This window comes from Coffea arabica, chromosome 2c (genome assembly GCF_036785885.1).
Source record: "Coffea arabica cultivar ET-39 chromosome 2c, Coffea Arabica ET-39 HiFi, whole genome shotgun sequence".
Classification (NCBI taxonomy): domain Eukaryota; kingdom Viridiplantae; phylum Streptophyta; class Magnoliopsida; order Gentianales; family Rubiaceae; genus Coffea; species Coffea arabica.
Genome location: NC_092312.1, coordinates 44,270,195 through 44,342,283, shown reverse-complemented (window position 1 = coordinate 44,342,283; position 72,089 = coordinate 44,270,195). Strand labels below are relative to the sequence as shown.

Sequence of the window (72,089 nt, the reverse complement as noted above, 5' to 3'; positions counted from 1 at the left end):
AATACAGGACTAACCAAATACAAGTTTAAGATTTCCTATTCCAAACTAGTACTATTCTTGTCTCTCTCATCCCCGCACCCTGTTAAGAAAAAACAAATAAAGGGATGAGTTAGAAGCCCCGTGAGGTTCCAAGAAAACATGCAGTCAAATTGACTAGATATCAATCACATATATCGAAATCTTTTAACTAAGATTGTAAACAATTACAGACAGAGTCATTAATAGTTTACATATTCAAATAAGCAATTTAACACCAGTAACAAAAGGATACGGTACTGATACGACGGCTTCCGCCAGATTCTAGGTAGAGCACTCAGGATTCAAACGTTGATACAATTGATACGGTGCTCCTGCCAAATTTCAAGTGTAGCACTTAGTCCCATACAGTGTTTCACTTGCAGCCAATTCCACAATAGCATTTTCCAAACTCATTGACACTCCGTCAACGTTTGAAATATAGTAACAAGTCCAGTTGATTACCACCTTACTTTGACGCCTCCACTTCTCCTAAGAGCGAACCCGAGGATATCGGCGAGACGCCTGCCTAGCTCGCGCCATGACTCGATACTCTAAAACTAGAAAATAGATTCATGCCAAAAGAAAGTTTGGTTTAAACGATTACATCTTCAAAAGTTGCATAAACTAGTATATCAAGGCATACATACCACGAGCACCAGAAAGTAAATCCTAGAAAAGCTGGTAACTACAACCACCATGACAACTATATACATCTTACTCGTCAAGTTATAACAAGTACAAGTTCAACTCGTCTATAATCAAAACACTAAACACCTTCCCAAGTGATCCCCGCGTCGACCCCCTGCTAAGGAAAACAAATAGAATGGGGTAAGCTATATGCTTAGTGAATAACCAGAGGTAAAAATGTAAACTCACATAATTGAACAAGTAAATCAGGATATTTCACATCAATAACAGAAAAGTAACATCACAATGGTAGGATACGGGTGGCTCTAAAACCAATTCAATTCCCCGAGCTTGAACGCCTGTTAACACTCCGTCAACTAAAATACTCATGGTCCGTAGACTCCACTTAACTTTCTCCGTTCACCTTATCAACCCCCGCTAGCCAATCAACATCACACAGCAGCTCAAACGAAACAAAATAACTTAACTTTCGTCAAAACTTTAACAAAAAACTAAATCCCAAGTTTAGCATGGAACTATCTTTGACTAAGCCCCGGCTGGCTCGAATAATTCGTCTCCCTTTGGAACTGGGCTGGAACCAAGACCTGAGATATCCGATCTCTCAATAGATGGTATCTCTCAACAAAGTACTTACCCCAAACAGCACACAGCAAATGGGGTTCAATTCAAGTCATGTAATCACCCCCATCAGCACACAGCAAAAGGGTGATACTCAAGTCATGTAATCACCCTCATCAGCACACAGCAAAAAGGTGATACTCAACATAAAGCATGTATTCTCACATAGGAAATCAAAACAAAGGATGGGCTTAGGTCGAGTGAGATAAAGTACACCCTCGCCTAAGTACCCATTTAACATATACAAAGCACTTTAACAATTCCACAACAATAACAATCCAATTACTCACTTGATAAAGTTTGGCACGAAAAATGATACAATTCACTGCGGTTGACCGTCACCGTCAAAAGTCTCACAGTCTGTATTGACAGATTCTATACACACATAAGTGAAACGGCCATACAATAACAATTTATAACTTAAACGAGCGAATACGGTCGAAAACGGTAAAAAATGACATTAAGGCCAAAAGAAAGTCAAAATTGGCCGAAACGGCTGGAATGGAAACAAAATAACAAAGTAATCCTAAATGGTCCAAAATGGCAAAAACGGTTGAGAAATGCACGTGCCCGTGCGCGGAAATGAAAATGGTACAAAATGGGTTACACGATTTTTTACCATAACTAGAGCTGTGGTTATCGAATCAAAATGTACTAGGTAGTGTCTCGAAACTTAAACAAAAGGTTACAACTTCCATGAAGACACCTCGACCCAGTTTTTTAGTGTATTCAAGTCACATTTGTAAAATACAGAACTAGAACTCCAAAGGTTAGGTTAGTTCTCTAGTGAAACTTTGGCGGCATGTCCCTTGTGTTTACCTATTTTCCAGCCATTTATGGCTTCAATATTTTCCTCAAACAGTCCCAAAGTCACACATAAAATAACCTCATTTTAATAGCCGTTCAATAGGCTCAAAGTCATACAAATACAAAATTAAACTAGGTATATGTCCGGAAATGAAATTGTTTATTTATTGTAATACAGATAATGCATATATGATCAGAGGCATATGTAGTTAAGGACCGGTTATAATTGTACACATAGTCTTTAAGTTAAATTGAGTTATACAATAATCTGGGAAATAAGATTTTACCCTTTCTTAGAATCTTAAATTAAAACCAAAAAAACCTCTTACCAAGCATTTCCGAAAAATACTCATTTATTTTTATTATATATAATAAATATTATTATGTTAAACATATCTTAAATGAGACCAAAAAGACGAAATGGGCAGAAAATTGTGTAGATCAATCGACGAAATAATGATGTGGAAAACAAAACAGTAATTTTATACAATGAGACTGTAGAATAATGGAAGGGATGTGGCGCAGCTTGGTAGCGCGTTTGTTTTGGGTACAAAATGTCACGGGTTCAAATCCTGTCATTCCTACCTATTACTGCTCCTTTGAGCAGTAACGAGGGATCGACTGAGATCGATTCGAATTGGATATAATCTTTCATTTTTGTGTTTATGATACTATCCATACAAAAAGTATTGGGGTTATAAAAAAATCCTTTTCTTTACAGCCTTATCTGTTCGGATAAAAAAGCGCTCTTAGTTTAGTTCGGTAGAATGTGGGTCTCCAAAACCCGATGTCGTAGGTTCAAATCCTACAGAGCGTGGTTTTTTTATTCTTAGATCTGAACTAGATTCAGTAACAACTTGGACATCAATTAGGAATTTGACCCCCTATGGATTAAATAAAAGGAAAAGAGGAGGTCAATCAAAAAAAGATATATTAATTAATCAAAGGTCCAACTGATCACCACGCCTGTATTGTAAATATGCAGTTACGAATAATCCAGCCAAAGTAATAGGAATTAGACCTAACATGATTCCAAATAGAAAAACTTCAATCATTTCAATTTATTTGAAAATAAAAAGAAGTAATATCTATACCTAAATATTAATCCGAATTGACATGAATCTCACTGATTGGGAATTGACAATTGAGGCAGTAAGTGTAACTATAGAATGTGCAAAATTGGTTTCTTTTTATGAATCGTTCATTTCAAATATTAATTTTAAATAAGTCGTATTTTGTTCAAACCAATAAATAGAGCTGAGGTTATAGTTAAAGCTGCTAGTAGAAAACCAAAATAACTTGTTATAGTAAGCATGAAGGGGCTAAATGAAATTTGTTTTTTATACATATGTTTATAAAACACTTACCTAAGTTTCAATTTTTGCTAATAGGATACACAAAAATATCAATTGAAAGAATAAGTTCAATTGAAAATTTGTTATTCATCTATCATTATATACGGCGCTAATAAAGATAAAGTATAAAGTAAGAGGTATATAAAATCAATTTATCGTCTGTAACATCTACCTATTCTGCGATTTCAACCAACCCACTCATTGAGTAACTCTTAGGTAAACTAATAAAAAGAACCGGCTCATGTAACTTCATTCAAAAATGAAACTATGTTTGAATTATTATGGAATAAAATTCGAAAATAGTTTCATTTTTTATCATTTCTTCTATTTTTAAATTTATCGAATCTATTCTTGATTTTAGAGCAAAGAATAAGCATATAAACTAAACCTTTTTACTTTGCTTTAAGTTTAACTCATTAGATTTGGTAATAGGTTCATTCACATAATATCTTGAACAACTGAGAATAAAAATGTTATTACCGAATCACTCAAAAAAAGATTTTTTTGATTCAACTAAGTTTTAAAACTAATCATTTTTCTTTTTTTTTTTTTATAAGTTCCACATTTTATCTTTCCATATTCTAAAGCATCATCCTTGTAACTAAATCCTTCGACTTTGCTCAAATATAAGAAAGCATTACAATTCTTTCTCTAAAATAAAAAATTCCTTCAACAACTACGAAAAAGGAATTTTTAGATCTCACATCTACTTACAAAAAAAATAAAGTGTGGGAATATAATAATCTCTTTCATTGGAAGAATTTTCTATTGAATGAGGCATCATTTTACATCAACTAAAGAAAAAGTAAAGCAAAAACAAAAAAGAAATTATTTAACACTTCCTTTCGATACTGATTAAAATTGCGTTGCTGTGTCAGAAGAAGGATAGTTATACTGATTCGGTATACTTTAAAGACGCCTTCAGTACAATATTGACGATCTCACAAAAAAATTTCAGTGAATTGACATTTACTGATCTCATTTTTTACGGAATCGATCCCCTTTGACTGTACAAGAATATGTGGAGCTCGGCATATCTGGAAGCACAGGAGAACGTTCTTTTGCTGATATTATTACCAGTATTCGATACTGGGTCATTCATAGCATTACAATACCTTCCCTATTCATTGCTGGTTGGCTATTCGTCAGCACCGGTTTAGCTTATGATGTGTTTGGAAGCCCTCGGCCAAACGAGTATTTCACAGAAAGCCGGCAGGGAATTCCATTAATAACTGGCCGTTTTGATCCTTTGGAACAACTTGATGAATTTAGTAGATCTTTTTAGGAGGCCCTAATGACTATAGATCGAACCTATCCAATTTTTACAGTACGATGGTTGGCTGTTCACGGCCTAGCTGTACCTACCGTCTTTTTTTTAGGATCAATTTCAGCAATGCAGTTCATCCAACGATAAAACTACATCCGAATTATAGAGCTATGACACAATCAAACCCGAACGAACAAAATGTTGAATTCAATCGTACCAGTCTATACTGGGGGTTATTACTCATTTTTGTACTTGCTGTTTTATTTTCCAATTATTTCTTCAATTAAGAAAAGGAAAGAGAATAAATAATCATTATAGGCATTCTCTTAACGCATTCGGAAGGATCTCATCTCATAATTATCCATGACTGTTTATGTCTCTAGCACGAACACTTGATGAAATGTGGAGGGAAGTGGGTTAAATGGCCGATACTACTGGAAGAATTCCTCTTTGGATAGTAGGTACTGTAACTAGTATTCTTGTGATCGGTTTAATAGGTGTTTTCTTTTATGGTTCATATTCCAGATTGGGTTCATCCCTATAGTAATCGAATGAATTAAGTTGTAGACATGAAAGTGTAAGAACTTGGCGGGATTCCCTTCTTTCTTTGGCTGATTCGAAGGGGGAGGACCCGTTGAGTTCTTAAGAATCATACTTTTTTTCGTCTAAATGACAAAATAGATTTCCCTTTCTACTGTTTCAAAAACTTCATTTCTTTTTTTTTTTCTGATGATGTTTTTGAAAAATGAATTTCATTAAGTGATTCAGAACACTCGCCCCTTGACAGTATCTATCGGTACTTTCATTTCAAAGTTAGAAGAAAGAAGGAATCACTCAATTTCTTGGATGATAGAATATATATTTTTGTAGATTAGATATTTGCAAATACTTTCTATACTAATAGAACTTTATTCTATTTATTTTAATATCTCATCCAATTTGAAAATTTTTATAAAAAGTTCTATTTAATCAATAAAACCCCTCTTGTTTTTTTATTTATACATCTGGAAAAATTGAAAGTAAGACTAGAAATCTTTAAAGAACAGGATCAAGAATCGTTACTCTTTTGACACAAAAAAGGGTTTAGAAAATTCCCTTTCTTGTGTCGAAGACTAGGAAGACGAATAATCTCTTCTAGAAGAGATTGTTTGTTTCCCATATATCCCTTCTATTACCCGATTACTTCTGTCAGGTATCTAATCCAATTGGATTCTATTTAGAATCTAAAACTATTGATCCATTTTATAACATTGAAATCGGGCAATAGTAACATAGCCCCATCGCCCCAATTTGACTAAAAAAATAAAGAAATAGGGTGAAAGTCAAATAGGATTCTTCAAAATTTACATACTATGACTAGCAATGCGGTAAAAGAAATTCCCAGCATCTCGTAGAAAAAGTATAAACAAGCAACCGCAAGTCTAGAAATTCATTTCGGCCAATTGAACCTTCTCGAACTGTTTCTTTTTAAGAACCAAAATGATTTGTGCGAAAATAACAGATGCCAAGAAGAACAAAAGGCCTTGGACACGTAATGGATCTTGAAGTACTATTTTTGCATCTCCTTGACCAAATCCGCCCACATTGGGGTTACTCGTTAATGGTTAATCCAATTTGATGTATTCGCCCTCTGAAACAAGAAGTTCTGGTCCTGGGGGGATAATATCAACCACTTGACGTCCATCCGTATCTGTTATGGTTATTTCATATCCCCCTTTTTCTTTTCGTATAATTTTGCTTACTATACCTGCTCCTGTAGCATTATAAACTGTATTGTTACTCTTGCTCCTGTCGAGATAAATCTGATCACTTCCCCTGTTCCCGCCTACGTATATAGGATATTTTAAGAAGTGAACATCCTTCTTAGTAGTGGGGTCGGGGGAAAGAATAGGAAAGGTTATTTCGCTATATTTCTGACCGGGGATAGGTCCTATGACAAGAATATTTTTTTATTAGGGCGATAGCTCTGAAAAGACAAATTGCCTATCTTTTCTTTAATCTCGGGAGAAATACGATCGGGGGGAGCTAATTCAAACCCCTCCGGTAAAATAAGAACAGCCCCTACATTCAAACCACCCTTTTTACCATTAGCAAGAACTTGTTTTAGTTGCTTATCATAAGGAATTCGAACAACTGCTTCAAATACAGTATCAGGAAGTACCGCCTGTGGAACCTCAATATCTACGGGCTTATTAGCTAAATGGCAATTGGCACATACAATACGCCCAGTTGCTTCGCGTGGATTTTCATAACCCTGTTGTGCGAAAATGGGATATGCATTTGAAACGGCTATTCGAGTTATGATATATATCATGAGAGATACAGAAATAGATCGAGTAATCTGTTCCTTTATCCAAGAAAAAATATTTCTAGTTTCCATGGTCCAATCGTTGATCCCAAAATTTCTACAATAGACAATAAGTGGGGGTAAGTCGCTAGCATAGTTCCCTATCCACGATTCTGCTAGTTACTGGAATAAATTTAATGGAATAATATTTTACTGGAATATAATTATAGGATGAATCCCCCAGATGGGTCTAAATAGAAAGCGTAAGTAGGACTTGCAATGTTTTGTTTATGTACAACTACAAAGTAACAAAGGTTCTGGTTGGATTAGATTAATATCAGTGGATCTTTTATCAGTCATTCATTGAATGATAAATAACTACATGTGAAGGAGATACACGATTTAAATAACGGAAAATCCAATATTTAAAAATTGTATCAAGAATGACTGGAAAAGTGGAAACAAGACCAAATATAATTTGATCATTATGAACAAATCCAAGATCTTTGTAGACAGAGCCAACCATTAGTTCCCAACCATGAGGTGAATGGAATCCAATACATAAATCCGTTAATAAAAGAATAGAAAAAGCTTTGACTGTGTCGCTTAATTTATATAGGAATTTCTGGGTCCAAGAGTTAAGAATAACAAGTTCTTCATTACCCAAAATAGAAAAACCTCTTAGAATAACAACACAGATTATATTTGTCGAGAAGTGCAAAATCGTATGGATCCGACCCTCGTTGTATATGTTGATTAATTGGATCGCTTCTTTTTGGATTCCTATACGAAATTTTTGTAGATGTGTCTCCGAGTATTCCTCGATCAATTCGTCTAAGACGAGGAGTTCCTCTAATTCTATGAATTTTTCTAGAATACTCTTTTCTTGAATATCATTCAAAAAAATTTCGGATTGCCCAGCATTCCACCAATTATTAACCCAAGATTCCAGACTTTTATTAAATGAGAGAGAAAGCCACCAGGGCAAAAATACTATAGATACAAGATATAAAAGGGGAGTGAATGCTTTCTTTTTTGTCATTTTTCATCTGTGAATTGTTAATCAACCCACCTCATTCATCGACTCTATGCAATCTAATATTTCTTTCACACATGAGTTCTATACAAAGTATGAAACCTATAAATCTATTTTCTTTGCGGTTATTGAATCTAGAAAGAATAGAGAAATCAATTAAGAATCCACTTTGAATGAAGAAATATTAAAAAATAACCTTTCCCGATATCTCAATCGGTCAACAAAACAAGTGTCTTTTTTCGATGAATGATCGAAAGAACCACTTTAATTTAAGTAATGAATATTAGTTAAATTTTGAGACGAAAGAACTCCTTTTCTCTCAATATCAAAATATCCAATATTTCAAAACAAATTTACTGATTACCCACAGTCAGGAATAAAATAATTGAGGGAAGGAGATTGCGATAATTAAAGTGGCAAAACAAGATAGAAATTGGCTAGTTATCATTATTAAAAAATCTAATTGTTATTTTTGTATTGGTCATTAAGGAACGCAAAAGAAAGGAGAAGAAAAACGTCGATTGACAAAAAAGATAATTTATAAAATAGGATTTATCTGTATCAATTCCAACTAAATATTGAACTTAAAAAGAAGATTAATTTCTTTATACCGAAATAGTTTGATATATGAGATGAATATTTTATTTCGATTTGTTACTTGTTTAATTTTAGTTGCGTGGATTTGCATACGTATAAAAAACCACAAAAAAAGTTTCCATTTATGGTTGTTCCGCCCGCTTTAGATTGAACAAACCTTCTGATGAAACTTCACACTTAAGTTATGTTATAGGAAAAAAGATTCTTGTATTTTTCCCTCTTGTTGAAAAAGCATCTATTTTTCCACGCATTTCTCAAAATACTTCAATTGGTACACGCAAGAAATAGGCCAATTCAGTAGCCTTTTGTTCAATTTCTCGTGGAGTCAAATTTTCATCAGTACGAGTTAAGGGAAAGGTCCCCTGGCCTCGAATTTCCATATAAAGGACACGGCGTGCAAAAATACCCTCTTTAACTTCTATTCGAATGGATTGAATATCTTTTATAAGGAATCGGAGGAATATGCGACGATTTTTTCCAGGAAATCCCCAACGAAAAATACACACTATGCCTTCCTTTCTATCGAATCGATCATAACCATTGCCTACATTCCAGGAAATTGTGCACCACAAATATGAGCTAATAAAGAGACCCGCGATTCCGTAGAAACACATGACGATCCCTTGTGGAAAAAAAACGATTTGCTGAGACGGAAAAAAAGATATCAAATTTCTACCAAGATAACTGGAAATTCCAACCAATAAGAATCCTACTGAACCTACAAAAAGGATAAAGGCCCAGCAGAAATTACTTATTTTTCGAGACCCCTTTATAAGTTCTATCCATATATGCTCTGATCGCAAACTCATACTTGATCCGATTACATTTTATTAGAATTGAGAGAATACTTCAAATTTTTTTGACTTTACTTTTTTTGTTTCCGAAGTAACTCTCATCAACTAGCACTAGTTTGGTGTGAACCTTTAGGAGTAATTCATCAAATTGATTAAATCTAAAATAATAGCATACTCTTCATATGATCCCACTATACATACAGATCCGCTGACTTTCTATTTCAGCCATCCGGTGATCCTGATCGATTTGAAAACAGCTAGAATTCATTTAACCATATATCGTGTTTATGCAGGCATAAGAGTTCTTTTGTGACCGCCCCACCTTCCCCTAAGGCGAACCAAAGAGGTTAGCGGACTGCCTGCCCAACTCTCGCCAGGACTAACGGATCAGTGTACGTCGATCTAATACGTTCCGGAACATACCCACGCGCGCAAACAAGTCAAAATCACAAAATAAAATAAAATAGAAAAAAAAATGAAAAACGCGCCGACGAAGAACAATGCCGGACACGTCAGAATCCGGAGTTCAACCATACATCAATCCAACATATACATATATTGAAATTCAACATTTACAACCAAATGGCATGCCACAAAAACCATTCATCATGAATATACATGTTTGGTTTGCCAATCAAAAGAAAACGAACCCAATACACATTAGGGTTTCATTCAAAGAGCTATTCAAAAGATACATTTACATGAGCTCAACTTGCTAGTACAACCTTTCCAAAAGTGATCCATTTCCTGTAAGGAAAATAAATGGAACGGAATGAGCTTAAGCCTAGTGAGTTACTACCACATAAGCAACAAAGAGCATATAGCATGTCCTTTCAATTAAAGTACACAATTAAGGAATGAAACAAAACGGTAAAAGGATACGGACGGCTCTCAAGAGCCCATTTCCTCGCTTATATTCTTGATCCAACCTCATTGACCCTCCGTCAATGTTAAAAGTACCAAACCGTAGACCTCACTTTACTTCCATTCCTTCCACCCAACATACCCCAACCGGGCCCGCACTCCAAGCAGTAACTTTAGGTGATACTCGAGTACACCGGAACCAAGGGTCTCATTACCACCAGATTCCCATTTCAGTCCCAGTGGCTAGTCAATTTTCACGACCAAGCCCTCGCTGGCTCGATTCAAGTGACTACCAACGGGGTCGAGCTCAGTAATACAGTAGGGCCGTTGGATACTCGTCCAACCGACACCCAAACAATATCCCATGAATGGAATCCAATAACTCATATAGCAAGTACAGTAATACAGTGAAACGGTAAACAGTCATTCACAGGAATAAAAGGAATGAGGGCGGTCAAGTACACCCTCACCCTAATCATTTCCAATAGCCAAACAAGCCTTCAAGGCATCACAATCACATATAGCAAAGCCACATTATAAACATCCAAGTGAGTAGTATACTCACCACTCACGTAGGTGAGGTTTCATGCACCACCGTCCAAAGTACGTCGTGCACTAACGTCACGCCCTAGAACACGTAAACAAATACCATGAGACTCAATAACGAGTCATAAAGTCATGCCAATCACAACCCCAATAGGGTTTCATATACATATATAAGCATGATAGCAAACCAGAAAATCAGGAAATGTAACTATATTAGCCCTAACAACAAAACAGTTTTGGCCTCCTTATGCGGTAATGGCACAAAATGCGCTACGCTTATCGGATGAGGGTGTAAGACCCACCATCTCGAAGCTAAAAGACAGGGATACAACAATGTAGAAGGCCACTCAGTCCAAATCCTAGCACAACTAGGTCAAAAATGCAGAATACCAAACCAGAACCGTAATTGCAGGTTTACAAATCACACTATGCTGTAATTAGTCCAACTCAGTCTATACAGGTCCAAATGCATTGATTCCAAAGGCATGCGGTAGCCAAGACATCCAGCTACATTTCATCAGAAGACACCAACATCCAAATCCAAAGCAATTCCAGTCAAAACAGACGATTACAAGTGCAGTTCGCACATTCTGATCAACCCAGCAACAGTAAAATCGACATATCTCACTCTACACTACTCCAAATGACCTGAAATTTTACAGGCACCTCAAACACATCAATACCTACAACTTTCATGTTTTAAGTAAAGTCCAATTCGGTCTCTAACCATATGATACAAAACCGGACAGAAAAGGGGGTTATGAAACCCTAACTTCCTCTAATTCCAAAATTGGTTGCAATTACCAATCATTTACACCTACTAGAGTCATTACCCCTCATTACCAACCATCATAAATAACCACAATATCATGATAATATTAAATCAGAAAATTCATCAATAAAATAAAAACTTCACCAATTCATCTCAAACCAAGAAATAAATCACAAATTTCAGCACTTTAGCCACCACTAGGCACAAATTAAGCATCATTAGGTGTAGGAGGAAGTTCAAGCACCACTTACCTAGTAAACAAGAGAAAAGGAGTTGTAGAACACCTTAGCTTCCTTGAACACTTCCACAAAAACACTTACTAGCACCAAAGGGAGGGATTTTATGGAGTAGAAACTAGTTTATGTGATTGGTTTTGGAAGATTGAGCTAAATGGAAGCTAAAATGTTGAAGAGTTTCTTTCTTCTTTGCTCAAGAGAGAACCGGCCATGGAGGAGAAGAAAAGAGTGAATTTTAGTGATTTTTTTGGAGATATTTAACTCAATGGTAAAAAGTCAAAAAGGGTGAATAGTGTCCAACAAAGTCTAACCAAGGATATAGTGACACTTGGCACTTCATAAATGCATCTTTATCACTTGGTTCCTTCTCACATCAATCAAATCACCTCCTCTTCTTATCTCTTAACACCCGATAAATTTCACACAGTATCCGGAATTTAACCTAATTGGCCGAATTTTTGCGAACTTTTCGCACTAGTGGGTCCCACGTCCATTATATACTCTTAATTTTTCAAAAACTCTCCAATACTAGAAAAATCATCTAAAAACTATAATTACTCATAAAATTTACCAGGAGAATTTTCCTAAGCCAGAAAATGCAAAAATTATGCCTTTAAATGGGAAAAATCCTAAGAAAATTATTAGGGATTTACGGGTTCTCACATCTTTCCTTTATGTTCGGCAAAAATTACATGTTATACCATATTCTACTAAATATATGTCCGTGCTATGATACAAATCTAAGTTTTGAAAAAATGGAAGATATTGGGTCCCATCGGATCTAAATAATCTTATTTTTTTGAACATGAAGAGATAAAGAAGCCATTGCAATTGCCGGAAATACTAGGCCTACTAAAGGCACAAAAATAGAGGGAAAGCTGAAAGTTATCATAGAATGGGTGCCTCGATTTATTATTTGTACCTGTTATTATTATTTATAAATAAAGATATCTTACAATAATTATAATTAAGAATTTGAATTCTTATGAATTTTAAATTTATATTTTATTATTAATTTAATTCAATTTTAAATTCTGAGTATAGATCTAAGTATCTATATATCTATATTTAAATATCTAAGTAAATATATAGAATAACCACAAGGAGTGTAGAAGGAAAAAAATTCATTTATTTATCTTTTTTATCTTTTGAATCTTTCTTTTTATTCTACACGAAGGGAAAGGTATGTATGATAATCTATTTTTTCTTTTCTTTGTCTTTTATTCTTGTATTCTAATTTAATAAAGAAAGAGTTTGTTGCACATTATCGAAAGATTCGTTAGAATCCGAACCAACAGAGATTTTTAGCTAAATAAGGGATTTTGGGGAAATGGAAATAGAGAAAAATAAAAAAAAAACTCTTTATTTTTTATATTTTATTTGATACGTAAGATAAAATAAGAAATTTGTTTTGTTTGCCTAATTTGAAGAATTCAATCTTTTTTTTAATAGAGACTTCTTAATAAAAATTTGAATTAAGAATCAGAAATAAGAAATATAAGTAAAAAAGAATTATCCACAACTTTTGATTTGTTCTACAATTTGAACTTATGCCACCAAAGAAAATTCCATTCTTATTTCCTTTGATTCCGATAAACTAACTACTCGTTTATTACAAATAACAAATAATTGTTGAACTTAGTGCTCTGTTTCATTTTGATTCAAAGGAACGAAAGCATGGAACTGAAATAACTCACTAAGAACGCTTTTTAAAAGATTACGCGGTACGATTAGGTCGAATAAACCCTTCTGGAATAAATATTCAGCGGCTTGTGAACCTTCAGGTACTGTTGTATTCAATGTTTGTTCAATTACTCTTTTACCTGCAAATGCAATATAGGCGTTGGGTTCGGCAATAATGATATCACCCAACATACCAAAACTGGCTGTTACTCCGCCAGTAGTAGGAGATGTAAGGATTGATACATAAAATAACTTTTTATTTGATTGATAATCATATAAAGCAGACGAAATTTTAGCCATTTGCATCAAGCTCAAACTTCCTTCTTGCATGCGTACCCCCCCCCCCCCCCCGAAGCACATACTATAATAAGAGGTAGCAACTTTTTGGTAGCGTATTCAATCAAACGGGTTATTTTTTCCCCAACTACGGATCCCATACTACCCCCCATAAACTGAAAATCCATAACCCCAACTGCTACAGGAATGCCATTTAGTTGGCCTATGCCTGTTTGAACAGCCTCGGTTAATCCTGTCTTCTTTTGATAAGAATCAATACGATCTTTATAAGGTTCCTCCTCCGAATGAAATTCAATGGGATCCAGAGAGGCCATGTCTTCATCCATAGGATCCCAAGTACTAGGATCGATCGAAAGTTCGATTCTTTCTGAACTATTCATTTTCAAACGATATCCACATTGTTCACAAATATTCATTTTTGATTTCAAAAATTTCTTATAATTTAATCCATAACAATTTTCACATTGAACCCACAAATGCCTATATTTTTGAGTTACATCGAGATCATTAGAACTTTCTATTATAGTAAAATCGCTCCCCTTCACGTGGGTTTGTATATCCGAAACCTCTCCTTCACTATTATTTCTACTTTCACCACAAATGGAACTATAGATGTAACTATCGCTGTAATTATCCCCTCCACTTACAATGGAAGTCTCAATCCAAATTTGAGACTGAAGATAACTGTCAATGCAACTATTAATATGATTATTCCAACTATATTGAGTATCATACATGTAATGATTATAGTAGGTATCTTCGCTTGTAGATCCATTATTCAGATAACTAGAATTCCAATAAGTATTTTTTAGTTCACTCCGAAACGAATGATTGTTGTCAATCTCAAAAATTTTATTTTCAATATCAAAATATATGGAAAAATTGTCTCCATTACTATCCTTAACTAAAAAAGTGTCATCGGAAATGAAATTCCGAATGTCTTTAACGACGAATAAATGATCAACCTTACTGTAACTAGAATCGTCACGACCCCCCCAACTCTGAATGTTTTTAGTCCTATCTTTTATATCCGGCTCATCACCTTCACTGGCATTTTCAATAGAACCAAGACTTTCCGTTGATTTATTTAGCCCACACCGCATTCGAACTCCTTCTTAAACAACATCGAATTAAACCACCATCTTTCCATAGACTTTTCTTGCCTCCTATTTGCATGAAAATACAATAGATGAATAGTCATTCGATCCAAAATTTATTTATTTGAATTTGAATATTTTATTTCCTATGTAAAATAAACATAGAAATCCAATCACTAGAATTTTTTTAGTAACTAATAAAATAGGGAGTTTGAGTATTGAAAAAAATTCTTTTTGTTTTGTGGAAATTCAGGGGTAATATGTCACTATACATGAATATAATATGATGGAACCCCTCTTCATTATAAATATCATGATAAAGAGTACTTTCTCCTATGTCGTGTCAAATTCGCATCGAAAAAAAAAAATATTTGTTTTATTCTATAAATCTTTTTTTCGTAAAATCTCGTCTAATAACTAACTAATAATAAGTAATAACTTAAGGTTTTATTCCATCAATAGGGAACGAAAAGGACAATATACGGGATAGGTATAAAACGGCTTGCTTGGGGGAAACTGCAGAATATAAAAGAATATGCCAACCCTAAGGATCCAGAGGATTAATTGTGGATCCAAGACAGTAATAGAAAGATTTTATTCTTAGATTTTTTATTTAATTTAAAATATTCTTTATCTAGATAAGTATGTATTTATCTAAAATAGATGCAATAGAATCTTTGCATTCGGCTCAATCTTTTAATAAAAGATTGGGCTGAGTTTAATTGAAATTTAACTAAGAGAAAAAAGGTAATTACAAATCTTTCTCTTTATCCAATTTATCCATCGCTTCAAAATTAAATCGGATTTCCTTCCATACCTCACAAGCAGCAGCTAGTTCAGGACTCCATTTACTAGCCTCGCGGATAATTTCATTACCCTCAGCAGCAAGATCACGCCCTTCATTACGAGCTTTTACACATGCTTCTAGAGCTACTCGATTCGCTACAGCACCTGGCGCATTACCCCAAGGGTGTCCTAAAGTTCCTCCACCGAACTGTAGTACAGAATCATCCCCAAAAATCTCGGTCAGAGCAGGCATATGCCAAACGTGAATACCTTCTGAAGCCACGGGTATAACACCTGGTAGAGAGACCCAATCTTGAGTGAAATAAATACCGCGGCTTCGGTCTTTTTCAATAAAATCATCATGCAGTAAATCAACAAAGCCCAAAGTGATATCTCTTTCCCCTTCAAGTTTACCTACTACGGTACCAGCGTGAATATGATCTCCACCAGACATACGTAACGCTTTAGCTAGTATGAGGAAATGCATACCATGATTCTTCTGTCTATCAATAACCGCATGCATTGCGCGGTGGATGTGAAGAAGTAGGCCATTATCTCGGCAATAATGGGCCAAGCTAGTATTTGCAGTGTTGACTGGAGGGAGGTCATATTGACACTGAACTTCATAAGAAGATTCAGGAAAATTTTATGTCAATCCGGAATAATTATTTGAAAACTCTAATAGTTGCTTCATGGGTAATAGAAAAGTTTCGCATGAATATATAAGAGTTTTATTTAGTTCCATTTAACATATACTAAATGGATCCCATTTAGCATGTGGAATAGCAAGTCAGGTTTTTATGTATTCATGTGGAATTTTTTTCATTGATTCTGGACCAACTACTAAATATGCCAAGTAGCCATTTCGGACTGACATAAGAATTTCTCGAAGATTCACAGAGCAGGTTTGAAATTTCAGCTTTGCAACTTCTGGGTGTAAAAATGCAACATGCAGAGAAAGATCTACGAGCATCAAAAATACGTCTACGAGTTCATCTGTCTTTATATGAAAATAAAGAATAAAACAATTGACTCATATAGCCTAAGACATGTATTCTTGCAATCCACATTTGTACAGAAAAAATATTCAACAAAATAAAAAAATGTGTTAAATGACTTTAATTTTACTCTAAATACAAAAGCAGCAAGTGTGCACATAGTTTTGACTTTCATAGATACATTTCTAGCACTCGCGAAAAAATTCACTGGCAAATCTGGAAATTGTTTGCCTAGCCCCTAACTCGGCTGAGCTGGAGGTTTTTCCTGGTTGATGAGTCCTTTCCTTCAAGGGTTTATGGTATCAGGCATTAAAATTCTCTTCGATTACCAAAATTGGCCACAAACATATTACTAATTTATTAAATATGGAGGAGACAAGGAGGAGTTGTGGCTTCTGTTGCCACTGTTTGTTTCTAGAAAGAAACCATGTTGTCCAAACAAATCTCTTTATTTTTTTTATTTTATTTTTGCATAAAACCGTAAGATTTTGTTGAAGAAACTTAGAAAATTTACACTTGTGTAAAAAGGCGGTCATCACTATAACCTGCTCTTACAAAGCAAAACAGAACATTTTGCCAAACAACTGGTGGCTGCAGCTCCATTCAAGAGCAATGTCCCATTTTGCTTGGTTCTTCTCCAACCACTCCAGGAGCAAACCCATTTTGTATATTAGATACAATAGCGTGAAGCAGTTCGGCAATCCGAAGCAGGACTCTTTAGTAGTTTTGCAATTCTAGCTTTTTAAATACGATACACGGTCAGGACAAACATCCATCATGAAACAATCAAATCAGTAGTCTTTTGGAGGATATTTACATGAGAACGACTGTATTTTGCTTCATATGAAGAATACCATTCCTATTTCTTTTTTTCTTTTTTTTGTATACAATATTATACAGCCCTGAGATCCCTGAGCTAATCACCCTCAAGGACAAAAAGAATTTGAGTACCAAAAAACCCCTACTAACTCGGCTTCATCTTCATTTACAATCGCACTCAGGCTTGCTGAGTACCCCTGCTTGAAATGCTATTCTATGTACCTTGATGTATTGACACCTTTAACTATAAACAAAAGGAAGAGAAGTTTATGAAGGCAAAATTACTGCAAAATGGGACTGCGACAGCCATTGTCCATCTGTGGATGGCAATTGCTTTTAAGGCCAAACTCTTGGAAACTTTTGCTGGATGGCATGCTTATCTGATCAGTGTCTGGCCATTCAAGGACGTCTACCTGGAGTTAGTAGAAGATAGTGAAGTACTGCATATAGCCTTAGCTGTCTTCTGTGAATGCTTTGAATACAAAGTCACGGAAGCGTCTTGAATATTGTCTGGGGTCAACAGCTGAGATTGAAGTAGGATCAAATTGGATTGATTTGTATGCATGCTCAAGCTTCTTGCTAATGTCATAATCTTGTAGTATATCTATGATACCGAAAATGAGTACAATGTCATAGAATTCTCCTGTAGGTTCTCCAATCAACTCAAAATCGTTTTTTCTGACTGTTGCCTCCGCACGTGCTGGCATACTAATGCCTAATCTAATGGAAGCACACCTGCCAAGCAAGTCAGTACACGATTATTGTTCAGTAAAGGATCTTACTGCTTATCAACCAGAAAGGAAGGCATGGACAACAAAACTAATTACTGAAGCTTAATGATGGTTGAACAGACCTCAAGCTCAAAAAACCAAAACTACAGAGATAGACACACTTATAAGCAGAATAAAATGCTGTGAATGTGAAGAGAAGAATTAAGACAAAGAGGAAAAGCATGATATAGGGGATTAATCCGATGGATTAGAACTTAAATCGACATGACAAAATAAACTAAGCTGAAAAGACTGCGGTTCACTTTGTCAGAATGTTTTACCTAGAAGGATCAAAAAGCAGATCCATGTCTGCCTTGGAAAGCCGAGGAGTTGCTCCTTCACCATTTAGGTCTCCTGCAAGCAAATTCAAGCATACAGCTTACAGAAAGTCTTCAAAAACGAAGAAGTTTTCATATGAAAGTTGGACATTTACCAGGAGTATTCCCTGCTCTAGAACTTCGAGCCTCACATGTCAGTGGCTCCCCAGATTGTGAAACTTCTCGAAAGTGGACACCTACTAAAAGACTGTAATCCATGATTCTCTCCTGCTCAAGAAAATCACAGTCCCTGTCCACTTGCCTGCATAAAAGAAACTGCAGCTGATGCAATCAAATAAATCTAATGTGTATTTAGTAGCATTTATTAGCCGAATGTTCAGTCTGCAAATGCATCTCTGCCTATATCAAAACAATCATCATGTAAACCTTGTCTGCAATAAACAGATTTATATGCACTTACTAAATTAGAGTGTCAAATTCTTGCACCAAAACAGGTCTAAAGGTAAACTGCTTGTAACCACAGTTCCCCAAAATCCAACAAATGTAATGTTTTGAAACTGATGAAACAGTTCATATGGTGCTTTTGGAATGATACATAGGTAATTATCACAGTAAGCAAACTTTTTATCCCACATCCAGTACTTCAGCTGTTTATGTTTAGTACACGATTGGACATACTCATAATATATGCAAGAGTAAACCATTCTCTAGTTCAGAATCCCATTTGATGGTTTTCGAGATGTTTTACAGTGTCCCCTTAGACAGATCTGCAATAGTTCTCAAATTACAAGAATCAAATCTTTACGCACCAAAGTCAATTAATAGTTCTGCATGAACAGGGTTCAAGTTTAAATAATCAAACAGAGAGTATTCGCCTTGAAAATTTACAAGAATCTCAATCAGAAAGTATTCAACTTGAAATTTATCTTTCATTCCTTTCCTAATGTAGGTAAGACATGTGGAAAAAATTATTATTTTTAATATAAATCTTTAATCAGATAACTTTTCCTTATTGATGTAGGTAAGTCATGTGAAACTGGATTTGTATATCTTTCACTCTTAAAACTATCGTGACTTTTCCTAAATAGAAAATTCTCTTACATTACTGTTAGTTTAGCAACACAGTGTAAGAATAGAAAATGATCACCTGCAGAACTCTTGGAACCAGATCTTCTGCAGTCGAAAGATGAAGTTAAGATCAAGGTCTTTGAGGGTAGTTGTTGAATCAATTTCAGATTCAGGTTTATCAGTTAAGCGGCCATGGGAAGAACCTTTCAAGTCAAAACGCCGGTGAATTGCATACTCTGTGCAGAACAAATTCCCCATTATGACAAACCGCACCTGCACATTAAATCCACTGTGTAACCGAAAGCATAGGAGTTTGTTGTTCACACCAGATATTAGCATTGACAACACCTGAAGATTACCTTCTTCTGTGCAGATCCCGTTAACTTTACGCAATGCAGGCCATAGAATTTTGCAATTAGGGTGTTCTCAAAGGCTCGAACATGATTGTAATAAGCTGGAAGCATCCTTAAAAGTACCTGTTTCAGCAGTTGTCAACTAAGACAAAGCTGCTATTTACAATCATCTTAAATCTAAAAGCTCGTGATTACTTTTCACAATGTCACAATAAATTTTCCCATAAAAGGTATGATCTGATACTGGTAAACAAAGACACAAAAGTGATGCCAACAAATTAAGAAAAACAAAGTATTTGTGTTTTCCATATTTGAAGCAGAAAAATGAACTCACTTTTACTTCTGCCTTCTTCATGGTCTTTATCATGTACTTGTCATCATTGGTAAGGTAAAAAAAGCTTCCACTTTTTCCAGGGGAGGAGAGCTCCCGCAGAGCATCATTTCCACAAATAGATATCATGTAATCTGCTGGATCCACCTTAAATAGCTTCCTCAGAGTCCTGCAAGTAGATTTGGCTCTAATCATGCTTGGAAGTCAGTGAAAACGCTACTGCACTATGACCAAAAAAATGACTAAGTATTTCCCTCCCACCACCTCTCCAATTCTCTATCACCTTTGTATGCTTTTCCAAAGGATTCAAATTCAGATAAGTTATGGATGTCATGAGTTGAAATATCTGTAAAATAAATCTCAATAATTAAAAATTTGTTTCTCTTTCTAAAATAAGACTTCATAAAGCTCCTTGGAAACTCAATCAGAAGTGCAGTGAACCCAGAGGATATCTTTAAATACTTGAGTGACACTTTTATCTTTTGGAATTTTAAAGTACAGAAACTGAAGAGGTTTGAGAATGCATAGGAATTCCAATTCAAAAGTAAATGACATATAAAACAACAGAGAATTTAGAACATCTTTGTCAACAAAATCCAGCACATAATAGCAATCAAATAAAGGGAAAATACAGTTGAGCCTTTCCAGTAGAAATACCCAACTAAAGGAAAACAAAAATATGATTGTGGGCCTTTCATGATTTCTATGAAACAGTTGCCATCATCCCACAGCTTTACTTTCTTGTTAGAGGCCGTACTAAAGATTGGAAGTTGAAATGTAAAATCATGATGTCAGAGCATCTAGATTCAAAACAAACTTACCAAGAGCTCACCTGAAAACCAATGGGCAGTAATCCTTCCATCTAAAATCACAAGATTGATGTGGTGGTGTATATTTTGATCCTTCTGGAGGAAATTTAGTCCAAAGCTTTTCCCTTGTGTCAAATGCTGTAGTTCTTAGATCAAGTGATTGGGCAGGAGCAGGCCTGCCCACTGAATGCCTAGAATGACATCATATATCAGGTATAAGCATGTACACAAGGGAAAAGAAATAAAGATCTACTTAAAAATTATCAATGCAATCTTTCGCATTAAAGAAATGATGGTGGACATGTTATTGGATATTAAATAATTTGATTAATTGTCAACTTTCATGTCGCCAATCATCCCCAGAACATCTTTATCGGTGAGCTGTGTTTATTTAAGTAAAGAGCTCCATATCTTGCTGTAAAAACATGGGTAGAAATGCAGCCATATAGGAGGTAAGCTGGAAGTGTATAATAGATCGTTATACATAGCAGAAATCCAGGAGATATTACAGGAAGATGCTTTTTGACTAGAAGAACCAATTTACATATACTCTCTTCGAAATAGGAATCCATATTTAAACTGGTGATAGTTTAAGTCCAGCAGAAAGAAAGTAATGTTAATGTCACTAAAGTGTCCTGCGACTCAGTTTGTATTCTTTTTAAGGGGACAAGATAAAGGCTTTATTCTTCTTCTCTGCATCACCTACAATTTTAGCATCATCTAGTGTGGTTAGAACAAATAAGTGATCAAAGCACAATTTTCCACTCTAAATTCAAAACCAGTACCAGTATTTCTTCTGTAATACAATTATTTTAGGGCGAGAGACATTCTGTTCATATTGTTCTAACAAGTTCATTATAATGAGACCAAATGGAGAAGCAGATAAGATGGTTGCAATCCAAGTTCTATGCGCCAATCACAAACTAACTGAACAACTGAAAATGAAAAGAGAAGGCATTGAACATTAAGACAATCTATCTGCAGGTTGCCAATATGTGAGAGATTAAATCTTTCATTCTCTTGCCATACTATTACGATGCCTAAAGAATCACTAAAACCATAAAGCAAAAGCTTGGAAACCATATTACCTCAAAATTTTCAAAAGGTTCTATTATAACAGCATCCTTTTGCTAACTATCACAACAGAAACATCAACTAGATAGCAAAAATGGATTCAAATAAAAAAGCATGAAACAGGACACCTTTCATAGCCACCAGGAAAACAGGGTGTGGGGCGGAAGGACAACCAAATTTACCTTATTCCAAGCTGCAAATTGAGCATCAGTTCATAATTTCTATGGCCTTTTGTTATTGTCCTTCCTTGCCTTTTTGTTGGCTGTATTCTGATATGGTGATGTCTTTTTCTTTTTGATGTATCTCCATCATCAGACCTTAAGCTCCCAAAACCTTCATCATCTTCTCTCCCTCGTCCCATTTGTCCATTCATTTCAGACCCGAAATCAGATTCAGAACCCCAACTAGTGCCACCTGCACTGCTTAATCTCCCATCTGCAGATGCTCGCCTTGTCCTTGCATCATTTACTCTCGAGTTCTTCAATGTTGGCTGCTTCTGCAAGAATTCTCCTTCACAGGGCCAATTAACCATTTTTTGTGAAGGAAATACTGATATCTTCTCACCTCGACTAATCCTGCAATCCTTCAAATAATTTATATACACCTCCTGAGGATCCCAATCAAAATGACCTATCTGTGAATTTGAAGGATAATAAGTCCCAGTCATCTCTTTAGGGTCCTGACTCCATACTCCCACATAAAAGCTCCCATCCAACCATCTATACGTCCCATTCCCTTTTGGCAATCCATCCTCCCAACAACCGTCATACCTATTCCCGCTTGCCCAAATCATGGTACCACTGCCATTCATCTTTCCATTCCTCCATTGCCCAATATACTGATTCCCATTGTTCCATTGGTACCTCCCCTGCCCATCAGGCCGGCCGCGGCGCCAATTCCCATCATAATGATCACCATTGGTGTAATTCTTTGTCCCTCTCCCATGTTTCATGTTAAATACCCAAGAACCTCTGTATGTGTCGTTTGAACAACCTATGTAGGTCCCTTCACCATCCATATACCCATTCTTGAATTGACCCTCATAGGTAGCACCTGAAGGCCAGCTAAACTTTCCTTTACCATTTGTCTTTCCTCTAACCCATTCACCAACATACATACAACCATCTGACCACAAATATTTGCCATGGCCATTGGGGCAATTATCAGCCCACTGCCCAGTATACATATCTCCATTGGAGAAGACTTTCTCTGCATGATAGACCTCACCTGGATTGTCTAGATCATCATCAACATGGGCCACTGACATTGTTCCAAAAATGCTGACTCCCGCCCTTTTCTTCTTTGCAGCCGCTTGTGCTTTTCTCACCTTAGATTCCCAACCCTTCACAATGCCATGGAGTTCTTTGCTCATTCTCCCCCAGAAATCAATCCTCCTCCCTCCTTTCTTTCTTCGTCAGCTCCAAAACCAACTTCTTTTCAAGGATCAAACAGTCTCTTCTATGTCAAAACCAACTTCTTTTCACGGATCAAACAGTCTCTTCTGTCACCGACGTGACCTTCAATACAAGACCAACAACCATATCTTCCTCAAAAAAGCCACCCTCAGAACAGTCACCAATCGAATTCTGTGCTGCCCAAAAAAGATAACAGCAAAAACTGAACATCAAGGATTAAAAACAATCTTCTCTTTTATGGACCATTTGCTGCAATGGCTGCATCCATTTGAAGAACGACAGCTAAAACCCCAGAATCAAGAATCAGTTCTGCAATGTGATCCTGAATTGAAATGTTCCTCTATTGATTTTTCTGATAATGGGAATTGTTTCCTTTTTTCTTTTTTGTGTCTTTTTCTGAAATGGGTGTCTAGTGTTTGGAGAAACAGGAACTGTTGGATTGAGAGGAAAGCAAAAGAGCGGAATAATCCAATTAGCGTCTTTTTCTTTTGGTTGAGAAATACATTCTTTTGTTTTTTTTGACCTTTTTCTTTTCTTCATCCATTTTCTTTTTTTTTTTTAATATCCCTTTTCTTTTTTTCCTGAACAACAATTCTCTGCCTCCGGGTTTGCCTCCTAAATCTACTGACAGACCCAACATATGGAAGGTTGAGACTACGAGGAGAGACATGGTGACTGTGATGTCTTCGTGTCTGGCATTTTTGATGTCTCAACTGGACCGACATCCTACTTCCCTTAACTAGCCCTTGTTCACGTATAAGTTGACGTTTACTACAGGGTATCTACTATCTACTGATAGTACGACACGTCTATTCATGATAGTACTAGTATAATGATGTCCAGATGAAAATTTTTTTTTTTTTTTTTTTTTGGGTATTATAAGGTAAGCACTCCAATGATTGAGAATCCAGATCTTGCGCTGCACTGCAATCCCCAAAAACAAATTAGTTGCTCTTTTTCTTTAGGGATAATTGCAGAAACCTCTTCTGAGATTTTTGACATTTGCACTGATCTTCCCTCTAGGTTTAGAAATTGCATTCACCTCCCCTGAACAGTAACAATTTGTTGCAGAAACCTCCCTGACAGCTTTTGTAGAAGTGAGATAAGAAATTTCTTCCAATTTTGCCCTCTTCTTGCTTGACAATTATTATTTGCTGGACAATTGCTTAACTAATTATCTAATTAGTTAATAGTTAAACTAATTAACTATTAACTAATTATTTGATTAATTATTAACTAATTAACTAATTAATTAATTAACTAATTAACTAATTTCTATTTATCTAATTAACTAATTAACTAAAGCTATTGTCTGTCCAAAACTAACAAACTATTTGCATGTTAAACTAATTAACTAATTAACTGCTTAACTAATTAACAAACTATTTGCATGTTAAACTATATGCAGTACGCATTACCTATAAAGAGCCGATACTTTAAATAGGTAATGCGTACTGCATATAGTTTAACATGCAAATAGTTTGTTAATTAGTTAGTTAATTAATTAGTTAATTAGTTTAACATGCAAATAGTTTGTTAGTTTCAGACAGATAATAGCTTTAGTTAATTAGTTAATTAGATAAATAGAAATTAGTTAATTAGTTAATTAATTAATTAGATAATTAGTTAGTTAATTAGTTAAGTAGTTAATTATTTAATTAGTTTAACATGCAAATAGTTTGTTAGTTTCGGACAGACAACAGCTTTAGTTAATTAGTTAATTAGATAATTAGTTGATTAGTTAATTTGATAAACAGAAATTAGTTAATTAGTTAATTAATTAATTAGATAATTAGTTAGTTAAGTAGTTAATTATTTAATTAGTTTAACATGCAAATAGTTTGTTAGTTTCGGACAGACAACAGCTTTAGTTAATTAGTTAATTAGTTACGCAGTTAATTAGTTAATTAGTTTAACATGCAAATAGTTTGTTAGTTTTGGATAAACAACAACATTAGTTAATTAGTTAATTAGATAAATAAAAATTAGTTAATTAATTAATTGGATAATTAGTTAGTTAATTAGTTAAGCAGTTAATTAGTTAATTAGTTTAACATGCAAATAGTTTTGTGAGAACCCAGAAAAAAAAAATTTATTATTTATTTATTTATTATTTTATTCCTGTGCACCGTTTTCTTGTATTTTCTTTATTATATTACTTTTATTAACATTTTATCAGTAAATATAGTTTTTAAATCATTTTTCTAGTATAAGGTAGTTCGTGAGAAATTTGGAACGTATTTTGGACGTGGGACCCGCTAGTGCATTTAGTGAGAGAAATTCGACCAATTCGGTTAAATTGTTCATAAAGGGATTTCATTACTAGGTGTTAGGAGATGATTAGAGGTTACCTAGATGGATTAACTCTGGAGGGACAAGAGGATAACACTAAACAAAACAAGGTGCCACGTGTCCAAATGTGGTTGGACCAAGCTTACCTAACTTTGCCTAACTTTCTTTGTCATTACATAAAAGTCCAAATTTGACCAAAACCTCTTCATTCTTCACCTCCTCATAGCCGAACCTCTCCAGCCAAGAAGGAAAAACATTCTTCAACCTTTCATCTCCAAATCCTTGCTCAATCTTGAAAATCAACCGATTGTTTCTTGAATTAGTCCGTAGAATCATCTTGCTAGGAGGGTTTGAAGACCTTGGTGGTGTTGTTTTGGAAGAAAACTCTCTAAGCTTCAACCTTTCTTGAAGAACTAAGGTATATTGCTTGGAACTCATCTTTTGTTTCTAATTTTGGCCAAGTGGTGCCTTATAGTAGCTATATACGTGATTGTACGGAAGATTTGGTGGATTGGAGTGAAGTTTCCTAATTTTCTGATTTTTCTTGGAATTTTTCTGGTTTCATATGATGGATATGATTGGGTTTGATTTGGTGGTTCCAAATGGTGTTTTATAGCTCACTTGTGCGTTAATTGTAGTTAATTGCGGAAAATTGCCGCTTATGCGGAAAATTTCAGATTTAGGGTTTCAATTGGGGCTTTGCTATGGTTGATTGTTGAGCTTCTAATTGGCTAGTATTGAGGGGTATTGTGACCCTAATGAAGTATATTGAATGCCTTATGAAGTGTTTGGGTGCTTGTGGTTGTGTTGGATGGTTTTTATTGGTGTCTTGTAGGTTGGAAAAGCTGAAATTTTAGGGGAAATGCTGTCCGAGTGTCTAGGGCATTGGATCCTTGTGAGTTGGGTTGAGATTGACTAGAAATGAATAATTTTAGGGTTGTTTCTACTTTTAACCCTAAATATTATGTATTTTTCATTTCCAAGCTATATTTGGGTTTTACCTTAATAGTTCCTATTAAAAGGTATTCGACTCGTGTTTGAGTCTTAATTGTACTTTCTTGATTATTATAGGGCGTGCCGGTGATCCGAGGCTCACGTCGGGCGAAAACTTGTGAAATTTCTTTGTTTGACTTGGTGAGTGTACTACTCACATATTTGTTATTCCGTGGCTTTCTTGTACTTGAATTCTGTGTTTTGGACTAGTTGTGATGATTGTTTGGACTAGGTGAGGCGAGGGTGTACTTTACCACTCTCGTACTCTCTGGCCTACTTGTTTGGTTATGATATAACTTGAATACTCTTGACTGTGTTTGATTTGGTGTCGCTTGGATGCCGATCCTTAATGTAACTCTGGATCTGTACTGTTTACTTTGAGCTCTACCTCATTGGAAGTCAATGGACTCGAGCCAGTAAGGACTTGGTCGGGGACATTTGACAAGCCATGGGGACTGTATTTGAGAATCTTTGGGTATGAGACCCTAGATTCCGGTTTACTCGAGTAATACCAATTCTGTACTGTGTGGTGTTCGGGCCCGGTAAGGGGAAAGTGAGGTGGACGGATAATTGGAGTAAAGAGGGGTCTACGGTCATGATTACCTGGTATACATTGACGGAGAGTCAATGAGATGAGATCAAGTATGGCAAAAGAGGAAAAGGGCTCTTGAGAGCCATCCGTATCCTTTTATTCCTTACATTTGGGTGTTATTGCTTTTACTTACTTGACGAACGTATTTGGACTGAATGCTCTTGAGTTTATGTGATCTGGGTATATGTACGTGACTGTACCTCATTGGGCGAAAGCTCACTTCGTGAACTTTGTTTTCCTTACAGGGAATTATCTTTTGGACTTTTGACTGTGATGAGTAAGTTGAGTGGAGCTAGTCGAGAGATTTTGTATAGCTCCTCAATAGTTGGAACCTTTGTTGTACTTGGATTTAAATGCTTTCTTTTGGCTTGTAACCATACAAAAGTGGTTTGTAATAGGGTGTATTCCTATCCAATGGATTGTACTTGGCTTGTATATACTCTTTTCAGTGATTGTTGGAAATTTCTTGTAATCAATGGGATCTTGGCGGATTGTGACGTGGCAGCCACTATTCGCTTTACGTTTTGCCTTTTGTTTTCCCGTTTCTCATTTATTGGGTTGATTAAGCGCGCCAATATTTTCCCGAACGACTTGAGTTAGTGTTTGACCGTTTTAGTAGTCCTGGCGAGAGCTGGGCAGGCAGTCCGCTAACTCCTTTGGTACGCCTTAGGGGAAGGTGGGGCTGTCACAAGTGGTATCAGAGCCTAGGCTAGAAATAACCTGGGCGAACCAGAAACCTGTTTCTTAGAACTCTTGGGGTTTGTGTTTAGACACCATTAAGTGTGAAATATTGTTTAAGCTATAAACCTTTGCTATCTTTGTAGGTTATGGCCGGTACCAGTGGTGCAGGCGGAGGCGAGCCACCTCAGAGGCGCCCCCGAGTCATCGATTATCAGGAGAGACCCGGAGGTCCGATCCGGCTGTGGTATACCGCTAGTCGGACCCGCCGCTGTAGGCGTTGCCAGTTTTACTCCTACGCGGACCACGTGGTTGAGGCGGTACTTGCCGAGCGGCGGAGGCTGAGATGTGACGCCGCCAGGGAGCGCACTGAGACCCTTAGGCTTAGAGGCATCATGCGGATGCAGGCCGATAGGATTGGAGAGCTCCAGGGGGACGTGGCCATGGAGCAGGAGAGGACGGACGCTCTGCGAGAGCAGTTGCAGGTGGTTAACGACCGCCTTACTCGCGTAGTCCGGGAGGTGAGAGACCGATCCGGCGCGATTATCGATGAGTGTGGGGCGCTGATCCAGGAGGTGATTGGCGCCAATGCGCCAGGGGGAGCTCCAGGTGGCGGAGCTCCAGGTCAGGGAGGCGCCCCTAGCCCTAGCCCTAGCTCTAGCTCTGGGGGGGAGTCGGTTGGCTCCGTCGAGGACTAGATTAGGGTTTTGAGCCTTATTTTGATCCCGTGTGAGGGATACCTAGGAAAAGCTTTGGTTAGTTGTTTTGTACTTTTGAGACCTAGGTTGTATAGTGTATTTTGGCAGACCCTCTTTTGGCTTCACGGGAGTACTTTGTATATATTTGCTTGACTGCTTATGTATGACTGTTTGACACAGTTATGTGTTCCATGTATAAATGTGCTATGTGTATACGTGCCTTATGTGGTGTTTACTTTTAATTTTGTTCATGCTTATATGACTATATTGATATGCCTTTTGATATTAGTTTGTGCCTCGATTTTAGAGTGACCTAGAGAATGGAAGGCACTCGTAGTGGACGAGGCCGTGGCCGCGGGGTTAGGCAACCCACAACTGACGAGGGTATTAGGGATACCTCAACTGAACCAAACCCTGAACCTAGGGTTGACCCTAATGCCCAGATAGCCGCTGCTATGCAGCAAATGACTGACCTGTTAGCCCACGTAGTGCAACAGCAGGGCCAACCTCCTATCCAGCAACCTGGGAACCCTGGCCATGTAGTGGAAAGTGAAGATCGGGCCCTGGAGAGATTTCAGAAGTTCTCTCCGCCAAAATTTCTAGGCGGGCCAGATCCGGACGTGGCCGAAAAGTGGTTAGAGAAAATGATAGATATTTTTGCCGCCCTACACTACTCAGAGGAGAGACAGGTTACTTTCGCTGTCTTTCAATTGGAAGGAGCCGCGCGTTCTTGGTGGAATGTGATACGCATGAAATGGGACCGGGAACAAACCCCAAGAACATGGGTAAATTTTGTGAGGGACTTCAACGCAAAATACTTTCCCCCTCTAGTCCAAGAAAAAAGGGAGGACGAGTTTATTAGGCTCCGCCAAGGGACTCAATCAGTGGCTGAGTACGAGAGCCAGTTTACTCGTTTATCCAAGTTTGCCCCTGAACTCATTCTGACGGAGCAAAGGAGAGTTCGGCGTTTTACTCAGGGGCTCAATGTGGAAATTCAAAAGGATCTGGCGGTAGCCCAGATCCACACTTTTAGTGACGCCGTGGAGAAAGCTTTGCGAGTTGAAAATGCAAGGCTTCAAGTAAGGAATTTTCAGGTGAAAAAACGGGGGTTCTCTGCGAGTAGTTCGACCCAAGGGGATAAAGGGACCCCTCCCAAGTTTGGAAGAGGAGCCGGTGGAGGAAGGCAACCGGGGATGACACGAGGGACTCCGCCGAGGGGTGGTCACAATGGACGGGGCCCGCAGAAGAGCACCTCACAAGGAAGTTCGGCCTCAGTTGCACGTGGACCTTGTGGATTTTGTGGAAAACCAAACCACACTGAGGACAACTGTTGGAGGAAGGAGAGAAGATGCTTGCGCTGCGGGAGTGCAGAGCATCAAATAGCTAACTGCCCAGTGTTACCTCGGGAGACGAGAGCAACCACTCAGTCGTCGAAGGCCAACTCGGGACAGTCCAAGGTAGAAGGGACAAAGCCAAAGGTGCCAGCTCGGGTTTACTCCCTTGAGCAACAACAAGTCCCTGATTCCTCTGGGGTTGTAGAAGGTACGATCCCTGTTTTCCATCGTCTAGCTAGGATTTTGATAGACCCTGGTGCTACCCATTCCTTTGTTAACCCCGATTTTATGTGCGGTATTGATATAAAACCCGTTAGCTTGCCTTATGACTTAGAGGTTAGTACTCCTACGGGGAACCAACATTTGATTACTGGTTTGATGTATGCGAATTGTGAAATATGGGTAGGAGAGAGAAAGCTTTTAGGGAATCTTATAAGTTTGGCCATTAAGGGGTACGACGTTATATTGGGTATGGACTGGCTAGCTAAGTACGATGCACAGCTCGATTGTAAGAGAAAAGTAGTGGAATTTCGTATACCGGGGGAGGCGACCTTAAGGCTAGATGTAAGAGGTAGTTTAGCCTCATCTGCATTGATTTCGGGTATTCGGGCTAGAAAATTTTTGTATAGAGGGGCCCAAGGGTTTCTAGCTTTTCTTATAAATACTCCCACTGATAAGCTGAGGGTTGAAGATGTGCCTATTGTAAGTGAATATCCGGATGTGTTTCCTGATGAATTAGTAACTTTACCTCCGGAGAGAGAGATAGAGTTTAAGATTGACCTATTGCCAGGAGCGTCACCTATCTCTAAGACCCCCTATCGAATGGCACCTGCTGAACTCAAGGAGCTGAAGTTGCAGTTGCAAGACCTGTTGGAGCGTGGGTTTATTCGTGAGAGTGGATCTCCTTGGGGGGCTCCGGTACTATTTGTTAAGAAGAAGGATGGAACGTTAAGACTGTGTATCGACTATCGGGGACTAAACAACATGACCATTAAGAACAAATACCCACTTCCCCACATCGATGAACTGTTCGACCAGCTACAAGGCGCAGTGGTCTTTTCAAAGTTAGATCTCCGACAGGGTTACTACCAGTTGCTAATTAAGCAAGAAGATGTACCCAAAACTGCTTTCAATTCTAGATATGGGCATTTTGAGTTTGCGGTCATGCCTTTCGGGTTGACCAATGCCCCTGCCGCCTTTATGGATTTGATGCATCGAGTTTTCAAACCCTACCTGGACCGATTCGTTGTCGTGTTCATTGACGACATTTTGGTCTATTCTAAAACCCGTGAGGAACATGAGCAACATTTGAAGTTAGTGTTACAAACCCTGAGAGATCATCAGCTATACGCCAAATTTAGTAAGTGTGAATTTTGGCTGGAGAAAATCTCTTTCTTAGGACATGTGATTTCAAAAGAAGGTATTACAGTAGACCCCGCGAAAGTAGAGGCGGTGGCTGAATGGAAGAGGCCAGAAAATCCCACTGAAATTCGCAGTTTCTTAGGGTTGGCTGGGTACTATAGACGCTTTATTAAAGACTTTTCTAAACTGGCCGGCCCTTTAACAGACCTGACGAAGAAAAACGGTCGTTTCGTGTGGGATACTAGGTGTGAAACCAGTTTTCAGGAGTTAAAGCGAAGGTTAACCAGAGCTCCTGTTTTGGCCTTGCCTAGTGGGAAGGACAGTTTCACTGTTTATACCGATGCTTCGAAGGAAGGTTTGGGGTGTGTGTTAATGCAAAATAAGAATGTGATTGCCTTTGCCTCTAGGAAACTAAAAACCCATGAACAAAACTACCCTACCCATGACTTGGAGTTAGCTGCTGTGGTCTTTGCTTTGAAAAAGTGGAGACACTATCTTTACGGGATTACCTTTGAGGTTTATTCAGACCATAAGAGTCTTAAGTACCTGTTCTCCCAAAAAGAGTTGAATATGCGGCAACGTCGGTGGATGGAACTCTTAGAGGATTATGACTGCACGATCAACTACCATCCTGGTAAGGCTAACGTAGTAGCGGACGCCCTAAGTCGGAAGGCTCAAGTAGCCGGGTTGATGGTCAAGGAGTGGGAGATGTTAGGAGCAGCTAGTGAGTGGAACCCTAGATTGGGATGTAAGAAAATAACTTTTGGGAATATTCGGGTAACCTCTACTATTCTTGATCGAATTAAAGAAGCCCAAGAGAAGGATCCGATGGTACAAAAGTGGAAGGAAAAAGTAGAAAAGGAAGCATTACCTGATTTCAATTTGGGTCCCGAAGGGATTTTAAGATATAGGAATCGAGTAGTGGTGGCCAATGATGAAAACCTGAAAAGAGAAATTTTGGAGGAAGCCCATCGATCAAAATACACGATCCATCCTGGTAGTAATAAGATGTACCAAGATTTGCGACGGTTGTACTGGTGGGATAAAATGAAGAGGGAGATTGCTCAATATATCCAAACCTGTCTGATTTGCCAGCAAGTCAAGGCTGAACACCAAAAACCCTCTGGACTGTTACAACCTCTTGAGATACCCGAATGGAAGTGGGAAAATATCACGATGGACTTTGTTTCTGGATTGCCAAGAACTCAAAAAGGACATGATGCCGTTTGGGTGATCGTTGATCGGTTGACCAAATCGGCCCATTTCTTACCTGTAAATGTGAAAGATTCCCTGGATAAACTGGCTCGGTTGTACCTGAATGAAATTGTGAGGTTACATGGGGTTCCAGTGAGTATAGTTTCAGACCGAGATCCTCGTTTTGTATCAAGGTTTTGGCAAAAATTTCAGGAGCACTTAGGGACCAAAATTAACCTTAGTACAACTTATCACCCCCAGACGGATGGACAGTCGGAGCGAACAATTCAAACCCTCGAGGATATGTTACGAACGTGTATTCTAGATTTTGGGGGTAATTGGGGCCAACATATGACTTTAGTAGAGTTTGCCTATAATAATAGTTTCCATTCGTCCATTCAAATGGCACCATACGAAGCTCTCTACGGACGAAAGTGTCGTTCGCCCATTTATTGGGATGAAGTGGGGGAAAAGAAAGTTCTAGATCCAACAACCATTCCTTGGATGGAGGATGCGCAAGAAAAGGTTAAATTGATCCGTCAAAGACTCCAAACAGCTCAAAGCCGACAAAAGAGCTACGCAGATAACCGAAGGAAAGATTTGGAGTTCGAAGTTGGAGACCGTGTCTTCCTTAAGATCACGCCACTACGAAGTGTCACTGCGGGTAGAGGAAAGAAACTTCAACCACGGTTCGTGGGGCCATACAAAATTCTCCAACGAATTGGGAAAGTAGCGTACCGACTCGAGTTGCCGCCAAGTTTATCTCGGATTCATGACGTTTTCCATGTTTCGATGCTGAAAAAGTACTATCCTGACCCAACCCACGTTGTGCGACCAGAAGAGATTGAGTTAAATGAGGCACTCACCTACGAAGAGAGACCTGTACAAGTACTCGATCGAAGGATTAAGGAACTGAGGAATAAGCAAATCCCATTAGTGAAGGTTATGTGGAGGAATCATGGTTTAGAGGAGGCAACTTGGGAATTGGAGGAAGAGATGCAAAAGAAATACCCTGAGCTGTTTAGTAACCCAGGTGAGCAATTTCGAGGGCGAAATTTTTTTTAGGGGGAGAGGATGTGAGAACCCAGAAAAAAAAAAAATTTTTATTTATTTATTTATTATTTTATTCCTGTGCACCGTTTTCTTGTATTTTCTTTATTATATTACTTTTATCAATATTTTATCAGTAAATATAGTTTTTAAATCATTTTTCTAGTATAAGGTAGTTCGTGAGAAATTTGGAACGTATTTTGGACGTGGGACCCGCTAGTGCATTTAGTGAGAGAAATTCGACCAATTCGGTTAAATTGTTCATAAAGGGATTTCATTACTAGGTGTTAGGAGATGATTAGAGGTTACCTAGATGGATTAACTCTGGAGGGACAAGAGGATAACACTAAACAAAACAAGGTGCCACGTGTCCAAATGTGGTTGGACCAAGCTTACCTAACTTTGCCTAACTTTCTTTGTCATTACATAAAAGTCCAAATTTGACCAAAACCTCTTCATTCTTCACCTCCTCATAGCCGAACCTCTCCAGCCAAGAAGGAAAAACATTCTTCAACCTTTCATCTCCAAATCCTTGCTCAATCTTGAAAATCAACCGATTGTTTCCTGAATTAGTCCGTAGAATCATCTTGCTAGGAGGGTTTGAAGACCTTGGTGGTGTTGTTTTGGAAGAAAACTCTCTAAGCTTCAACCTTTCTTGAAGAACTAAGGTATATTGCTTGGAACTCATCTTTTGTTTCTAATTTTGGCCAAATGGTGCCTTATAGTAGCTATATACGTGATTGTACGGAAGATTTGGTGGATTGGAGTGAAGTTTCCTAATTTTCTGATTTTTCTTGGAATTTTTCTGGTTTCATATGATGGATATGATTGGGTTTGATTTGGTGGTTCCAAATGGTGTTTTATAGCTCACTTGTGCGTTAATTGTAGTTAATTGCGGAAAATTGCCGCTTGTGCGGAAAATTTCAGATTTAGGGTTTCAATTGGGGCTTTGCTATGGTTGATTGTTGAGCTTCTAATTGGCTAGTATTGAGGGGTATTGTGACCCTAATGAAGTATATTGAATGCCTTATGAAGTGTTTGGGTGCTTGTGGTTGTGTTGGATGGTTTTTATTGGTGTCTTGTAGGTTGGAAAAGCTGAAATTTTAGGGGAAATGCTGTCCGAGTGTCTAGGGCATTGGATCCTTGTGAGTTGGGTTGAGATTGACTAGAAATGAATAATTTTAGGGTTGTTTCTACTTTTAACCCTAAATATTATGTATTTTTCATTTCCAAGCTATATTTGGGTTTTACCTTAATAGTTCCTATTAAAAGGTATTCGACTCGTGTTTGAGTCTTAATTGTACTTTCTTGATTATTATAGGGCGTGCCGGTGATCCGAGGCTCACGTCGGGCGAAAACTTGTGAAATTTCTTTGTTTGACTTGGTGAGTGTACTACTCACATATTTGTTATTCCGTGGCTTTCTTGTACTTGAATTCTGTGTTTTGGACTAGTTGTGATGATTGTTTGGACTAGGTGAGGCGAGGGTGTACTTTACCACTCTCGTACTCTCTGGCCTACTTGTTTGGTTATGATATAACTTGAATACTCTTGACTGTGTTTGATTTGGTGTCGCTTGGATGCCGATCCTTAATGTAACTCTGGATCTGTACTGTTTACTTTGAGCTCTACCTCATTGGAAGTCAATGGACTCGAGCCAGTAAGGACTTGGTCGGGGACATTTGACAAGCCATGGGGACTGTATTTGAGAATCTTTGGGTATGAGACCCTAGATTCCGGTTTACTCGAGTAATACCAATTCTGTACTGTGTGGTGTTCGGGCCCGGTAAGGGGAAAGTGAGGTGGACGGATAATTGGAGTAAAGAGGGGTCTACGGTCATGATTACCTGGTATACATTGACGGAGAGTCAATGAGATGAGATCAAGTATGGCAAAAGAGGAAAAGGGCTCTTGAGAGCCATCCGTATCCTTTTATTCCTTACATTTGGGTGTTATTGCTTTTACTTACTTGACGAACGTATTTGGACTGAATGCTCTTGAGTTTATGTGATCTGGGTATATGTACGTGACTGTACCTCATTGGGCGAAAGCTCACTTCGTGAACTTTGTTTTCCTTACAGGGAATTATCTTTTGGACTTTTGACTGTGATGAGTAAGTTGAGTGGAGCTAGTCGAGAGATTTTGTATAGCTCCTCAATAGTTGGAACCTTTGTTGTACTTGGATTTAAATGCTTTCTTTTGGCTTGTAACCATACAAAAGTGGTTTGTAATAGGGTGTATTCCTATCCAATGGATTGTACTTGGCTTGTATATACTCTTTTCAGTGATTGTTGGAAATTTCTTGTAATCAATGGGATCTTGGCGGATTGTGACGTGGCAGCCACTATTCGCTTTACGTTTTGCCTTTTGTTTTCCCGTTTCTCATTTATTGGGTTGATTAAGCGCGCCAATATTTTCCCGAACGACTTGAGTTAGTGTTTGACCGTTTTAGTAGTCCTGGCGAGAGCTGGGCAGGCAGTCCGCTAACTCCTTTGGTACGCCTTAGGGGAAGGTGGGGCTGTCACAAGTGGTATCAGAGCCTAGGCTAGAAATAACCTGGGCGAACCAGAAACCTGTTTCTTAGAACTCTTGGGGTTTGTGTTTAGACACCATGAAGTGTGAAATATTGTTTAAGCTATAAACCTTTGCTATCTTTGTAGGTTATGGCCGGTACCAGTGGTGCAGGCGGAGGCGAGCCACCTCAGAGGCGCCCCCGAGTCATCGATTATCAGGAGAGACCCGGAGGTCCGATCCGGCTGTGGTATACCGCTAGTCGGACCCGCCGCTGTAGGCGTTGCCAGTTTTACTCCTACGCGGACCACGTGGTTGAGGCGGTACTTGCCGAGCGGCGGAGGCTGAGATGTGACGCCGCCAGGGAGCGCACTGAGACCCTTAGGCTTAGAGGCATCATGCGGATGCAGGCCGATAGGATTGGAGAGCTCCAGGGGGACGTGGCCATGGAGCAGGAGAGGACGGACGCTCTGCGAGAGCAGTTGCAGGTGGTTAACGACCGCCTTACTCGCGTAGTCCGGGAGGTGAGAGACCGATCCGGCGCGATTATCGATGAGTGTGGGGCGCTGATCCAGGAGGTGATTGGCGCCAATGCGCCAGGGGGAGCTCCAGGTGGCGGAGCTCCAGGTCAGGGAGGCGCCCCTAGCCCTAGCCCTAGCTCTAGCTCTGGGGGGGAGTCGGTTGGCTCCGTCGAGGACTAGATTAGGGTTTTGAGCCTTATTTTGATCCCGTGTGAGGGATACCTAGGAAAAGCTTTGGTTAGTTGTTTTGTACTTTTGAGACCTAGGTTGTATAGTGTATTTTGGCAGACCCTCTTTTGGCTTCACGGGAGTACTTTGTATATATTTGCTTGACTGCTTATGTATGACTGTTTGACACAGTTATGTGTTCCATGTATAAATGTGCTATGTGTATACGTGCCTTATGTGGTGTTTACTTTTAATTTTGTTCATGCTTATATGACTATATTGATATGCCTTTTGATATTAGTTTGTGCCTCGATTTTAGAGTGACCTAGAGAATGGAAGGCACTCGTAGTGGACGAGGCCGTGGCCGCGGGGTTAGGCAACCCACAACTGACGAGGGTATTAGGGATACCTCAACTGAACCAAACCCTGAACCTAGGGTTGACCCTAATGCCCAGATAGCCGCTGCTATGCAGCAAATGACTGACCTGTTAGCCCACGTAGTGCAACAGCAGGGCCAACCTCCTATCCAGCAACCTGGGAACCCTGGCCATGTAGTGGAAAGTGAAGATCGGGCCCTGGAGAGATTTCAGAAGTTCTCTCCGCCAAAATTTCTAGGCGGGCCAGATCCGGACGTGGCCGAAAAGTGGTTAGAGAAAATGATAGATATTTTTGCCGCCCTACACTACTCAGAGGAGAGACAGGTTACTTTCGCTGTCTTTCAATTGGAAGGAGCCGCGCGTTCTTGGTGGAATGTGATACGCATGAAATGGGACCGGGAACAAACCCCAAGAACATGGGTAAATTTTGTGAGGGACTTCAACGCAAAATACTTTCCCCCTCTAGTCCAAGAAAAAAGGGAGGACGAGTTTATTAGGCTCCGCCAAGGGACTCAATCAGTGGCTGAGTACGAGAGCCAGTTTACTCGTTTATCCAAGTTTGCCCCTGAACTCATTCTGACGGAGCAAAGGAGAGTTCGGCGTTTTACTCAGGGGCTCAATGTGGAAATTCAAAAGGATCTGGCGGTAGCCCAGATCCACACTTTTAGTGACGCCGTGGAGAAAGCTTTGCGAGTTGAAAATGCAAGGCTTCAAGTAAGGAATTTTCAGGTGAAAAAACGGGGGTTCTCTGCGAGTAGTTCGACCCAAGGGGATAAAGGGACCCCTCCCAAGTTTGGAAGAGGAGCCGGTGGAGGAAGGCAACCGGGGATGACACGAGGGACTCCGCCGAGGGGTGGTCACAATGGACGGGGCCCGCAGAAGAGCACCTCACAAGGAAGTTCGGCCTCAGTTGCACGCGGACCTTGTGGATTTTGTGGAAAACCAAACCACACTGAGGACAACTGTTGGAGGAAGGAGAGAAGATGCTTGCGCTGCGGGAGTGCAGAGCATCAAATAGCTAACTGCCCAGTGTTACCTCGGGAGGCGAGAGCAACCACTCAGTCGTCGAAGGCCAACTCGGGACAGTCCAAGGTAGAAGGGACAAAGCCAAAGGTGCCAGCTCGGGTTTACTCCCTTGAGCAACAACAAGTCCCTGATTCCTCTGGGGTTGTAGAAGGTACGATCCCTGTTTTCCATCGTCTAGCTAGGATTTTGATAGACCCTGGTGCTACCCATTCCTTTGTTAACCCCGATTTTATGTGCGATATTGATATAAAACCCGTTAGCTTGCCTTATGACTTAGAGGTTAGTACTCCTACGGGGAACCAACATTTGATTACTGGTTTGATGTATGCGAATTGTGAAATATGGGTAGGAGAGAGAAAGCTTTTAGGGAATCTTATAAGTTTGGCCATTAAGGGGTACGACGTTATATTGGGTATGGACTGGCTAGCTAAGTACGATGCACAGCTCGATTGTAAGAGAAAAGTAGTGGAATTTCGTATACCGGGGGAGGCGACCTTAAGGCTAGATGTAAGAGGTAGTTTAGCCTCATCTGCATTGATTTCGGGTATTCGGGCTAGAAAATTTCTGTACAGAGGGGCCCAAGGGTTTCTAGCTTTTCTTATAAATACTCCCACTGATAAGCTGAGGGTTGAAGATGTGCCTACTGTAAGTGAATATCCGGATGTGTTTCCTGATGAATTAGTAACTTTACCTCCGGAGAGAGAGATAGAGTTTAAGATTGACCTATTGCCAGGAGCGTCACCTATCTCTAAGACCCCCTATCGAATGGCACCTGCTGAACTCAAGGAGCTGAAGTTGCAGTTGCAAGACCTGTTGGAGCGTGGGTTTATTCGTGAGAGTGGATCTCCTTGGGGGGCTCCGGTACTATTTGTTAAGAAGAAGGATGGAACGTTAAGACTGTGTATCGACTATCGGGGACTAAACAACATGACCATTAAGAACAAATACCCACTTCCCCACATCGATGAACTGTTCGACCAGCTACAAGGCGCAGTGGTCTTTTCAAAGTTAGATCTCCGACAGGGTTACTACCAGTTGCTAATTAAGCAAGAAGATGTACCCAAAACTGCTTTCAATTCTAGATATGGGCATTTTGAGTTTGCGGTCATGCCTTTCGGGTTGACCAATGCCCCTGCCGCCTTTATGGATTTGATGCATCGAGTTTTCAAACCCTACCTGGACCGATTCGTTGTCGTGTTCATTGACGACATTTTGGTCTATTCTAAAACCCGTGAGGAACATGAGCAACATTTGAAGTTAGTGTTACAAACCCTGAGAGATCATCAGCTATACGCCAAATTTAGTAAGTGTGAATTTTGGCTGGAGAAAATCTCTTTCTTAGGACATGTGATTTCAAAAGAAGGTATTACAGTAGACCCCGCGAAAGTAGAGGCGGTGGCTGAATGGAAGAGGCCAGAAAATCCCACTGAAATTCGCAGTTTCTTAGGGTTGGCTGGGTACTATAGACGCTTTATTAAAGACTTTTCTAAACTGGCCGGCCCTTTAACAGACCTGACGAAGAAAAACGGTCGTTTCGTGTGGGATACTAGGTGTGAAACCAGTTTTCAGGAGTTAAAGCGAAGGTTAACCAGAGCTCCTGTTTTGGCCTTGCCTAGTGGGAAGGACAGTTTCACTGTTTATACCGATGCTTCGAAGGAAGGTTTGGGGTGTGTGTTAATGCAAAATAAGAATGTGATTGCCTTTGCCTCTAGGAAACTAAAAACCCATGAACAAAACTACCCTACCCATGACTTGGAGTTAGCTGCTGTGGTCTTTGCTTTGAAAAAGTGGAGACACTATCTTTACGGGATTACCTTTGAGGTTTATTCAGACCATAAGAGTCTTAAGTACCTGTTCTCCCAAAAAGAGTTGAATATGCGGCAACGTCGGTGGATGGAACTCTTAGAGGATTATGACTGCACGATCAACTACCATCCTGGTAAGGCTAACGTAGTAGCGGACGCCCTAAGTCGGAAGGCTCAAGTAGCCGGGTTGATGGTCAAGGAGTGGGAGATGTTAGGAGCAGCTAGTGAGTGGAACCCTAGATTGGGATGTAAGAAAATAACTTTTGGGAATATTCGGGTAACCTCTACTATTCTTGATCGAATTAAAGAAGCCCAAGAGAAGGATCCGATGGTACAAAAGTGGAAGGAAAAAGTAGAAAAGGAAGCATTACCTGATTTCAATTTGGGTCCCGAAGGGATTTTAAGATATAGGAATCGAGTAGTGGTGGCCAATGATGAAAACCTGAAAAGAGAAATTTTGGAGGAAGCCCATCGATCAAAATACACGATCCATCCTGGTAGTAATAAGATGTACCAAGATTTGCGACGGTTGTACTGGTGGGATAAAATGAAGAGGGAGATTGCTCAATATATCCAAACCTGTCTGATTTGCCAGCAAGTCAAGGCTGAACACCAAAAACCCTCTGGACTGTTACAACCTCTTGAGATACCCGAATGGAAGTGGGAAAATATCACGATGGACTTTGTTTCTGGATTGCCAAGAACTCAAAAAGGACATGATGCCGTTTGGGTGATCGTTGATCGGTTGACCAAATCGGCCCATTTCTTACCTGTAAATGTGAAAGATTCCCTGGATAAACTGGCTCGGTTGTACCTGAATGAAATTGTGAGGTTACATGGGGTTCCAGTGAGTATAGTTTCAGACCGAGATCCTCGTTTTGTATCAAGGTTTTGGCAAAAATTTCAGGAGCACTTAGGGACCAAAATTAACCTTAGTACAACTTATCACCCCCAGACGGATGGACAGTCGGAGCGAACAATTCAAACCCTCGAGGATATGTTACGAACGTGTATTCTAGATTTTGGGGGTAATTGGGGCCAACATATGACTTTAGTAGAGTTTGCCTATAATAATAGTTTCCATTCGTCCATTCAAATGGCACCATACGAAGCTCTCTACGGACGAAGGTGTCGTTCGCCCATTTATTGGGATGAAGTGGGGGAAAAGAAAGTTCTAGATCCAACAACCATTCCTTGGATGGAGGATGCGCAAGAAAAGGTTAAATTGATCCGTCAAAGACTCCAAACAGCTCAAAGCCGACAAAAGAGCTACGCAGATAACCGAAGGAAAGATTTGGAGTTCGAAGTTGGAGACCGTGTCTTCCTTAAGATCACGCCACTACGAAGTGTCACTGCGGGTAGAGGAAAGAAACTTCAACCACGGTTCGTGGGGCCATACAAAATTCTCCAACGAATTGGGAAAGTAGCGTACCGACTCGAGTTGCCGCCAAGTTTATCTCGGATTCATGACGTTTTCCATGTTTCAATGCTGAAAAAGTACTATCCTGATCCAACCCACGTTGTGCGACCAGAAGAGATTGAGTTAAATGAGGCACTCACCTACGAAGAGAGACCTGTACAAGTACTCGATCGAAGGATTAAGGAACTGAGGAATAAGCAAATCCCATTAGTGAAGGTTATGTGGAGGAATCATGGTTTAGAGGAGGCAACTTGGGAATTGGAGGAAGAGATGCAAAAGAAATACCCTGAGCTGTTTAGTAACCCAGGTGAGCAATTTCGAGGGCGAAATTTTTTTTAGGGGGAGAGGATGTGAGAACCCACAAAAAAAAAAAATTATTTATTTATTTATTATTTTATTCCTGTGCACCGTTTTCTTGTATTTTCTTTATTATATTACTTTTATCAACATTTTATCAGTAAATATAGTTTTTAAATCATTTTTCTAGTATAAGGTAGTTCGTGAGAAATTTGGAACGTATTTTGGACGTGGGACCCGCTAGTGCATTTAGTGAGAGAAATTCGACCAATTCGGTTAAATTGTTCATAAAGGGATTTCATTACTAGGTGTTAGGAGATGATTAGAGGTTACCTAGATGGATTAACTCTGGAGGGACAAGAGGATAACACTAAACAAAACAAGGTGCCACGTGTCCAAATGTGGTTGGACCAAGCTTACCTAACTTTGCCTAACTTTCTTTGTCATTACATAAAAGTCCAAATTTGACCAAAACCTCTTCATTCTTCACCTCCTCATAGCCGAACCTCTCCAGCCAAGAAGGAAAAACATTCTTCAACCTTTCATCTCCAAATCCTTGCTCAATCTTGAAAATCAACCGATTGTTTCTTGAATTAGTCCGTAGAATCATCTTGCTAGGAGGGTTTGAAGACCTTGGTGGTGTTGTTTTGGAAGAAAACTCTCTAAGCTTCAACCTTTCTTGAAGAACTAAGGTATATTGCTTGGAACTCATCTTTTGTTTCTAATTTTGGCCAAGTGGTGCCTTATAGTAGCTATATACGTGATTGTACGGAAGATTTGGTGGATTGGAGTGAAGTTTCCTAATTTTCTGATTTTTCTTGGAATTTTTCTGGTTTCATATGATGGATATGATTGGGTTTGATTTGGTGGTTCCAAATGGTGTTTTATAGCTCACTTGTGCGTTAATTGTAGTTAATTGCGGAAAATTGCCGCTTATGCGGAAAATTTCAGATTTAGGGTTTCAATTGGGGCTTTGCTATGGTTGATTGTTGAGCTTCTAATTGGCTAGTATTGAGGGGTATTGTGACCCTAATGAAGTATATTGAATGCCTTATGAAGTGTTTGGGTGCTTGTGGTTGTGTTGGATGGTTTTTATTGGTGTCTTGTAGGTTGGAAAAGCTGAAATTTTAGGGGAAATGCTGTCCGAGTGTCTAGGGCATTGGATCCTTGTGAGTTGGGTTGAGATTGACTAGAAATGAATAATTTTAGGGTTGTTTCTACTTTTAACCCTAAATATTATGTATTTTTCATTTCCAAGCTATATTTGGGTTTTACCTTAATAGTTCCTATTAAAAGGTATTCGACTCGTGTTTGAGTCTTAATTGTACTTTCTTGATTATTATAGGGCGTGCCGGTGATCCGAGGCTCACGTCGGGCGAAAACTTGTGAAATTACTTTGTTTGACTTGGTGAGTGTACTACTCACATATTTGTTATTCCGTGGCTTTCTTGTACTTGAATTCTGTGTTTTGGACTAGTTGTGATGATTGTTTGGACTAGGTGAGGCGAGGGTGTACTTTACCACTCTCGTACTCTCTGGCCTACTTGTTTGGTTATGATATAACTTGAATACTCTTGACTGTGTTTGATTTGGTGTCGCTTGGATGCCGATCCTTAATGTAACTCTGGATCTGTACTGTTTACTTTGAGCTCTACCTCATTGGAAGTCAATGGACTCGAGCCAGTAAGGACTTGGTCGGGGACATTTGACAAGCCATGGGAACTGTATTTGAGAATCTTTGGGTATGAGACCCTAGATTCCGGTTTACTCGAGTAATACCAATTCTGTACTGTGTGGTGTTCGGGCCCGGTAAGGGGAAAGTGAGGTGGACGGATAATTGGAGTAAAGAGGGGTCTACGGTCATGATTACCTGGTATACATTGACGGAGAGTCAATGAGATGAGATCAAGTATGGCAAAAGAGGAAAAGGGCTCCTGAGAGCCATCCGTATCCTTTTATTCCTTACACTTGGGTGTTATTGCTTTTACTTACTTGACGAACGTATTTGGACTGAATGCTCTTGAGTTTATGTGATCTTGGTATATGTACGTGATAGTACCTCATTGGGCGAAAGCTCACTCCGTTAAATTTTGTTTTCCTTACAGGGAATTATCTTTTGGACTTTTGACTGTGATGAGTAAGTTGAGTGGAGCTAGTCGAGAGATTTTGTATAGCTCCTCAATAGTTGGAACCTTTGTTGTACTTGGATTTAAATGCTTTCTTTTGGCTTGTAACCATACAAAAGTGGTTTGTAATAGGGTGTATTCCTATCCAATGGATTGTACTTGGCTTGTATATACTCTTTTCAGTGATTGTTGGAAATTTCTTGTAATCAATGGGATCTTGGCGGATTGTGACGTGGCAGCCACTATTCGCTTTACGTTTTGCCTTTTGTTTTCCCGTTTCTCATTTATTGGGTTGATTAAGCGCGCCAATATTTTCCCGAACGACTTGAGTTAGTGTTTGACCGTTTTAGTAGTCCTGGCGAGAGCTGGGCAGGCAGTCCGCTAACTCCTTTGGTACGGCTTAGGGGAAGGTGGGGCTGTCACAACTTGCTTACCAATCCAGCAGAGACCTGAGGCAGCAAAAAGTTAGAGATCCAAAATCGGTCCGGGATACAACATAAAGGACTCCAAAAACTTTTGGAAGCAGATAAGTGCCAATTGCAACTCAAAGTTAAAGCCCAGTATCAAAAGCAACAGAAAGTGGAAATTGAGGCTCCAATTCTAGCTCATCCTCCAACCTCAACTTCAAATTTGAAATAGCATGTAAGGCAATTTCAAATTTAAAATAAATAATAAAATGCAATAGGGGAAACGAAACTACGTACAAGACGGGATTATAAAAATGTCCCAAGTGCTTCAATAGAATAGCGTCCGCAAGATGTTCATGTCAACTTGTGATTGTCACCTATTGTACAAAAATATTTCTTTAACAACTAGAGCAAAAAATCTGAATGGTTCCCAAATTATTAAATTAGTCAACTTTTAACCCTCTACTCTTGCCTGTGGAACTTGTAAAAAGACTAGTAGAGGTAGGCTGTGCATGCCTATTAGGATGTACTCATTGCTAGTAAAGAGTCTGGAAATCTGAGTTGCAGAATAATGAGATGAAAGATACAAAAATGAAGCATTAAACATTCATGCAAAGAAGCATATTACAAAGCCAACAAATAACTGAATAAGTAACTAAATAGAAGAGCAATGCAGACAAGAGTTCACCAAGCAACAGGAAAAGGAGAAGCTGCACACTTTGTGTTCCCTATTTTATGGAAATGACCAGGAAGGAAGCTATGAGAAAAGAACAAATGAATAAAAACTTGTGAGCTTTAATCTGCTTTGTCAAATGTACCTTTCTTCTTTAATGTTATGAAAAATCATCTTAAAAAGTAGTAAATAGTAAGTAAACTATTCTATTGAATTATGGTCCAAAGTTAAGCAAAGATATCAAAATTATTTTTAAAAAGTGAAAAAACTCTATTGAATTATGGTCCAAAGTTAGTTGCTTCTAGTCATAATACTACTGTGTATCATATGGTCCAAAGTTAGCTGCTTCTAGTCATAATTGTGAGACCCCGGTCGGTCCTTAATTTTGATATTATTTGAATAAGGAGTGTGTTATCGCTATTTTGCTATAAAATTTGGTTTTAAGGTTGGTGGTAATACTTTAAAAGGTTATTTCATCTATATACTATGAAAACCCTAATTTGGGTTATTACTAAACCCTAGCTTTTGTATTAATCATAAGTTCGAGTGGTGATTAAAGTTAGTTATCGTAGTGTGTGTTTTAGTACAGGTAAGTATAAGATTTGATCCATTTTAGATAGGTTAAGTGAGTTTAAAAGTTAGGAAAATCCTAAACTAGAAAAGTTTCTAGTGATATGATTTGTTAGAATTCTAAGTTGGGTTTAAAACCCTTAATACTACCCATGACAAAAAGGTCGTTGTTTAATTGCTTTTATGTGGGATTAAGTACGATTAAGTATAGGTGATTAAGATAGGAAGGTGATTAGTGAAGCAATTAAGTGTGATTACATGTTTTGGACTAGATTAAGTTATAACCTATGGAGTTAATTGAAAGATTATAAAATGTTTGAGGGAAAAGGAGTAAGAAAGAGAAAAAAAATGTTTAAGGGCTAGAGTTGATTTAATGTAAAGTTGGAGTGCAAGGGGCTAAAAGGGCAATTGAGGAACTTTTATGTGATTGGTTAGGATGGAAAATATCCTCAATGGCTTTGACTTATATGTATCATCTTCTTATGCAAGATAATCATAAGAAACAAAACAAAATAAACTAAGGGAGAGAGAGAGAGGGAAAACCATGAGAGAGAGAAGGAAAAAGAGAGAGAAAAATTTCTGTTTCTTGCATTTGTTTCCTTTAATCTTGAGCTTGGATCTTGGAAGAGCCACTTGGAGCTTGAGTTTGGAAGATCAACCTAGGAAAACTTGCAACTAGAAGGTAAATCATCCTCTTTGAAAGCTAACTCTTGGTGCTTAAGGCTTGAGACCATGTGAAGTGATGCTTTTGTTGTGGTTGGAACTTGTTATGGAGAATATATGATGGTTATAGAGATGTTTCCATGGTTTATATTGGTGGTTTATTGCTCCAAAACTTTTGGTTATGGCTGCCCTATTTAAGGTTTAATGATATACATGTGAATTAGTTCTACTCTTGTGTTATTTAGCTTGCAATTGATGTGTTTGTTGATTTGCCTCATTTGTTTGGTTGCTTCCTAGCAAAAATCTGGTTTGGACCATGAAGCCCTAGTCTTCATTAGGTTAGTTTAGCTTGGCTAGAGTTTAGTTGGTTAGGGTTTGGTTAGTTGGATGTTGGATTAAGTTCATTGGTGCAAATGAAGTTAGGTTAGGGATTATGGTTAGTATTTGGTAATTTTGTATTGACTTGAGAGGGGAAATTTCTGACCATTAGTAGGCCATGTAGAAGCTGGTATATGTGTGTTTATTTGGAATGAATTTGGTTAGAAAATTTGCATGAGAATCATAGAGCGGACCATGCGTTTGCGGCGCGCAAAACCGGCAAATCTGGAAAAACAGGGCAGTCCACAAATCTGAACTTGAGTTCCATTTTTCTTTATGCTTCATGCTGATTCAGAAGTTTCTCAAAACATGAAAGTTGTAGCCTATTAAGTCCTGAATATTCCTACAAAATTTCAGATCAAACGGATCAGTGTAACCCAAGTTATAGCCAAAATACTTGCACCTATTTTGTACACTGGATTGTGTTACGTTTTTTAATTTTGCTTCTGACCATGCTCTGTCCGTTTTGATAACGTGCGAACTGGGTGTTGACCTCTTTATAAGAAATGTAGATCTTGGTCTTAGCTTCGAAATGGTATAAAGTGTATCCAAATCCAAGTTCCGTAGCTCCAGTTATGACCAAAACAATATCGGTTGTCAGAACTGCCTTCGAATTTGGACAGTTCTGACAGGGACTTTGGACCCATTTTTCCCCATGCTCTGTGTTGATTCAGCTTTTGGTCCAAACATGAAAGTTATAGCCTTATGAATAAGGTTTCTAATGCCTCTGGAATTTCTTGATTCCGATTTCTGAATCGTAAGTTACGATCTTTCAAACAGGGCCTGTTTGGTAACCCGAAATGAAATGGCTAGAACTATTTTGTGCATTTTTGACCAATACCTATTGAGATCTGGGTTGAGATGTCTAAATAAAAGTTGTAGCCCTTCCTCGTAGCTTCAAAACAGTGTCTCACCCACCTTGATCCGACATTCCTAGCCTGACTTTTGATCAAAACGGTTTGGGATGGCAAATCTGGCCGTTTCCGTTTCCGTGTCCGTCTCCATTTCCGTGTGCCGTTTCCGCACTTGCGTATGCCAATTTTGCCGTTTTACTTGAGTTATGCGTGTTAGTGGCCGTTTGTGATATATTGTGATGCAATCTTCTATTTCAGACGGTGACGGGCTAGACGGTGCCGGTGGGGCCTACTAGTTATATACGTGACGTGATCCTTGCATTTTTTGCTATACGTATCTTTGGAGTAAGTATTCAGGCCGTTTATGTGTATAAATTGCTTATGTGTTTTGATGTGAATAAAAGGGAGACTTAGGCGAGAGTGTACTTTATCACACTCGACCTAAACCCTAGTTTGTACCTATGATTCTTCATGAGATGTGTATACATGAATTATTTTGGTGCTGAACCCCTTGAGCTTGGAGCTCGGAGTAACTTTCGTGAATTTGTGAAAATGAAGTTGTGGGCTCGATCTCAAGATCTAGACAGACTATTCGAGCCGACCGGGCCTTGGTCGAAGCTAGTCCAACCTAGTCTTGAGGTCACCAAGTTCGTAGGTTCCAGTTGTGAACCAAGTTTGTGACCGGAGCTTGTGACTCAAGCTCAAGTTTGTGATTTCGTTCGCTCGAGCAAGTTTGTGAGGTGACTGGCTAGTGAGAGTGATAAGGTATTAGGTGGAAGTACAAGTGGAGTTCTACGGACCTTATATGTGGTCGACGGAGTGTCGGCAGGAGGTCACGCATGGCCAATGACTTGGCTTTGGAGCCAACCTATATCCTTACTTGTGTGTTGTTATTTATATATTTTGATTTCACATTTTGTGACATAATTGTTTATTTTAATGTGAAATTTACGTGTTTACCCCTGTTTACTTACTAAGCATATAGTTTACCCATTTCCTTTTATTTTCCTTAGCAGGGAACGATGCGGGGATCTCCTTGGCACATTCACTAGTATAGTTAGGTGTGCTTGTTTTAGTTAGACGTTTAAGGTGTTTCTTCTTGTTTTGGTGGCTTGTATAAGAACCCCTTTATCGGGTCTACTTTACATATTTGGCGATAGCATATGGTGATATAGTAATCTGAACATCTATCATGGAGGATGTAATTAGAACTCTTTTGGGATTGTATATATTGTATATAGTACTCTTTTGGTTTATTTAGCTTTTATTGCTTTACGTTTTGAGTCCTGGCGCGAGTTAGGCAGGCGGCCCGCTGATACCCTTGGGTTCGCCCTTGGGAGAAGTGGGGTCGTCACAATAATACTACTGTGTATCGTGACCCCATGAATTTTGGATTAAGTAATGGATCATAACACAGTTTGTATATACACTTTCAAGAATCCAAAGCCAAAAAGGAAAAAATATATATAATGATTGGTTCCATTATATATACTAATAACTAATGGAGGTGAGAGCAACAATCATTTGAATATGTAAGAAGTAAATTGTTTAAAGAAAGTTAGAAGACTAATAAAAGGGAGAAAGGAGAATTAAGCATACAAATTCATCATCTGAGTAAAATAACAAAGAGTTTAGAAACTAAGAATCACTGGTTCAATATTAACATCTTTTCTACTTTCCCCATTGCCAAGTAACTCAAGAGACAGTCATAAACCTTCTAGTAGTGCTATACCCTAGACAACTATAAATTGAAATACTGACTACCCACTAATTAGATTGCTAACTTGCATTTACATAAATTTCATCAGGTTCTTTAGGAGGACGCCATCATAAAGGATCCTAATCATTGATATGAAATTTGGGAACATCTTTCGTGATCTTCATTTGGGATTGCTATCAAAATTTGACCACCAACCGCAGCGGGTTTGATAGTATTGTTCTTCACTGTCTTTTTGTCCTTGGATTTTCCAAATTAAAAGTATGGATGAAGCAAACCATTGTAACCTCTTCAACATAAGAGGCTAGTTTAGCAAAATGTGTAGCATCCTTAATTTCAGACGATACAATTTCCAACTGCAATGCAATACAGCCTTCTACAATCTAAAACTAAGGCAAGATTCTAAAATTTTAACAGATAAGCAGATAGGTTAGATAAAAATAACTTATTAAAGCATAAAGAGTCATTTTTTTATGGCAGCCTCATTCAAAAACCAAATAGCATCATTTTCAAGGTCGTAAATGACTAAAAATGACTGATTCACAAAGCTTTTGTCCTGCTTCAATTTCTCAAGGAACTATCTCTGGCAGGAAAATTACAATAGTCAAAATGCTAGAAAAAGATCTATTAGGCACGCGTGAAGCAAAAGAAAATAGAGAGCAAATAAAGGTCTTGAGTTTATCAGCACATATTTAGGCTTCAACAGATTGAGTAAAATTTTGCTTTCCGGAAATTGAAAAGAAATACAAATCAGACATGTAATTCAATAATCAGGGAAATGAACCCTTTGATATATGTGATAATGCAAAATGGGAGCATTCATGAAACATGAAGTTGAGGCAAATCTTCAGCCAACCTGAAGTTTCAATTTTGCTATTCAAAATCATCCCCTATAGAAATTTAAGAACTTCCATTGTTCATCTGAAAATGCCTCTTATTCAACCAAACAAACATTAAGATCATCTATTCTGCTGCTGACTACCAATGCAAAACTTCTGATCCATAAATATAGGGAGGGGCAAAATCAAGGACTTGAAGTGCAAGAGATTGTATATCCTTTAGTTAAGCAACACAATCAAATAAAGTATTCCCTACTTCGTTCCAAAAAGAAACGAGCACTGAAGGACTTTTATTGCCATTGACTTGAAAGGCAAGAAAATCAAATTTGCATTGAATCCTTCCTACATATCATTCAGAAAGAAGGGGAAAAAATCAGATTACGCAACGATCCTACTTGAAAAATCAATAACAAAAGGTTAGATGCCTAAGAAATTGAAGCTACACCTCCATTACAAGTAAAGAATTTTTATCACCACACCAATGTTGGAGAAAATGAACATCAGGTTCAATCTTTAAACTCCAATGAGGGCAAATTACTATAAAAGGTTCCTGCAAAATTGATCTATTCAAAAAAAAGGGGAGGGAGAGACAAACAGAGAGAGAGAGAGAGGTTTGAGTACGGGCAGCTCCAATAGTGCCATCCTAATTAAAACATGAAGCTCATCCTTGCAGAGTATCTTATTGAAAGAACTCCAAGATGTTTTGATTTGACAACTAAACTTCAATATTTCCAACATAGATACTGCTTTAAGCATCTAAAGAAAAGTATCTTACAGTAACTCGAGTGAATGAAGTACAGAGAACAAAAAGAGCCACTTCTCATTTAAGAAATCCATGAAAGTAAATAGTGGTTGACTAGAATAAAGCTGCACAGATAAATAGAGTGTGGGAGGTAAAACACAATTTGATTGTTCTGTACATGAATATAATCAGTTTTCAAAACATATATTGAACTAAAATACCTTGTCTTGCTGCTGCTTGCATAACCATTCAGGTATAACATTTAAAAAAGCAACTAACTCTTCAGCAACAGAAGAAATAATAAAGATGGGAACCTGAAAGAAATGTATTGGATTTTGCACAAACATGTCCACTGTACCAAAACTTCATAAATAGATTTGATATTTTGCAGCTCCCTATAATAGTTTAGCCATAAAACTACATCTTGAAAATTGTTTGCATAACAGTAAACAGTAAAAGAAACAACCATCAAAATCATTTAAAGATTCATTCTCCATGTTGGCACCAAAATCTATTAGCAATTGCCATACAAAACTAAAAATTTTCTCTTCTCATATACATGTCGCGCCCCATTTTTTTGAAAAAATAAAATCATAGTCTCTTCGAAGAATGAGTTTTTGATTTTTTAAAAAAAAATGATTTTTTTGATTAAAAGATAAAGAAAATAAAATAAAAGAAAAAGGACCTAATATGGGATTTAAAATATGCAACGGTTTTGGTCCAAAATAATAGTCTAAAAATGATTTTTAGAAAAAAATAGGAGCTGTCACTTGGTATTGAATTTAGGTGTACCAAATCTCCCAAAATATATTTTTAAATAAATAAATAATAAAACCCCTTTTAGACGACTCCAGGTCTTTGAAAATAAGAGAAAAGGGTTCGACAGTCACAGTTGAAGAAAGGAAAGACAAAGATTTGATAAACTCAAATTCAGGATACCCTTTCAACCTATCCAAGACTGGTTGCGAGATTTAGTAAAAAAATTTTCTTATCTAACTTATAAACTTATCACATTATGGTGTTTCTATATGGATACAAATCTAGACATAGAGAGTATCGAAAGAGGTAAGATGTCTCTTCAAAACTTAATTGGTGCTAGTCACATTAATTGTGAAATCCAAAACAATTCTTTGGAGAGGTCACGAAGAATGCAAAGGATAAGACTCGAAAAAGAAAAATTATAATGTATAGATAAATATATATGACCTAGAAAAAGGGAATGCAAAATAATGGGTATGGGGACTAAGATTCATGACTCAATTTTTCTTTTTATAGAGGGGATACAAGCGTGTTAAGACTAAGAAACTATATTCGTTCATTTCCCATATTTGAAGGGTGACTCTCCTAACTTAGTCAAGCAAATGGACTAGCCTTCTTCTAATTTCCTAAATGAAATGCAATTCTAAATGATATGGTCCAAACATATAGGAGGTAAGGGAATAATAAGAGTAGGGGAAATGTCATGTAAATGAAAATAACCTAAAATAGGAAAAGATGCATGAGATGCAATAAATTGTCACGCGAAGGTATGAATCTAGGGCAAAAATGACCTAAAAGGTTTAATATTGGACTAGTCCATGTCTATAAGTTCTCACTAGTGTTGGACTAGTGGAAAAATGGAAAGAAAGACCACAACTAGCGTTGGACTAGTGTGGTGATATCACGCATTTATTATAAATAAATAAATCATATAAAACATAATTAAAGCAAGTAAACACATAAAGTACATAGAGCACGTAACACACAAGCATAATATCTAGATGCAAAACTCTAAAGAAAGCGAATAAATACATAAACACACAAGCATGCAAGCACACAAGTAAAGAAACATGTATAAAGACCTAACTATTACATTTATTTAACTAATTACATTTTGACAAAATTAAAACCTATCTATTACATAGCTTAGCTAAAATATATATCTTGAGCATCTATCTATTACAACTTGGCATTTAAATGCCTCTCAAATAATCATCAAAATTAAATAGAATAATGAAACTTAAAATGAATAAAATGAGTAATTAAAAGAAAAAACACTCAAAATGTGCAATTACACATAAAAAAACACATAGGAGCACATAAGAGGATTTAAAATAATAAAAGAAGATACCTCCCTTGAAGTAGTGGTTAAATGAGGTTGGATTTGTCCTATTTATACCTCAACATTAACAAAATAATCAAAACATCAATTTAATTAACAAATAAATTATAAAGAAGTAGAAATAATCATGAAATGTACCAATTAAAAGCATTTGAATGAAGTATAATTAACAATTAAGAAAGATAGACAAATTATTCTTAAGAAATCAAAACTATTAGAGATCTAATTGCAAAAAAAGAGAAAATTTTGGGGTCAAATTATAATTTTTACAAAGATTAGGGGTCAAAATAAAAGAAAATAAATTTTAGGAACCAAAGTACTATTAAATTAGGGATCCAATTGAAAAAAATTCAAAGTTTTTAGGACCATAATGCAAATACTCAAAAGAACAAGGGCCAAATTGCAATTTTTGTATCAGATTTCTTAAGTAACTAGGCCACTAGGCCATTTTTCTTTTCCTTGGGCCGACGATTCCCTTAGCCCACTGAAAATCCAAATGAGAAGGAATGGATCAGCCCATTCTTTTGGCCGAGAAAAAAACAACCAAAATGTTTGGGCTTTAGCCTTCCAGCTCATGCCATAACTCAAAGGAAATAAGCCAACAATCCATTTGTTAAACCCAACCAAATAATCCTTAACCCAAATCTAAACTTATTTTTCAAAACCCAATGAATGAAAAAACAAGTTCATATAGAAAAATAAATCTACCAAAATTATTAAACATTAATTATGCCCTCAAATCCGGAAATAATATGCTCAATAACATGTTTAAAATATATAAAAGAAGATCAAAACTTGAAAAGGGCAGATTTGCTTTGTTTTCACAAACTTTTGGGCCTTAGTGTAATTATGCAAAAGTCAGGGAGCCAAACTGCAATTTTTCTGAAGATTCATGCAAGCCATTCGAAACATCTTTTGCAACTTCTTCTCTTTTTAGTTCATCAAACGTAGCAACTTTGCCAAGGGAAAAACCAAGAATTCAGACCCAAAAATACAAACCTATGTGACCTAAGATCCATAGGCAAAGTTCAATGCAACATTAACAAGGAAATCTGATCTACTACTACGAAATAAGTAGAAAAACTATAGAAAAATGAAAGAAAATAGGAAACAAGTTTGGCAAGAATTTTTGACAAGTTTGATGCAAATCTACGCTTAGATGAAACGGGAAAAGACGAAATACATCACCTTTGGCGCTTTAAAACGATGAAACAATGTGTTGAACCTCAAAAGAAACGAATCCAAGCACAAGAATTTGAAGATTGAAGCTTCCTGGAACGGGCTTCAAGGACTGATGAAGTAGTGGTTTCAAGCCCGAATTCAACATGCTTAGAGATGTTTGTGAACAAAAGTTGTCCCTCTATTACCGTGTATGGTGCAGAAATGAAGAAATTGTTGAATTCAAAGCCTAAATTGTAGACTTTTTCAAGTCACGATTGTCGAATTTGTAGCATCAATTTCTATCCCACATCGGTGGGATTATTAGTAGAAGCTTGGTTTGAAAGCTATAAATAGCTCTCAAAGTCCTCCAAATTGAAATGTACCAAAAACACTAACAAAAGAATTACCCAAAAAGGATTTTGTAATTCTTTTATAAATCTTTCTTCTCCTAAATTATAAAAGCAGACTGCTTGAGTGGTGCTCGGAAAATAGGCAAAATTGGTCGAACTCCGTTATCAATTTTCGGGTGCGTTCTTTCCTTATCTCTTTTTATTTATTCCGCATTTGTTTACTAGTTTCTTTTCTATTGTAGTATAATATTCAATATATTTGTCGGGTTTATTTGTAGTGTTTTATACAATTCATTTGGGTGTATTTTCTTATTCGTGTGTACGTAATATTTATGTATACATGGGTCTAGTTGTGATAATACACCGTGCACGTAAGTTCTGTCTAGGAGACTGGGTTTTAAGTGGGACCGCTTGTGACCCCTCCAGCCTTTCCTGAGAATTTACTTGGAATGGTAATTCTGTCTAAGGAGATTGTTTTAACATTTTTTTTTTAGGAATTACTGAATCGGTTTAATCACTAGTTGTATTTTTTGAGTGGAAAATTACCCGATTTCCCCAACAAGTGGTATTAGAGCCGAAGGTTCGTCCTTTGGCTTGTTTGTAGTTTGTTATATTGAATACTGTCATTTGAATCTGTAATGGCATATGATAATTCCACGTCAAGAATTATATCTGGGGCATCGGCTTTCCCGTCCACATGGTCGAGAATTCCAATGTCAAGTTTGAAAGCTGGCGGTGGAGACATTTGACGGTACTGGCCATTTCGGCATGTGGCAAGGCGAGGTCATGGATTCTCTTTTCCAACAAGGTCTTGATATTGCCATTGAAGAAAAGAAACCAGATGACATAGAAGAGAAGGAGTGGAGTACCATAAATCGGTTGGCATGCGGAACTATTCGATCGTGTTTGTCCAGAGAGCAAAAATATGCTTTCAAGAACGAGACTTCTGCATAGAAATTGTGGAGGTCATTGGAGGAGAAATTTCTGAAGAAGAGTGGTCAGAATAAACTCCTAATGAAGAAAAAATTGTTTCGATTCGATTACCAATCAGGTACTACTATGAATGAACACATCATTATGTTTAATCAGTTAGTAGCAGACCTATTAAATTTAGATGTAAATTTTGAAGATGCGAGATGGAATTCATAAAGTAACTTCGGGAGCACTTGTGATGTTGAAAGGTGTGAGGAAGAATAATCTATATTACTACCAAGGTAGTACAGTTGTTGGGACAGCAGCAGCAACAACATCTTCCAGAAGCAAGAAGGATGCGGAGGCAACAAAGTTGTGGCACACGCGATTGGGACATGCTGGTGAAAAATCCTTGCAAAATCTTATCAAAAAAGGATTATTGAAAGGTACGAAAGTTTACAAATTAGAATTTTGTGAACATTGTATTCTGGGAAAACAAAGAAGAGTGAAATTTGGCACTGGTATCCATAATACCAAGGATATTTTGGATTATGTGCACTCAAATGTGTGGGGACCTGCCAAGACTCCATCTCTTGGTGGCAGGTATTATTTTGTCACTTTTATTGATGATTTTTCCAGAAGACTTTGGGTGTTTACTATGCAGAGCAAGGATGAAGTGCTAGGGATTTTCCTTAAATGGAAAGCTCAGGTTGAAAGCCAAACGGGAAGAAAGATCAAGATTCTCCGAATAGACAACGGTGGAGAATACAAGAGTGATCCCTTCCAGAAGATATGCCAAGAGTGTGGCATAGTTCGGCACATCACAGTTAGAAGAAAACCGCAGCAGAATGGGGTGTCAGAGCGTATGAACAAGACACTAGTGGAGAAAGTACGTTGCATGCTGTCTAATGCTGGGTTAGACAGAAAGTTTTGGGTTGAGACTGTGACATACGCTCAACATCTCGTTAATCGCTTACCATCATATGCAATCGATGGCAAGACTCCATTAGAGGTATGGTTTGAAAAACCTGCAACAGATTATGATTCTTTGCGTATTTTTGGTTCTACTGCATATTATCATGTAAATGAATCAAAATTGGATCCACGTGCAATGAAGGCTTAGTTGAGTAAATAGTTCGAGATGAAAGATTTGGGAGAAGCCAAGAAGATTCTCGGCATGGAGATAAGCCAGGATAGAACGAGCAGCAAGCTTTGTCTGACACAGAAGCAGTATTTGAAGAAGGTACTACAACGTTTTGCCATGAATGGAGATTCAAAATCTGTAAGTACTCCGCCTGCTCCTCATTTGAAACTTAGTAGCCTATTATCTCCAAAAACGAATAAAGAGCGAGCATACATGGCGAAAGTCCCGTATGCTAATGCAGTTGGTAGTTTAATGTATGCAATAGTGTGTACGAGACCTGATATTTCATAGGCAGTTGGTGTGGTAAGTAGGTTTATGCATGATCCGGGAAAGGGTCATTGGCAAGTTATGAAATGGATTCTACGATATATCCAAAATACCGTAGATGTTGGATTAGTATTTGAGCAGGATAAATCACTTGGATAATGTGTAGTTGGATATTGTGATTCTGACTATGCAGGTGATTTGGATAAGCGACGTTCTACAACTGGTTATTCGTTTACGTTTGCTAAGCTCCAGTTAGGTGGAAGTCTACTTTGTAGTCAACGGTGGCTTTGTCTACAATGGAGACGGAATACATGGCGATTACAGTAGCTGTGAAGGAGGCAATTTGGCTTCAAGGATTGCTTGAAGACTTGGGGGTTGGTCAAAAAGACATTGACGTGTTTTGTGACAGTCAAAGTGCTATTCACTTAGCAAAGAACCAGGTCTTTCATGCAAGAACGAAGCACATTGATGTTCGCTATCACTTTGTGCGGAAAATTCTCGAAGAAGAGGAGATTTTTCTCCAGAAGATTCGGACTACGGAAAATCCTGCAGATATGCTGAGCAAGGTGATTACAAAAATCAAGTTTGAACATTGTTTAAACTTGGTTAACATCCTGCACATTTGAGTTGGCGCCTGACGGCGCAAATTTGGAGGTACCGCTAGGGCCATTTGTTATTTGTTTGAGGGAGAAGTTTTGTATTTTTGGGTGGGATTAGAAATTATGCCAAGGTGGAGATTTGTTGAATTCAAAGCCTAAATTGTAGACTTTTTCAAGTCACAATTGTTGAATTTGTGGCATCAATTTCTATCCCACATCGGTGGGATTATTAGTAGAAGCTTGGCTTGAGAGTTATAAATAACTCTCAAAATCCTCCAAATTGAAATGTACCAAAAACACGAACAAAAGAATTACCCAAAAAGGATTTTATAATTCTTTTGTAAATCTTTCTTCTCCTAAATTATAAAAGCAGGCTGCTTGAGTGGTGGTTGGAGAGTAGGCAAAATTGGCCGAACTCCGTTATCAATTTTCGGGTGCATTATTTCCTTATCTCTTTTTATTTATTCCACATTTGTTTAGTAGTTTCTTTTCTATTGTAGTATAGTATTCAATATATTTGTCTATATTTGTCGGGTTTATTTGTAGTGTTTTATACGATTCATTTATGTGTATTTTCTTATTCGTGTGTACGTAATATTTTTGTATACACAGGTCTAGTTGTGATAATACATCATGCACGTAAGTTCTGTTTAGAAGACTGGGTTTTAAGTGGGACCGCTTGTGACCCCTCCAGCCTTTCCCGAGAATTTACTTGGAATGGTAATTCTATCTAAGGAGATTGTTTTAATGATCTTTCCTAGGAATTACTGAATCGGTTTAATCACTAGTTGTATTTTTTGAGTGGGCTTGTGACCCCTCCAGCCTTTCCTGAGAATTTACTTGGAATGGTAATTCTGTCTAAGGAGATTGTTTTAACGATCTTTCCTAGGAATTACTGAATCGGTTTAATCACTAGTTGTATTTTTTGAGTAGGAAATTACCCAGTTTCCCCAACGGAAATCCTCTAAAAGACTAACGTTGGGATAGGATTTTGCTCACGAAGGAGGCCAGATGCTCAACCTTGGTTCAAGTTTTTTTTTTCACAAAATTTTTCTGCTCTTTCCCTTCTTTTTTTCTCTCTATTTTCTCTCCTTTCTCTCTTTTTCCTTTTTTCCGCCACCTTTCCTATCTTTTTCTTACCCTAATCCTCGCGTTTTGTTCCATTTGCATGAGACAAGGGTTGCTGAAACCTCATCTCAATGGTTCATATGAAACCCAAGTTTTGCTGCAATCTTTTGAGCCATTTGATGGCTATCTTCCAGAATGTTCTTGGCCAAATTTGTAATGGTGATGTGGCTCCTTGTACCAGCAACACATTGGAGGGAAAACAAAGGAAAAAAATGCCAACAAAATTCCTCCAAAATGCCAGTTGCATCGCCTGTACTATTATGCTTCTTGTACGAAGCTAGGGAAGATGCACAGTTCCTTTTTTTTTTTTTTTTTAAAGAATCTGATTTTGCTGTCCTTTTCTTTTTTTTTCTTTTCTTTCTAATTTTGCTAAAAATGAATTGAAATGATTTTCTTTAGAAAAAGTAAGAAATAAAAATAAAATATCATGAAATGAATAAATAGATAAATAAATAATAAAAAATAAAATAAGAATAAATACAAATTTTCGTGTCTACAATACAGACGCGAAACATGCAGTTAGAATGGAAATCCTACAAAAACATACCAAATATTGAAGCCTAGTAAGAAGACAAGATAGAATGACTTTACAATGAATGGAAAACCTACAAAAGAAAAATTATAGAATCACAATCATAATCAGTTCCCAAAATCATTTACTCAAGAACATGCTCTATTGTCCACCGCACAGTGAATTCATATTTGAAAAAATAATTGTTACATGTTGAGACTCTTTAAGAGTACTATCCGTTGCTAATAGCCAGTGACTGTAGTTGTATCAGTTGCTATAATTCAGTTGAGAAGCAAATTAGATTCAATTTGTATGATATATAAGTAGAGAATCTATGGACTTAGACTAATCATTTCCTAACTTTATTTTATGAAGAAATGCTTAGTTTCCTATTTGATTAAATTGGTTAACTCAAGCATGCTAACTTTAAAACTCTTGCTTCAAACTAAGTTTTAACATCCTCATAAGTATAGAGAAAAAAAACAGCAGGAACAAAAATTAATAGAAGTACCAAAACTTTTTTGTCAATGCTGGAGAGTAGGCAAGTAAATAGCAAGAAAACTTGAATAGGGCAATTCTTTTGTTCAAAGAACCTTCTCAAGAGATCCCAAAAACATCTAGATTTAACTTAACATTTGCAATCAACCTAAGAACTAATTATTTGAAGTTTCAATAGACATTTCATCAAACAGTTGGTAGTCATGGGTTTCTAAGATTTCACATAGTCAACCCTCTTCTTATCAGTCTTATAAGCTAAAGGCAACGTCATACTAAAATCATGTCTCAAGATAATGAAGCAAACAGTAAGCAATTACCAGGATCATAAGCAATCTTAGACACACAAGATACCCAACAAGTGGTGTGCTTCAGACCTTCCTTCTATGTTGAGGGCCTCCAAGACAATCAACAACAACAACTATAAACATGAAAAGGACAAGAAAAAAATAAACAGGGAATATAAAGAGATAGATCTTACCAAATAGGTAAACAAAATGCTACAAAGCATAATGGCTTTTTTATGCCTCTTCATTGGCATCCGAAAAGAAGGGAGCAGTAACCTCTACACCTTTCTTCTTCCCTTTGGAAGAAAAATTCTAAATTATTGATAAATCAGAGAAAAGCGTAGATGACATAAATCAATATGTTGCTATAATTGTCACAGAAATCATTGGAAAGCATTTAACATTCAGACAACATTTATAACATTCCACATAGTCATTTAAAGCACACACTTGCAAGGAACACTCACCAAATGATTTACTGCTTATCAATGTCACACTCAGACCCTACACCCTGGTTACTCCCGAAATCTGCGAGTGAATGTCACATAGCAAGATGCAATCAACAAGGTTTCAAAATGCCCAACTTGTCTTGTCAATATCAAAGGAAAGATTCATGTAAAAATAACCCACAAGACTTAGCAAAACATAGGTGAGGTATATTCACAACTTTGGAAGAAAACCAATTATAGTTTTCAAGTTACAATTGGATACAAGTTACTAGAAACCATCATTTTCCTTCCTTATGCAAAAGCACGATTTTAGTACAAAGAAAATGCTGCTTATGACTCAAACAAGGCGAATTCAAGCAACTTTAAATGAGATTAGGCCAAACCAACCTAAATCCACACCACGTCCCTCATTTTTACTCACCTACACTATATGAAAGAAAGCGGACAGCACCTTCCCTTGTTTTGCCCTAACTTTTCCCTCAAATTTCAAAGCTACACTCCATGGCCAAACAACTCAAGTCAAGTCCACAAGTTTTACTAGGCCATTAAACTCACTAAATTAGACATTTACATAGTATATATCCATCACATACTCAAGTTGACAAATTAAATCCTACACTGGAAATTCACCAACAAGGCTAGAAATTCCTCAAGTAATGCCAAAATTACATGTATAAGCTGGAAAATCTTTATGGCAGGTTTACAACTCAAAGTAAAGCTGACAATACTCAACAAAAGCTGGAATAACCAAGAAAAACTGGAAATAATAGCTCACAACTTAAAACCACAAAATCAGCCACAAAACCTACTATAAACAAGCCAAAACTCCAACCAAATGCAAGATTAAGGAGATAAAGTAACTCTCAACCAAGAATACCTTCAATCCTCAGGATGAGCAGCAAAATACAGCCTGCTTTCTCTCAAAACAACTCCACTCCAGCCCACCTTCCTTCCTTGTAGCAACTCTCTATGGATTGGTTTAAGACCGACATGATGCATTCCTTTAAGACATGTATATTTCTATAATTATTTTATCATTTTCCTCTTCTTAAAGACTCATATTTTTGCATTATTTGCGACCTCTCCAAAGGGTCATTATTGGGCATCACAATTAATGTGATTGGTACCAAATAAACTTTAAAGATACATTTCGACCCCTCGATACCCTCTTAGGTTTAGGGATTGCATTCATATAGCATGTCCAAATGTGATAAATCTTTTTGGTTAAAATAAGAAAATCCTTGACTAAATCACGCAACTAGCCTTGGCTAGGTTGAAAGGGTTCCTCGGATTTTTATCCTTGCCTTCCCTTTCTTCAAATGTGACTCCCGAACCTTTTTCTTTGATTTACGTAGATTTGGAGTCGTTTAAAAAGGGTTTTCCATTTTTTCTTTAAAATTTCATTTTAGTTGACTTGGTACACCTTAACTCTATATCAAGTGGCGACTCCAATTTTTCATTCAAGAAACCCTTTTTAAACTATATTTTGGGTTGAATCGTCGCATTTGCAAGTCCCATTTAGATCCACATGTTTTTCATTTTCTTTTTAAATCAAAAAATTCATTTTCCTAAACTAATTTATTTTCTTATAAAAAATGGGGCGCGACAAAGACCTAGGGCTCGAACAAACCCAAAAGCCCTTCTTATAATTATCCCAAACCAAACCAAACTCGAAGAAATCCAACATTTCCAAAATTTGGATAGCATATCCCCTGCATTTCCTTACTTTTCCATCCTACAATCAATACCAATTCATCTCAAATCAACCATATACAAATCATAGACTATAAAACACACCTTTCAGAACAATAACCACAACTGAAACTACACTTGTCAGATTAAAACAAATTTTATGGCGTTTCGAAGCAAAGACATATACCTACATTTCTTATGAAGACCTCCAAAGCCAAATCATGCATTTTTAGGGTAAAAAATGGAAATCTCCACGAAATAGAAAACTGTCCGCGAAACAGGGCTTATGGGCAGTCAAGGGTATTTCCGTCATTTCACATGCTACAGTGCTCCGATTGAGTTGAAATTTTACAGGTAGCTAGCTAACTCAATTACCAACAACTTTCATGTTTTGGGTAAGGGCTCATTCTGTGACGCCCCCACTTCTCCCAAGGGCGAACCCAAGGGTATCGGCGAGATGCCTACCCAACTCTCGCCAGGATTCGGTACAATCCATAATTCAAAACTAGGAATATTTCAAATAACTTCGATATATATATTTAAAGTATTCCAAAACACTTCATACTTACAATAGTCAGCTCTCAAGCTTAATACAACCCAAAAGAATATTTACTATGGCCACCAGCTGTAATACAACTTAAAGTTTTCAAAAGAGAACAATCTAGTACTATTCATGAGCACCATTGGTCTCGAATCCTATTAAGGAAAACAAAAACGTCGAATGAGTTACACAGTCCAGTGAGGCTCCAAGACACTCTAGCAGTTCTAATAAATCAAGTAATTTGAGCATACCCAATGTATGATTTAAGGTTGCATATTGGCATATTAACATGAGATAGTTATCATTGTACAAATAATTTGAGCATATCACAAGTATAGCTCAGGGTCGCACGTTGGCACATTAGCACGAAACAGTTATCATTATGTAAAATAAACACACATTGAAGGATACGGTGTTCCAGTGGAACCATTTTGGTCAATTGCACCTTATAACTTCAGAATCCCCTCGGTTTGTCTGGCCATCACCTTATCCCTCCTGTGGTAGTACTCGAGTATATCGAAACGAACCCAGTCCTGGCTCAAGTAGGTTAGTAACCAAGGGCAGGGCCCAGTTCAGTTTAGAGCTTACAACATGCACAAGTAATCAAATAAATCGGTGAACAGTAAAAATTTATCATTTTAGTAGGTCGAGTGAGATAAAGTACACACTCGCCTCAACATGATGGATAATTTCATATGAGCAATTATTAGTAACATTTAACACATAAACATGTAAGCAATATGCGGTAATTTCATATGAACATATAATTTACGGTAATCAAGTAATCAAGTAGGTAGGTAATCAAGTAAGCAGGTAATCACGTAGGTAGGTAATCAAGTAGGTTGGTAAACGGTAAGTAATTACGGTTAACGGTTTACGGTAAGTAAGTACGGTTAATTGGCAGATATTTGCCATTTTAATAGGCCGTCATTGGCCATTTCCCACTTTTACCACTTAAGAGTCGAGGAGATTCACTCCAGCCGACTTATGCAGTGATAGCATAATTAATCATTTAAACACTTCACGTAAATATGCAATTCAAGTATTTCATGTCGAGTAATTCAAGTATACCTTACTTCAATATGCATGAGTGTGGTAAATACTTGACATGTAGCATTTAACACTTAAAGATCATGGAATAAGCATGTTATAGACTTATTCAAATTATGTACTTCTATATGGAACACTCACCTAGTTAAAACAAGTGAGTAAGCGCCCAAACAAGTGTTTAGGCGTCCGCTCTGAGTCCCTCTTGAAGGTCCCATTGAGCGCCTGAGCAAGTAATAATTAACTTTACTTAAAATCATGCATTTACCAAGAAGGATGCACACTCGATTAGACTAAATCAAAGTCTTAAAAGAAAGCTTCAATTCTTTTTACTCGAGGTTCAAGAGCGGAGTTTTAAAGTTCAAAGAGAGTCTAACATCGTTCATGAAATCTCAAAACGTTCAACCTATATCGAGAAAAGAAGTCAAGGTTCTGAAATTGCATTTTCTAAGGAATTGGCAAAATTCAGTTTTGTGTGTCAAATTTAGAAAAATCATATCTTGCACTAAGTAGGTCCTGTAACAGCCCCACCTTCCCCTAAGGCGAACCAAAGGGGTTAGCGGACTGCCTGCCCAGCTCTCGCCAGGACTACGGATCAGTTCACGTCGATCTAATACGTTCCGGAACTTACCATTGCGCGCAAACAAGTCAAAATCACAAAATAAAAAAAAACGAAAACGAAGCCGAAAGGAATAGTGCAGTACACGTCAGAATCCGGCCGGAATCTGGCCGGATTTCCGGCCGGATTCTCGGCCGGATACAAGGCCGAGAGCATCCAATTTTTTCAAAATTTCACCTCAATCCGGCCGGCAATCCGGCCAAGATTCCGGCTGGATTGTCTGGCCGGATACCGGCCAGAGAGCAACTGGCCGGATTTCATTTTTTCCTCAGGCAATCCGGCCTGCAATCCGGCCAGTTTCTGGCCGGATTCGGCACTGTTCATCTTCGGCAAAATTTTTCCTTTTCCGTTTGAAAGTCGTGTCACTCCGAAATTCATCCAAACATCATCCAACATATATATACATTGAATTTCAACATTTACAACCATGGTGGCATGCCAAAATCATTCATTAAGGAGGTACACATTCAATGAGCCTATCAAAAGGAAATGAACCCGTTATACATTAGGGTTTCACTTCAAGAGCAATACAAAAGTCATTTACATGCTCAATTCAGCAAAAGACTATCCAATCTATTCTCAAAAGTAGTTATACCCCTGTAAGGAAAACAAATAACACGGAATGAGCTAAAGCCCAGTGAGTTACTACCACATAAGCAGTAAAGATCACATAAGCATAATCTTTCATTTCAAGTACACACTTAAGAAGTAAACAAGTTGGTAAAAGGATACGGATGGCTCTCAAGAGCCCGTTTCCACGCTTACATTCTTGATCCAATCTCATTGACCCTCCGTCAATGTTTAAGAATACCCGACCGTAGATCTCACTTCACTCCATTCCTTCCACCAAACATACCCCAACCGGGCCCGCACTCCAATTCAGTAGCTTTTGGTAATACTCGAGTATACCGGAACCAAGGATCTCATTACCACAAGGTTCCCCAGTACAGTCCCCGTGGTATGTCACTTATCACGACCAAACCCTTGCCGGCTCGATCCAAATGACCACCAAACGGGGTTGAGCTCAGTAATACAGTGAGGTCGTTGGACATCGTCCAAACAACACCAAATCAGTTTTCCAAGATTGCAATTCAATAACTCATATAGCCAGTGCAGTATTTCAGTATAACAGTAAGCAGTCATGAATGAAATCACAAGGGGTGAGGGCGGTCAAGTACACCCTCACCTCAATCACTTCCAATAACCAATTAAGCCTTCAAGGCATCAAATACACATAGAGCAAAGCCATATTATAACAAGTAAGTGAGTAGTATACTCACTAAGCAATTAAGTGCTATGTCATGCACTTCCGTCAGGAGAGTGTCGTGAACCACCGTCACGCCCTAGAACACGTAAACAAATGCAATGAGACTCGATAACGAGTCACAAAACAATGCCAATCACAACCCCAATAGGGTTTTGCAAACATATATAAGCATCATAGGAAACTAGAAATTAGAAAATGGCTTTAGCTTAGGCCTTGATAAGAAAACCGATTTTGACGTCATAATACGGTAATGGCGTAACTCTCACTACAATAATCGGATGGGGGTGTAAGACCCACCGTTTCGAAGCTAAGAAACAGGGCTACAACATTGTAGAAGACCACTCAATCCAGTTCCTAACACAACTAGGTCCAATATGCAAAATACTATACCAGAATTCCCAAAACAGGTTTGCAAAACACAGAAAACTGTAATCGGTATATCTCAGTCCATACAAGTCCAAATGACGAAATTCCAAAGGCATAAGTTAGCTAAGACATCCAGATACATTTCATCAGAAGACACCCACTTCAAAATCCAAACCAATTCCAGTCAAAATGGCCAAATACAAACGCAGTTTTCGCATTCTGTCCAAAGCAGAACAGCTACAGTAATTTCGTCATAACTCACTCTACACTAATCCAAATGCCCTGAAATTTTACAGGTACCTCTAACACATCAATACCTACAACTTTCATGTTTTGAGCAAAGTCAAATTCGGCCTCTAACCCAGTGATCTAAAACCGGACAGAATTGGGGATTTTAAGAACCCTAACTTTCCATTTTCCATCCAAATCCAAAATTAGTTGCATTTAACCACAATTCACACCCACTAGAGTCATTATAGGCCATTTCCATTCATCATACAAGGCCACAACATCAAGATCATATTAAACCAGAAAATTCATCATAAATTGGAAAACTTTATCAAATCACTTCAAACCAAGAAATAAATCATATATTCCTTCCCTCATGCCACTTCTAAGCACAAAATAAGCATCATTAGAGGTAGTAGGGTGTTCAAGCATCACTTACCAAGAAATCAAGAGAGAGAGGGATGTTGGCCACCTTAGACCTTCAAACAAACTTCACTAATCAACTTACTAACACCTAATGGAAGGATAATATGGAGTAGAATCTAGTATAAGCAATTTATTTTGGTGGATTGAACCATATGGAAGCTTGAGAGTTGATGAAATTCTTCCTTCTTGAGCTTGAGAGAGGGCCGGCCATAAGAGGTAAGAAAATGGCAATTTTTGTGCATTTTTTTGATATTTAATCCTTTGGTCAAAAAAGTCAAGAAAGTGAATAGTAATTCTTAAAGTCCAACCAATGAGAATGTGACACTTGTCACCTCATTAAATGCATTCCTATCTTTCTTTTCTCTCTCACATCAATCACTTCACACCCACTACTTATCTCTTAACACCCGATAAATTTTTCACAGTATCCGAAACTTAACCTTATTGGCCGAATTTTCCCGAACTTTTCGCACTAGTGGGTCCCACGTCCAATATATATTCTTAATTTTTAAAAAACTCACCAATGCTAGAAAAATCATCTAAAAACTTTAATTGCTCATAAAATTCACCCAGAAAATATTTCTAAGCCAGAAATACGAAAATTATGCAATTAAAGGAACTAAAACCCTAGGAAAAATAATTAGGGTTTTACGGGTTCTCACACTCTCTCCCCCTTAAAAGAATTTCGTCCTCGAAATTCCTTATCATTGACTACTCCGGGATTAAAATGAGCTTTATACTTTGCTAACAAATCTGTGCTCCTTCACTGGCCAGGTTCAGTAAATTCTTACCTTCCACGTCCTCTAATGGGTCAAAGACTTGATGTTCTTCTAAGGAGTACACCCGAGAGGACACTTTCGATCCATCCTTGTCTCCCTTCGACTGGTCAGGGCGAGTCGTGGTTGGTGGCAGAGTCCCTTGCCACTCGCGCAGGCGAGCTGGACAGTTAGCAATTTGATGTTCGGCACTCCCACAGAGCAAGCATTTTCCTCCTTTCCTCCAGCAATTGTCCTCCAAGTGGTTTAATTTTCCGCAATACCCGCAGGGTCCACGTGTTGCAGAAGCTGAGCCTCCTCTTGACGGCCTCTCTGGTGACATTTCCGGCATCCTCACTCCTCCCGTTCCTCGTCCAAATTTGGGAGGGATATTTTCATCTTCCTGTCCCGAATTGTTTCCAGGAAATCCTCTCTTTTTCGCCTGAAATTTTTTCACCTGGAGCCTAGCATTTTCTACCCGTTGTGCCTTTTCCACTGCTTCACTGAAGGCGTTAATTTGGGCTGCCGCGAGGTCCTTCTGGATTTCTACGTTCAGGCCCTGGACAAATCGCCGTATTCTTCGTTGCTCGGTCAAGATCAACTCAGGCGCAAACTTGGATAAGCGGGTAAATTGACTTTCATATTCCGCCACAGTTTGAGCCCCTTGGCGGAGCCTAATGAACTCGTCCTCCTTCCTCTCCTGAACTAGAGGAGGGAAAAACTTGGCATTAAATTCTCGGATGAAGTTCACCCAAGTCCTAGGCGTCTGCTCCCGCTCCGATTTCTGTCTAATTACGTTCCACCAGGAACGGGCTGCCCCCTCAAGTTGAAATACGGCAAAAGTCACTTGCCGTTCGTCTGGGTAATGTAGAGCTGCAAAAATGTCTACCATCTTCTCAAGCCATTTCTCAGCAACATCAGGGTCGGGTCCCCCAACGAACTTTGGCGGGGAAAACTTTTGAAAACGTTCGAGAGCTCTATCCTCGCTCTCGATATGATGGCCAGGGTTTCCGGGGTTTCCAGGGTTAAAGTTTGGGTTCTGGGCTTGTTGATGCACTACTTGTGCTAGCAGGTCTGTCATTTGCTGCATAGCAGCAGCTATTTGCACATTAGGGTTTACTTGCGGTTCCAGATTGGGTCCAGTAGAGGTTTCCCCCGTACCCCTAACTGGTGTAGGTTGTCTAGTTCTGCGTCCACGGCCTCGACCACTTCGGGTGCCTTCCATCAATCTAAGTCAATCTAGGTCATCAAATAAATATACTGTTAAAGGGCACCTAACCCTCCTTTCCGTAGCACCAGACAGGAACAATGAAACAAGAATAAGCAACTCAAACATTTACTGCGAAGAGCATTTAAACACATAACACGTATACATAGATCACATAACCAGGTTAAGCAATCATACGGAACAGTCAGTCAAGCACATATGAAGTCATTGCATGAAACAATAGGGTCCTCAAAAGTACTTTAAACAACTAGGTCACAAGTGCAAAAGAACTCACGAAAATCTTTTTTCCCTTCTAGGGCTTCGTCTAAATATTTATATCTTAATCAAGGTCGATCACGCTTAACTACACCCGAACAAACCACACGAAGTTCCATAGAATCGCCTTTCTAGTTCACCAAATCCTTTCTAACCTAGGCCTTCATATCTTTCGTATCCGGGCGCAAGAATCTCGTCTAAAATAATTCACATCTCGAGCCGGCCGGTCCCAAGAGTAAACCATCCTTGTTAAAGATTCCTACCCGACATACATACCTAGCTTCCTCGAGTCCCATAATAATGATTCATACACTTATCACATGCCCGGTTCATAACTTACGCTCAAACGAGCACTTAGACATATTCATGAAATTAGGACCACAACACCACTTGGCCCAGTCTCACTCCGCGCAGAGACCACGCGACGTGGCTCTGATACCACTTGTAACAGCCCCACCTTCCCCTAAGGCGAACCAAAGGGGTTAGCGGACTGCCTGCCCAGCTCTCGCCAGGACTACGGATCAGTTCACGTCGATCTAATACGTTCCGGAACATACCATTGCGCGCAAACAAGTCAAAATCACAAAATAAAAAAAAACGAAAACGAAGCCGAAAGGAATAGTGCAGTACACGTCAGAATCCGGCCGGAATCTGGCCGGATTTCCGGCCGGATTCTCGGCCGGATACAAGGCCGAGAGCATCCAATTTTTTCAAAATTTCACCTCAATCCGGCCGGCAATCCGGCCAAGATTCCGGCCGGATTGTCTGGCCGGATACCGGCCAGAGAGCAACTGGCCGGATTTCATTTTTTCCTCAGGCAATCCGGCCTGCAATCCGGCCAGTTTCTGGCCGGATTTCTGGCCGGATTCGCCACTGTTCATCTTCGGCAAAATTTTTCCTTTTCCGTTTGAAAGTCGTGTCACTCCGAAATTCATCCAAACATCATCCAACATATATATACATTGAATTTCAACATTTACAACCATGGTGGCATGCCAAAATCATTCATTAAGGAGGTACACATTCAATGAGCCTATCAAAAGGAAATGAACCCGTTATACATTAGGGTTTCACTTCAAGAGCAATACAAAAGTCATTTACATGCTCAATTCGGCAAAAGACTATTCAATCTATTCTCAAAAGTAGTTATACCCCTGTAAGGAAAACAAATAACACGGAATGAGCTAAAGCCCAGTGAGTTACTACCACATAAGCAGTAAAGATCACATAAGCATAATCTTTCATTTCAAGTACACACTTAAGAAGTAAACAAGTTGGTAAAAGGATACGGATGGCTCTCAAGAGCCCGTTTCCACGCTTACATTCTTGATCCAATCTCATTGACCCTCCGTCAATGTTTAAGAATACCCGACCGTAGATCTCACTTCACTCCATTCCTTCCACCAAACATACCTCAACCGGGCCCGCACTCCAATTCAGTAGCTTTTGGTAATACTCGAGTATACCGGAACCAAGGGTCTCATTACCACAAGGTTCCCCAGTACAGTCCCCGTGGTATGTCACTTATCACGACCAAACCCTTGCCGGCTCGATCCAAATGACCACCAAACGGGGTTGAGCTCAGTAATACAGTGAGGTCGTTGGACATCGTCCAAACAACACCAAATCAGTTTTCCAAGATTGCAATTCAATAACTCATATAGCCAGTGCAGTATTTCAGTATAACAGTAAGCAGTCATGAATGAAATCACAAGGGGTGAGGGCGGTCAAGTACACCCTCACCTCAATCACTTCCAATAACCAATTAAGCCTTCAAGGCATCAAATACACATAGAGCAAAGCCATATTATAACAAGTAAGTGAGTAGTATACTCACTAAGCAATTAAGTGCTATGTCATGCACTTCCGTCAGGAGAGTGTCGTGAACCACCGTCACGCCCTAAAACACGTAAACAAATGCAATGAGACTCGATAACGAGTCACAAAACAATGCCAATCACAACCCCAATAGGGTTTTGCAAACATATATAAGCATCATAGGAAACTAGAAATTAGAAAATGGCTTTAGCTTAGGCCTTGATAAGAAAACCGATTTTGACGTCATAATGCGGTAATGGCGTAACTCTCACTACAATAATCGGATGGGGGTGTAAGACCCACCGTTTCGAAGCTAAGAAACAGGGCTACAACATTGTAGAAGACCACTCAATCCAGTTCCTAACACAACTAGGTCCAATATGCAAAATACTATACCAGAATTCCCAAAACAGGTTTGCAAAACACAGAAAACTGTAATCGGTATATCTCAGTCCATACAAGTCCAAATGCCGAAATTCCAAAGGCATAAGTTAGCTAAGACATCCAGATACATTTCATCAGAAGACACCCACTTCAAAATCCAAACCAATTCCAGTCAAAATGGCCAAATACAAACGCAGTTTTCGCATTCTGTCCAAAGCAGAACAGCTACAGTAATTTCGTCATAACTCACTCTACACTAATCCAAATGCCCTGAAATTTTACAGGCACCTCTAACACATCAATACCTACAACTTTCATGTTTTGAGTAAAGTCAAATTCGGCCTCTAACCCAGTGATCTAAAACCGGACAGAATTGGGGATTTTAAGAACCCTAACTTTCCATTTTCCATCCAAATCCAAAATTAGTTGCATTTAACCACAATTCACACCCACTAGAGTCATTATAGGCCATTTCCATTCATCATACAAGGCCACAACATCAAGATCATATTAAACCAGAAAATTCATCATAAATTGGAAAACTTTATCAAATCACTTCAAACCAAGAAATAAATCATATATTCCTTCCCTCATGCCACTTCTAAGCACAAAATAAGCATCATTAGAGGTAGTAGGGTGTTCAAGCATCACTTACCAAGAAATCAAGAGAGAGAGGGATGTTGGCCACCTTAGACCTTCAAACAAACTTCACTAATCAACTTACTAACACCTAATGGAAGGATAATATGGAGTAGAATCTAGTATAAGCAATTTATTTTGGTGGATTGAACCATATGGAAGCTTGAGAGTTGATGAAATTCTTCCTTCTTGAGCTTGAGAGAGGGCCGGCCATAAGAGGTAAGAAAATGGCAATTTTTGTGCATTTTTTTGATATTTAATCCTTTGGTCAAAAAAGTCAAGAAAGTGAATAGTAATTCTTAAAGTCCAACCAATGAGAATGTGACACTTGTCACCTCATTAAATGCATTCCTATCTTTCTTTTCTCTCTCACATCAATCACTTCACACCCACTACTTATCTCTTAACACCCGATAAATTTTTCACAGTATCCGAAACTTAACCTTATTGGCCGAATTTTCCCGAACTTTTCGCACTAGTGGGTCCCACGTCCAATATATATTCTTAATTT

The 72,089-nt window shown here is 38.3% G+C and overlaps 1 protein-coding gene, 1 long non-coding RNA gene and 2 other non-coding genes across 4 annotated transcripts; 3 read left to right on the top strand and 1 right to left on the bottom strand.

Annotated features, from left to right (window-relative positions):
* The first annotated feature begins 2,601 nt into the window (after positions 1 to 2,601).
* On the top strand, positions 2,602 to 2,675 carry TRNAP-UGG (transfer RNA proline (anticodon UGG)). Its single transcript has one exon. It is a non-coding gene; the product is annotated as a tRNA-Pro (tRNA).
* A 159-nt stretch (positions 2,676 to 2,834) lies between these two features.
* Positions 2,835 to 2,908, top strand: TRNAW-CCA (transfer RNA tryptophan (anticodon CCA)). Its single transcript has one exon. It is a non-coding gene; the product is annotated as a tRNA-Trp (tRNA).
* A 14,570-nt stretch (positions 2,909 to 17,478) lies between these two features.
* On the bottom strand, positions 17,479 to 24,318 carry LOC113727328 (phosphatidylinositol 4-phosphate 5-kinase 5). Its single transcript, XM_027251425.2, has 8 exons — positions 22,391 to 24,318; positions 21,158 to 21,325; positions 20,329 to 20,494; positions 20,001 to 20,117; positions 19,721 to 19,914; positions 18,729 to 18,874; positions 18,577 to 18,649; positions 17,479 to 18,260 (listed from the first exon to the last, which is right to left on the bottom strand). Exons 1-8 carry the CDS (start codon positions 23,578 to 23,580, stop codon positions 17,978 to 17,980), a joined length of 2,337 nt encoding a protein of 778 aa, XP_027107226.1. The 5' UTR covers positions 23,581 to 24,318; the 3' UTR covers positions 17,479 to 17,977.
* Positions 24,319 to 25,964: 1,646 nt separating this feature from the next.
* LOC140035342 (uncharacterized) lies at positions 25,965 to 27,976 on the top strand. Its single transcript, XR_011839477.1, has 2 exons — positions 25,965 to 26,333; positions 26,987 to 27,976. It is a non-coding gene; the product is annotated as an uncharacterized lncRNA (long non-coding RNA).
* The last annotated feature ends 44,113 nt before the right edge of the window (positions 27,977 to 72,089 follow it).

Bases quoted from the DNA above. Each gene is read 5' to 3' on its own strand.
- LOC113727328 (XM_027251425.2), bottom strand. From the start codon at position 23,580: ATGAGCAAAGAACTCCATGGCATTGTGAAGGGTTGGGAATCTAAGGTG. The intron at 21,326-22,390 runs GTAAATTTGGTT...ATGTCATTCTAG, and splicing joins AATTTGCAGCTTGGAATAAG to GCATTCAGTGGGCAGGCCTG. The intron at 18,261-18,576 runs GTAAAACATTCT...CTTGCTTGGCAG, and splicing joins CTGCTTTTTGATCCTTCTAG to GTGTGCTTCCATTAGATTAG.